The sequence below is a fragment of the Meles meles genome, chromosome 11 (assembly GCF_922984935.1).
Source record: "Meles meles chromosome 11, mMelMel3.1 paternal haplotype, whole genome shotgun sequence".
Lineage (NCBI taxonomy): Eukaryota > Metazoa > Chordata > Mammalia > Carnivora > Mustelidae > Meles > Meles meles.
Genome location: NC_060076.1, coordinates 45,990,685 through 46,062,773, shown reverse-complemented (window position 1 = coordinate 46,062,773; position 72,089 = coordinate 45,990,685).

Genomic DNA, 72,089 nt, shown 5'->3' with positions numbered 1-72,089 from the left:
ATGACCCTAACCATGTCAAGAGTGTGGGTTTCTGACTTGCATTTGAGGTTTGGTTATAAAAATGGCATTGATCCCTTCATGCTGACTCCAGGTTTTGCCTGTGCTTATATGATATTATGATATTATGAACGAAAACTTTTAGACTTATGTATAGTGTGTTATAGTGTTATGTTATTGTGACTTATGTATATTATGTTATGAATAAAAACACACATAATGTTCTGTATGAAAACTCTGTTGTATGAAATAATTTTTGGTAGATTGCTCATCAAGTAGAACATTTTATGAAATGGTATGAGACAATGTTCATAAACCTACATCCCATGGCCAAATATAGCCCACTGATAATTTTTATAAATTAAGTTTTAAGGAAACACAGTCATGCTCATTTGTTTATGGCTTCTTTTATGCTATAACAGAAGTTTAGTAATTGTGTCAAAGATCATCTGCCCCACAAAGTTGAAAATATTTGCTCTATGTCCCTTTACAGAAAAATTTTCCTTACTCATGGGCCCAGGGAAACAAGTATGTCATATCACTGTCTTTGATCTCTTATAGATAAAGTGCAGTACCATGGAATCATACAGTATCATATTTGGATCCAAGCCCAACAATTTATGATTTGTAGGATATTAAGTTATTTAACATCTCTGAGTTTCTGTTCTTCCTATGGAAAATGGGCTAGACAGGTATGTTGTCAGGATTATATAAAACCATGTTTGCATAGTGCTTGGCATATGCAATAACATAATTCTTCACGTTATTATGAAAGGTAAATGAAGGAAATGTCTTTAGGGTGTTGAGTACATGAGATATGAAACGGATCTTGAAGTTAAGGTCAGAATTAGCTGATTGTTTAGGTGAGTCACCACAATTTAGTAAAGGTGGAGAGAAACAGAGCGACAGGATGACTAAAATTATGGTCTAGCCTCAGAATCTCAAAAAAGGGCTGACCTTGGCTTATGTGTCTCTTTCTTACCCAATCATATATTTATACTTTCTTTAGTTTGATTATTAAGTGGAGAACCATCTTTTCTCTTTCTATTTCATTATCAAATTGGAAGCAGAGAAATTTATAACTTATAATTTCTTGATAAATTGATAATTTCTTGATAAATTGATAAATTTCTTGATAAAGACTACATCACAAATGGTCAATGTTTTGAGCAGTGGGTGTATGAGAAATAGTCACTCCTTTTAGAGTACATAATCAATCTGATTGTGTTTGCTCTATTAGTAATAAGCATAAGAACATTCAAAGTTGATTTAGTTGTGGTCTCAGTATTAACTTTAAAGTGAGGAGCCCCTAGGGTGGCTCAGTAGTTAAGTATCTGCCTTTAGCTCAGGTCATGATCCTAGGACTAGCCCTGGGATCGAGTCCTGCATCAGGCTCCCTGCTCATTGGGAAGCCTGCTTCTCCCTCTTCCACTCCCCCTGCTTGTGTTCCTCTCTCTCTCTCTGTGTCTCTCTATGTCAAATAAAATCTTCAAAAAAAATTGGATAAATAAGAGCAAAGTCCAGTTTATGGTATCTAGATATTGCTTCCATCCCAAACCCCTCCCCCCACCATTTACATGTTCATATCCATGGTGATATACAGCAATTCCCATTTTTCTCAAATAAGACTTCAGGTTTCTCTGAGATATTTCTTCATTTACATAATCTTGGAGAGGTTTCTCGATGATAAACCGGGACTTCTAGAATACGCAGTAATGGTATCAACTCTTTTTTCCTTATCCAGTCATAGTATGAAAGTTATAGAGGGTATCTATATAATCCGACTGTCTGTGACACCAAAAATATGTCCTTTGATAGCAATTAATTCCATGACTTGCTCTTTGGATGTCACCATTTGCCATTGCAGTCAATAGCATAATAATCCTTATGAGTCATGCTAAACTTCTATTGGCTGATCGTGTAACAGGGAAAAGTTTGTTTCATAATAATATTGCCAAAATATGTTAACAACCATTGGTTACTTCATAGCAAATGTATTAGTTTATATCACCTCTGATAAATGTATATGAGAGGAGGTTAAGATGAATATGGATGTTGAATTTTTTTGTACAATGACAGTTTATGTCTGTTTTCACCATCTCTTATTTTTCTAGACTCAAGGACATCTAGAACATTCTCCTAACCTCTTAATGATCCTGAGTACCATATGCCTATTTCTAATCAACATGATCGCTGTTGTCTTTGCCATTTATAACTAGGGAGTATGATGAATATGCAGGACCATTTGCACTGAGCTTTGAATCTGCTTCAGTCTTTACATGATGTAAAGAAGCATCTGCTTGCCTTAGTCACCCAAACAAATTCCAAAAATGAAAGGTGAAAATATCCAAAAGCTGTTGGATTTTACTTTTCTAAAATTTGCCAGTGTTGCATTTCAAGGAGATTTAATAGCACTTGCTTATGAGGGAAATTATAGAAGAAAACCGAAGACAATGGTTAAAAAAAATTATGTAATGAGATTCATCTGAAAATAACTTTTTTTAAAATTCCCAAGAAAAGTAAATGATTTCTTATACCTAGTTTATATGCAGCTATTTATTTAACTAACTTCGCAAGGAAAATTTCTGCATCCTTAATTGTATAGGCCACAATGTCTTTTAATTGGGATGATTAAAACAAAGAATATCCCAGAGACATTTTTTTCCCCACACGTAGATATTCCAATCCTCTCTTTCAAATAAACAGCCAACTCTCTTGTTTTGTGTGTGTGTTTCTCTCTCCCACCCCACATCCTCCCCTTCTCCTTCCCCCCTCCTTTTCTTCCATTCTTTCTCCAAAGCAACACTATATTGTTTTTTATGTGCAGTATGAAGACACTATTTAAAAGAGAGGGCTGATGTTCTGGAAACCTGAATCATTGTCTTTAAATACCGAAAGGACTATTGTAAGAGGGATTAAACTTGGGAAGTACAGCCTTTACTGAATAAAAGTAGGTTAAAACTATAAGGAGAGAAATTTTGACTTGATATGCAATGATCCTTCTATGTCAGAAATAATTAATACTGGAATGAATTGTCTTAGCGATGTATTCAGCTTTCAGTGATGTTAAAACATAAATGCACACTCACTTGGAAGACATTTTGTTGAAATTAAGAATAGATCTGAGTGACTTTTGAGGTCCCTTTCAGCTTTGAAATTTTATGATATCTATAACACATACACATACTCATACACTTACAAATAGAGTGTGTACGTTCAGTAACATGACTATGGATACCCATGATTTACTCATGTTGGACTATTTAATGCTTAGCTTGTTAGAATGAAATGATGAGGCTTACAATGCGCTAGTCTCCACTGGAAAAAAATGTCACTGCAATTCTGAGTTGTTCTGGAAAGAAGTTAATTACAGGAAGAAGAAACAGAGAGAAGTGAGTATAGGGTCAAATATCTCCATTGTTTTTTCTTGCTTAGAGAATTGAGTCTAGAATGAAGCATGAATAATACTTGAGTGGTTCTGGGTGTAGCATTGAGCTACCCTTGGAAGATTTGTATAGAAATACAGTCTACAATATAAATATATGTAAAAGGAATATCTATCTGAAGATGGGAAGATGGAGCAAATTATCTTCCCAGAGGAAATAATGTCTAAACTGTATTTAAGAAATTTTAAGATGGTACATACCAAGAAGATTTCAGGAAGAAAGGATAATCATGAATAAATGGAAACTACAGTATTTTTTACCCCACCCCTGCATGGAAAGTAATAATATGTAAGACTGGAGAGAGAAACTGGAGTCAGACAGTAAATGGTTAGAACATGTAAGCTATGTTAAAGAGTTTGGGAGGAAAGAATTGGGAAGCTTATTTTGTATTTCAAGCAGAACACTGAAATAATCGGATAGAAATTTTAAAAGATTTTTAAGGCTAATTTTTAGAGACGGATTAGAATAGGACAAAACTGGACATAGGATGGACCACTTAGAAGGTTGTGTTAGCAATCTGTGCAGGCAATAGAAGACCTCTTTGTCATCAGTTTTCTTTAGAATCATGCTCATTCCAAATTCTTGAACATCCAGTCTAACTTTAGCCACCAGCTGTAAATCCATGTAGATCTGTGCCTTTGGTTATCTCTCTTTTCAGGTAAAAGTGAAAACCAAGTACTCTGCTTAAAGATCTGCCCTTCAGGAACATTTTCTTTCTCCATCCTCCTCCGGAGCCACCAAAGACTGAGACTATTGTGCTGTAGCTGTACAGATTTCCCACATATTATGTAGTTTCACCCATAAAACTGAGCCCAAATTATTTCTTTCTTAGTCAGCTGGACATAAGGTACACCCCATGATGCCATAGATGGAACTTGAGAGGCAGTATAGCAGGGGTAGGTGCCATGAAATCTGATTCACCGATTTCTGCAATTTACATGTGCCTTCAGGGCTAATTTCATCTCTCACACACCAATTTACTAGATGTTGGAGTGTTCTTTTGTACTCATGGCTTAGAGTGAGGGGATGTTTAGACAGCACTCTTCCAGCCTCTATCCATTATCCAGCTCTGAAGCAACATCCACATTTTTTAGGTATTTGTCCCAGCGACATGTCTGCTTCTTGGTGCAATTTATTGTCTTAGTCACGTAAGGCTGCTTTAACATTACGCCATACACTACGTGGCTTAAACAGTAGAGATATTTCTCACAGTTCTGGAGGCTAGGAGATCCAGTGTCAAGATTTGCAGATTTAGATCCTGGTGAAGAGCCCTATTCTCAGTTTGCCGACGGCTACATTCCCTCTGTGTCCTCACAAGGCAGAGAGAGGAAGCTCAAGTATTGTTACCTTCTTCTAAGGACACTAATCTTATCAGGGGAGCAGTACCTTCATGACCTCGTCTGAACGTAATTACCTCCAAAAAATTCTGCTTCCTAATACTATCACATTGGGGGTTAGGGCTTCAACATGGGAATTTGGGGTAGAGGGAGCACATAAACATTAGGTCTATAATTATATGTAACTATTAACTATTGTATTTTTTATCTAAAGGAAGCGTGGACCTATTTTACCATTTCAAGCAGGCCAGTGAAAAAATCAGATTTGCATTTTAAAAAACACATACAAGCCCTATTTTATGGAATGGGTTAAAAATGGGTACAACTGGGGATAGGAATACCTATTAGTGATTGAGATAGTAATTCAAGTAATAAATGCAGTTTATGTAGATAACGGCTATAGAAAGAAAAATTGTACCAACCATAGAGATGTTCAAGAGGTCACACCAATAGCATTTTGCTGTAGTTTCTGGCTTAAGAAATTGGGACGTAGAATCATCTTCTGTTGAAATTTGGGTTGCAGAATGGGATCTGTGTTTCCCCCACTAAAGGACATTTCTATGTTCTTTTTGGCTCATATTGTAGGTTCATTCAGGGCATTTGCATGGAGATGGTGAGTATATTGTTGGGTATTTAGTTTTGAGAATCTAGAGAGAAAATCATTCATCACTAAACTTTCATAACATCCATGCTTGAACCATAGAAATCAGAACAGGGTTTGAAAATTTATTGTATGGGGTGTTGTTTATATAAGCTTTGACTTAAAATTTTATTAAAATAAAACTAAGGAAAGAGACTTGTTTAATACTTATTAGCTTCAGTTTTCTTTAATTTTTAATCATTTTATAAGTAAGGAAAACTGAGACTAATAGATAGCATACAGCCTACCAAAATCTAACAGAATTTAATGGAGACAGAACTTAAACTCACTTCTCCATATTGCCCTGCCAAGGTCCTAACAGAAGCACCTTGTTGTTTTAGGACCTCAGGTTCATCATATATCAAAAGGATGTAGGCTATCCCTTCCAATTCAAGAGCCTATAAATTGATGTCTAGAAAACAATTGTTTCTCTACAGCCTAGACTTCCATAAAACTAAGACAGCAATATTTATAGGCCATTTAGCTTCAACTATAAGTTTAGCCTACAGGACAAATTTGAAATCTTTTTTCTTTCTTTCTTTTTTTTGGTGGGGCAATTTGAAAGAAAGAGATGATCAGTATTTCTGCATTGTCAGTGAAATATCAGACTCAGACTATTATAATAAAGTAAATGCCACTGTACAATTAGGATAATATCTCCTCATTTTACTTTTCATAGGAAACAACCTTCTGTACTTAAAAATGAGAATCTGAAAATAAAAATGAGAGTCTGAACACTTCTTTGTTCAGTATAATTTATTAGATCTTCAGAATAGCTTCATCCAAATGAAATTTAGCTTACTAACTATAGAGAACAAACTGATGGTTACCAGAATGGAGATGGGTGGGTGGATGGGTTAAATAGGTGGTAGGGATTCAGGAGTGCACTTGTGATGAGCTCCAGGTATTGTAAGGAAGTACTGAATTACTATATAGTACACCTGAAACTAATATTGCACTCTATGTTAACTATGAGGATTAAATTAAAACCTGAAAAAGGAAAGAAAAAATACAAAATAATAAAATTCAAACATTCTCTGGACAGTTTATCTGAAGAGTCTGAACTTTTAAAAAACACTACATTTTCCTTGAAAGGGTGAACATTTATTTATACATATTATATTTAGAAACCAAATGCCAAGTCTTATTAAGGAATATTATTTGGCTAATGATTGCCAACTCCTCTAGGAAATCAAGCCTTATATAATGTGAAGAAATAAATTGAGCTGAAAATCAGATTTTGAAAACAAAATAACCATCAACATATATGTTTTGGTCTTTGGTGTCCACTCTTATTCCCAAAGGATGCTTTAGCAGTATCTAATATTCCTAAAATGTAATAATTTTATGCGCAATTTAGGATGAATCTGCTTGCATGATCTTATTTTGAATGGCTTGCTGATTTTGACTGGTCTGTGCTTGGCTCAGTAGTCAATGGGGGTAGAATGTATATTTAGCTCTATTAAATGAAAGAGCAAACTATCACAACACAGCTTGCTGTTTGCACTAATGGGAATCTTCCCAGTCAAATCTGTGGAAGTGATTTTATAAAATATTTATCTTTGGGAGACAGGAACTTAAGAAATTTATTGCCTCTTTGTGTAGATATTTTCCCACTGGTCTCAAAGAGGCCGTGTTAAACATAATTCTGGAAATGGATCTGCAATTACCACACTCTCTTTGAAAAATAGACAGATTATTCCATTTGTTTATTATTTCCAAGTGACCTCAACTTGAAAATGTAAGCTGAATCTAAATTAGCATTGGATTATTTATGCAATATCAGTCAATAGGTCCAGCAGTGTTCTGGACTATTTGTGTTAGATGACATGTGGTAGCCAATAGGACCTCTTCACAAATCAACCTAAGGTATTTGACTTGAGAGGACTAGAACATTTTGGGAAATTTATTACAGAGTTTGATGCTTTTACAGAGCAGGTAGAAATGGGAATGAAATGAACAAGGTGTTATCATGGCTTTAATTTTATCTCCATAGAGGTGAAGTTACCTAATGCAAAAGTCTCACAAACTACCATTTTATTTAATTTCATATTTTATATTTTATAAAAAGAGTATTTTATTTTTATATTTTTTAATATTTTATAAAAAGAGTATTTATATTTTATAAAAAGAGTATTTAAAATAGGATTTTATTCTTAAAAATGAGTAAAAAAAAGCAGTAATAATAAACATTTAAAAATCTCTTAAGAAAGAAAACAATACAAATTGCTGATCTAATTCTAGTTCTGAAGATATATACATCACTAAAATAAAACTTACAATATGAAAGGATAGCTAAAAAAATTGAGATGAACTCTGTGTGGAATAAAGTATAAAACATTTAATTTAATGTCTAACTCTTTTAAAAAGATCCGCAGAGGAATAAACTGAAATAAAACTGAAAACACCAGGAGGACAATAAGAGAATGCAAAACAAATAAGTGGAGACTTGGCAGGATAGAAAATGAAGAACTCATAACTATACACAGTGGACTTCATCATTTGCTGGCCCTCAAATTGCTTTTGACACTCCTGTGGAACAGCAAATAAAAATCCAGGCAGGTATAGCACTTTCGATGGATTCTGATAGAAAAATCCTACAATGGGAAATTCTTCCAGATGGTTAAAAGGAAAGGATCCAATAATTTGATCAAATAAAGAAACAGTGCAGAATTATTTAGTAATAGATTTTATAATGGAAATGGCTCCTAAGCAAACACATGTCCATTGCCTTTACTGCTACAGAATATACTAAGTAAGTTAGAAGCCCTCATAATTTCTGAAAGTGCAGGTAATATTGCAAAAAAAAAATTAAAAAGAGAAATATCTCAAAATCAGTAAATGCCACTTTCTGATAAAAATAAATATACTGTGATAAGGACTAAGACACAATTAAAATGCAAAGTCTCACCATCATAGCTCTCTTTCCATGAAAATCTTTTTGAATGAGGGAATCAAACTTGTGAGCAAAATGCAGCTTTTGCTTAAATCGTGAATTGTCTTTTCAAATGTTTCTTCAACAGAATTCTCATGTGAAAAGAGATGGGTTGAAATCTCAGGTTGCAGTGTTTTCTTTCTCATACCACATGTATGGTAAAGTAAAGGGCTATAGTAAGAAATTAAACTATAGAAAAGTTTTGTAGTTTTATGTAATCTCCCTATGTATTTATTAAAGTGGCACCCACGTCCTACACTTTATTAGCTCTGGCACATTGGTGAGAAATGAAATACTTCATGCTATCAAAATATTTGCAACTACCCCTTTGGTTTAAAATCACCAAAAACATTTATGGTCATTGTTCTGACTGAGAATGCATATAATTTTATACTGAAGAAGTATCATAGGATTAATCACAGTTTGAGGAAAATTCAAGATTAAGAACGTAAAATAAAAGAACACTGAGTCTAATTATGAGACCAGTATCAGACCTGAATGGAGGTCAAGAAGACCAAAGCCTCTCAGTTTGGGTTGGGAAGAAGGAAATCTTGTGCTGACATTGGAGGTCAATAACAAGTGTGATCAAAGGAAAGATATACTGAGGTCAAATTCACTGATTAGAATTTAGCCAATCATTACCTTAGAGTAGAATTTCTGTTAGAGGTTTAATAAAAAATTGTATTTCTTCTACTGCATAACAGTCTCAGCTAATACATAGTTTAATCTCTTTATAACTATTTTAACCTCTTAAATACGGAGCTCTGGGACTTTAGAGGAGTATTTAAGGTGTCGGATATATAATGATGGACCTTTGGCTACATTCCCTAAAATGATGGGGAAGAAATCTTGGTATATCATTTGAATTAACAAATAAATGACTCGATTGGAAAATTGTAGCTTTTTGTTTTAGAAAATTCTAAGCTTTTAGTTTTTACCCTTGACTTGACTCTGTACACAATAGAAACAATACAAGATGGGTTGTAAAGAGGACAGATGATTAGAATCTAGCTTCTCATCTGTGACTCTTCTCATCTCTTCTTTGAGTTTGATTTCAACTCTAGTACATCTTATAGGCTTCCTATATATGTATTCTCCTTCGTGCCTTCACCTGCTTGTTTCTCCATACTCTGTTGATTTCCAGATTATTGATTTACTCTTATGTGTGTTCAGATCCATAACAATGACCTACTTTCTTATTTGAGTCTCAGGTTGTGTCTCATGAACTATATCCATGGAGTGTGGTCAGATATTTCCAAAAACCAGTGTCTCCCTAGCATCTTGGAAAGTCAGAGTTAATAAGTTCAAAGAACTATTTGGAGAGGGTTTTACTTTTGTGTCAGAGATGAATTCTCTTTGCAGTACGTTGAAAGTTGTGATGGAGAAAACCTGAGAGAGGTGGGAAAATGAGAGAAAGTGAGAATCAAAAGGTGATATGGTAGATAATGGAGAAATTGGAAAATGAAACAAAACTGGAAGAGAAAGATTTTGGGGGGACAAGAAATAGATTTGTACATATGGCTAAATAATATGAGGACCAGTGAATACCAATTAAAGCTCACTGGGGTATTGTAACCATGCTATGAAGGTGGTCTTGATAGCAGTCTCTTTTAAAGGATGTAGCTACCTCTTTCATTTGCAGGTAAAATTTTAATGATAAAAATGCCCAAATATATTAAGTGCTTCTCATTCCTTTTTTGAAAGAGTGTAGCTATCATTGCCAGACTCTTACCCAGTTTTTTTTTTTTTTTAAGTCTGTACATTCCCCAGTGCTCTTAATGAAAATGTACTCTTTAATCCCCATCACCTATTTTCACCATCCTCCCACCCACCTTTCCTCATAACCAATAGTTTTTTCTCTATAGTTAAGAATCTGGTATTTTTTGTCTTGTCTTTTTGTTTCCTTTGCTCATTTGTTTTGTTTCTCATATTTCACATATGAGTGAAATCACATGGTATTTCTTTCTCTGACTGAATTATTTTGCTTAACATTATACTTTTTAGCTCCATTCATGCCTTTGCAAATGTCAAGATTTCATTTTTTTATGATGGAATAATATTCTTCTGTGCTTATATACCACTTTTTCTTTATTCATCTATCAGTGGATACCTGGGCTGCTTCCAAAATTAGGTTGTTGTTAATAATACTACATTAAACATAGGGGTATGTGTATCCCTTTGAATTAGTATTTCTTACTTTTTGGGTAAATATACAGTAGCGTAAGGGTAGCTCTATTTGTAACTTTTTGAGGAAACTTTGTACTGTTTTCCACAGAGGCTGCATCAGTTTGCATTCCCACTGATAATATACCAGGTTCCTTTCCCTTTCTCAGCACATCCTTGCCAGCTCTTGTTTCTTGTGTTTTATTTTATTTTATTTTTAATTTTTTTTATTTTAACTATTCTGACAGGTGTGAGGTGATACCTCATTGTGGTTCTGATCTGTATTTCCCTAATGATGAGTGATTGACCATCTTTTCATGTGTCTGTTGGCCATCTGTATGTCTTCTTTGGAGACCTGTCTGTTCATATCTTCTGCCTGCTTTTTAATTGGATTATTTAATTTTGGGAGATTGAGTCATGTAAGATTTTATGTTTTAGATTCTAACCCTTTAACGGATATGACATTTGTGAATATCTTCTCCCATTCCATTGGTTGCCTTTTGGTTTGTTAATTATTTCCTTTGCTGTACAGAAGCTTTTTATTTGGATCAGTCCCAGTGGTTTATTTTAGCTTATATTTCCCTTGCCCCAGGAGACACCTAAAAAAATATTGCTATAGCCAATGTCAGAGAATTCCTGCCTGTATTCTCTTCTAGGATTTTCTTTTTTATGGTTTCAGCTCTCATATTTAGGCCTGTATTCCATTTTGATTTTATTTTTGTGTACAGCGTAAGAAAGTGGTCCAGTTTCATTTTTTGCATGTTGTCCAGTTTTTCCAACATTTGTTAAAGAGACTGTCTTTCCAATTGTATATTCTTGCCTCCTTTGTCAAAGATTAATTGACCATATAATCATGAGTTTATTTCTGAGTTTTCTATTCTGTTATATTGATCTGTGTGTCTATTTTTGTGCTAGTACTACACTATTTTGATTACTATAGATTTGTAATATAACTTGAAGTCTGGAATTGTGATACCTCCAAGTTGTCTTTTTCTTTTTCAAGATTGCTTTGGCTATTTGAGATCTTTTGTAGTTCCACACAAATTTTAGGATTGTTTCTTGTAATTATGTGAAAAATACTATTGGTATTTTGATAAGGATTGCATTTAAATGTGTAGATTGTTGTGAGTAGTATGGGCATCTAAGCAATATTTGTTCTTCCAAGTCATGAGCATGGGATATCTATTTCTTTGTGTTGTCTTCAATTTCTTTCATCAGTGTTGAAGTCCTCAGAGTCAGATCTTTCACCTTTTTGATTTAGTTTATTCCTAGGTATTTTATTATTTTTGTTGCAATTGTGAATGGGATTTTTTTCCTAGTTTCTCTTTCTGTTATTTCATTATTAATGTGTAGGAATGCAACAGATTTATGTACATTGATTTTATGTCCTGTATCTTGACTAAATTCACTTATCAGTTCTAGTAGGTTTTGGTGGAGTCTTTGGGGTTTTCTCCATGTAGTATCCTGTCATCTGCAAATAGTGAAAGTTTTACTTCTTCTTTACCAATTTAGATGCCTTTTATTTCTTTTTGTTGTCTGATTGCTATAGCTAGGACTTCCAGTACTATGTTGAATAAAAGTGGTGAGAGTGGACATCCATGTTTTCTTCCTGATCTTAGGGGAAGAGCTTTCAGTTTTTCTCCATTGTGTATGGATGTTTTCTGTGGGTTTTTCATGTAAGGCCTTTATTGTGCTGAAGTGTGTTTTCTCTAGATCTAGTTGGTTGAGATTTTTCATCAAGAATGGACATTGTATTCTGTCAGATGCTTTTTCTGCATCTATTGAAATGATCCTATCATTCTATCCTTTCTCTTATTGATGTGCTGTATCACATTGATTGATTTGCAAATATTAAATCACCCTCGCATCCGGGGGATAGATACCACTTGATAGTGGTGAATGTTTTTTTATAGTGTATTGGATTCAGTTTGCTAGTATTTTGTTGAGGATATTTGAATCTGTGTTCACCCAAGGTACTGGCTTATAGTGTGTGTGTGTATGTGTGTGATGTCATTATCTGGTTTTGGTGTCAGGGTACTACTGGCCTCATAGAATGAATTTGGAAAATTTCCTTCCTTTTATTTTTTGGAATAGTTTGAGAAGAATAGGTATTGACTCTTCTTTAAATGTTTGGTAGAATTCACCTGTGAAGCGGCCTGGTCCTGGACTTTTGTTTGTTTGGAGGTTTTTTTATTTGTTTGTTTTTGGGTTTTTTTGTGTATGTGTGTGTTATCACTGATTCAGTTTCATCACTGGTAATAAGTCTGTTCCAATTTTCTATTTTTTCCTGCTTCAGTTTTGGTAGGTTATATATTTCTGGAAATTTATCCACTTCTTCTAGAAGTGTATTTCTATGGTATTGGTTATTATTTCTCCTCTTTGATTTGTGATTTTGCTTATTTGGGTCCTCTCTCATTGGGTCCTCTTAAAGTTTGGCTTTTATAGTGGGTGAATGGTTTTTCAAGACAGAATATTAAGATGAATTGCCTCCATAGAAATTCAATGAACTGTTTCTACTGTGGACCTAATATAACAATTTAAATTGCTGTGTGTGTGTGTGTGTGTGTGTGTGTGTGTGTGTGTGTTTAAAAATGTCATTGATTCTAGGAGAGTTGTTACCTGAAAACTTAAGTTGGGAGTCTCTATGAAGGTATTTTTGAAATATTCAGCTGTATCATGGCCTGGCACTCTTCAGTAAACAAGCAGGAGACAAAAGAATCTCTCCCAATACCATCTCTCACAAGGGCTGTGAAGTACTTGACCTGACAAATAGGTTTGGATTCTTATACTATGTTCACATTCTATTCATTATTCTATGGCACTTTCTGCTAATCATTTATTATGGTACAAGGTGAGCACAGTTAACCTCTTTAAAGAACTCTGATCCAATATTGAATTACTTTCATGAAGATTCCTAGAGCACAGGATCAGGCAGGCTCAATGACATAAAATCCTGGCATAGTCATTGCAAAAATAGTCACAATTTTTAATCAGATAAATTGATTATGACCAAGTTAGGTAGGCAAAAAGGCAGTTAGGTTCTGGAAAACTTACTGCAGATAATGAGTTTTTGCCTGAATTGGAGCTTAGAGCTCAATACCTTGGTGAAAAGAGAGGGGTTGGGAAGGGCCTTGAGGAACTCTAGAAATAGAAAGCAGAACCTAGCAAAGGGTTATTAAGACTAGGCTCAAACATAAGGGAACAGAGTAGAAATCCAGCTACCAGAAATTAAGTCAAAGGTAGAACTTTAGTCACAGGAACATGGGAGAAAAATATTTTGCCTTCAAATCTAGAACTCCTGTTCCCTGTGGGAACAGAGAATTAAAATTTTGATTTCAAATCTCTTGTGCATTGAAGTGAAGGTCCTTGAATCCCTCCTGACAAGTGGGTTCCACATTCTGCGGTAGTGCTTAGCCCAAAGGTGAGAGTCTAGTACTTTAACTCAAGGAAATGAGGGATTTGGGGACTTGGTATCTGGCAGATTTGAGACCTATGAATGATCACTGAGTAAGATTCTTTTAATTCACAAAGTCAAAGTTGTATAATTCCTTTCTGTAGTGTTTTGATAGCTAATAAATTCTATTAAGTCATGTCCAAACTGAAAAATTAATGACAGAATATACTTATTTTTGACTATATCTATTTTCTAATAGTTTCCCAGAAAATCATCCACATGTTGGTTGTGCTGTGCCTTTTTTTCTTACAGATGGGGTGAAGTTCCAAATTTTAAAAATTATGTCAAGAATGGAAATAGATACACTAGAATTATTATATAGCATATTAAAAATCAGGCCCCTTCATTTGTAGTTTTTAGTAAAGATAAAAATCCTAATCAAAGTAATATATGACTTTACTGGTATTTCTTGAGGGACCAGAAAATGGAAGAAAACCATAGTATTAAGGATTATTCCAAATGCTTAATGGCTTTTTTTTTTTTGAAAGAAAAAATTAGTAGATAAATCACATTTACCTCAGATCCAGTCACAAATCATCTTAACATCAACTTTTTAAATTGTTAAGTACATTTCCATACTGAAAATTTTTTACTACAGTCATATCCACTGGTATTTCACAGGTCATTATTTTAACACCATGAAATACTTCTCAGATATCCTCCTTAACAAAGGCATGAGGAAAAAGCCCAACCATAAATTAGCCACTTGGAGTCTCATAACAAGTAGGTTAATGTAAAGGCATCCTACTTTGACTTACAACCTTTTTGCAGAATAATGGATGTAACTCTTCAACACAATGAGACAGGACACACAAAGACCAATTCTAATTGAGATTAGGTATGACCATTGGCAGATTGGGTAAGAACTAATTCATGCATAAATGTTGAAGCCAGCATGATACACATTTTTATGTCTTTTAGAAAATAGAGTCTATTTTTAATTATATCCAACTGCAACTGCCTCCTGACATGGAGAGTTTGAGTAGACATTTGGATACATAAATCTAGAGTTCAGAGAAGAGGGCTGGGATACAACTCAGTGTGAGGGTTATCAGGATTTAGACAATACTTAAAGACCTTGGATGGGGTGGAATCTTCTGTGGAATTAAAGTAATGTAAATCAAGTTTAAAAGATATCAGAAAATGAAACCCTGTGACTTTCAATTACATTAAAATTCAGGAATATGAGAAGTAACCAGCATAAGAACCCCAAAAGGGGAAGTCACGGAGGTAAGAGGAGACCCAATTGAGAAAGACTATTCCCAAAGCAAGAAAAAGGAAAGCTTAATAAATATCCCCAAAAGAGCAAATAAATGATTAAAAGTTGATATTGTGAAGAGCGATATTGGTAATAACAAATTCTAATTGGAGTGGGTTCTAAAGGGGGTGGTCAAGAGAAGCAGAGTTATGGAGCGTAGACAGCTATATTCAAGGGTACAGCTGTAAAGAATAGCAGAGAGGTGCGCTAGATTTGCGGTGTCATGAAAAGCTATATTTCTTGGAAAAAGATTGCTTATAGTTATGTTTGTCATTCAAAGCCTTTTTATACGTGAACCAAATATATGGAACTAAATTAAGAGCAGGAAAATTGTTCAGCCAAGAACTAATAAAACAAAACAAAACAAAACAAAAAAAACAAAAACAAAAGCAAAAACACTAGATCTCCTTAGGAGAGGAAAACACTGCAATCCTTATAGGCTGCCGTTTAATTGTTAACGTTTTCAATGGAAATTTTATTACTGCAGCAAAAATGATGATTTGGGGGTTAAGCAGGCCCCAGTTCAAATCTGCACAGTATTTTCATGTATGTTGTAATTTTAGTGCAGAAGTTTGGATTATTTCTATATATCACCGATTACAAGGATAGATACAGAATCAGTTTGCAACATTTGAGGTGGGGGTAATTGATGGATTTTTCTTTTTGTGGTTGTTGTTTAGGCCTGATGAAGTAACATTTTAATAAGCTTTAAAACTTTTAATTTAAAAAAAATTCTGAGTGCCTTAGATAAATACTCAGCAATTGTTAATTATTATTGTGATAGGAGATATCATTTCCAACCATACAGATGAACTCATGGAAGCCAAGATAGTTTTAGAAGCTGCTTATTTTCACAGAACCTGCAGCTGAACCAACAAACTTCCTTGAATTTGCTCCTTGGTAAGTCTAAAATAGAAATAGAAGGCCAGTTGTCCCTCAAAGTAAACTTTATTTGCATCAAATAAGGACATCATGGGGATAACTTACAAAACTGTGACTACCCTAATAAGGATGGATGGGTTTCTTTTACTTAGAATTACAATGGATAAAGGAGCCTTATTATTTTAGGTAGAGGCAGGCACAAGGTAGTTCATGTACCTTAAGGAAACATGCCTATGCATACACTGTATGTTACATAAATGAGGTTGTGCTCCTCCTTGGGTGAAGATTTTAGTGTTATAATGAGGTAAAGGTAACTGTCAACTACTCCGTGAGTCCCTCCACGGTCCATCTATGCAGGCATGAGTTGGGGGTTAAGTTCAAACTGGTCTGGTCAGTCTAGACAAGCCAGAACTCTTTGTCTGGACAGAGTCATTGTTTCATTTTCCATCACTGATGCTGTCCCCCTTGGCTCTTGCCTGAGTTAAGAGATAAGCTAGAAAAAAGAGCTTAAGAAGACAATGGGACAAAGATCCATGGCGGATGCAGGTGAGCAGTAAAGGTCAGGTCTTGGGGTCTCGCTGGTGACAAACCCAGTCTAAGGATCTTCGAAAAATTTACTAACAGGGAAATAACCTTAAATATAATTTTTATAACTGTACTGGTGTTTGGTATGTACAAGAGATAATAATCCTCCTGTAGACATGTTGTAAGGAAATAGTAGACATTAGCCTGTTTTTAGCCATCCGCAGCATAAATATTTCCTTCTTGTGTTTGGAGATTTTTTTGCAGTCTGAATCTTGTGAGGTGGGATTCTGCCTCCACCCATGAAAACTGTATACGGCCAAATATCTATTCTTTCAGGCTTACAGAAGCTTGGGTGCATCAAAGAAAAATTTGACCAGACAAGTTAAACAGGCAAGGATGACTTTATTCAAAACTAATAATGAAGAGAGATTAAACTGAAGTCTCTTGAAGTGGAAGGTGGGAATGTTTTTAAATGCTGGAATGAGTTAGTGCAAAAGTACTGGAGAATGTTACAGGGGAGGTGGGCAGATTAGCAAACATAATTAGACCATTTGTGTTTGCTAATTGGCACTTATCTCATCAAAATTAAACTTCTACCTTTCCACAGAGACTGGGAGATAGGAGTGCTAACGTCTTTGATGATTACATTTCAAAGGGATGGCTCTCAGGTCCTTGAAGTTCAGTTGTGGAGCTGGCATGAGGCTAAGAGCAGATTTACATCTCAGAGGGACAAAGAAATAATTTACAATTGCAAGTTTTTCTAAAATAAATGCTCTAAGAAAAGGGATGTCAGAGGACTACAGTGACAAAGGAACTTATCAAAAGTTTAAGTCATGTTGAGGGAATGTTAAGGCTATGTTGGTCATAAGACAGATGATTAAGTCTTGGTCAATGGGCTGCCCTTCTTGGAACCTTTGGAATTTACCCAGGTGTGAGTATCAAGAGTCCAGTGCTCACCGGATATGGTGGAGGTGAGGATGGAGTTTAGATCCCAGCCAACCCATTAGACAATGATGTTTCATGGTGGCAGCCCCCAAAACATCTTTCTCATAACCAGATTTTCCCCATGATTATATTCATAGCTTCTTAGATTATCTTGGTTCCTATCTGAATTATCAGCCTGGTTTACCAACTTAACTTTGATTTACTGAACTCTCCAGTATTCAGACAAAAATAGTCTTTCTGCTTAGTTAATGAGAATTTATTTTTTTCTTTTGTTTGGAATGAAGCACACTGACTGCTCTTTAATGTTTTTCTGGACACATTTTGCACATTTTCATGCTGGATGACATTTCTTTTATGCCATTAGGAAGAGTTTTATTTACTCCTCTTTGGCACTCCACTGTCACTATCATAAATACAAATTCATTCTTATATTGCTTGGAAAAGTAGCAACAATTCCACATACCATAGCTTGTCCTCAATAGAATATCCTATGCCAGAATAAAAGATGAAAACTAATTAAAACTCTAAATGTGACTAAAACAACTGGGAACGCTACATTCAGCCTAACTGAGGATGTAGAAGATCTGCCAAAAATGTGAATTTAGTTTTTATTGATTCATGTGTAGATAGAAAAATAAGGATAAATGTAATAATTTACCATGCCATCATCAAATTCCTTTTTAAGGCTATTTATTATAGATTATTATAATATTTCCCAATATTATATTTTTCTCCTTCCTCCCTCTTCCTGTCTTTGCTCTGAAACAAATATTTCTTCAACACAAGTGATGTTACCAGTATAATGTGAGCTGGTCTGAGGAATATTTGAAATATAGAAAATGACTTAAATATAATATATGACTATATATATGTATATACAAATATGTAAATAATAAATGACTTAAATATAATGAAACATAGAAAATGACTTAACTTTGAACAGCTAAAAACTTAACTAGCCAGTAGCGAAGAGTGTTGTGTGGTCGTTACAACAATGGAAGTTTACAGGAACATAGAGGAGCTATCTGCTGGTATAAAATAAGGAAAATTCAATGGCTTATATATATGGGGCAATATAATATAGTGAATAGAACTTGTCTAGAAATTAGAGGAATCATTTTGTATTATTTTTATGAATGAATTAATCTCATTGGGACATTTGAAAATAGGGATATTAATAACGTGTCTATTTCAGCAAATCGAGACGAAAGTCAAATAGGGTAGTAATAGATGTACAACCTCTCAATCAATAATGAAGGCCTGTGTACATGTAGATCAGTATTTTTTAATTAATTATTATATAATACATCTAGATAAGTTAGGAACTGGCTTAAGTATATGTTACAATTAATTCTTTGTTGTGCAGCTCGATAACATTACTCAACAATGTCATCTTTCTGAGGTGTCAATAGCTGCTCCTCCTCTCCCTTTTCCACTTCTGAGAACGGTATCTCCATGCCTCCGGTTGTTTCTGTCAAAACCTGTGCTGTTATCATTGACTCTCCTTTCTCTCGTACATTATATCCCATTCCTCAGGCTATGTCTTTAAAATACATGACAAATCTGCACATTTCTCACCACTATGACAGTTGGCTCCTTCACAGTTTATCCACCCACTGTGATCTCTTTACTGAATACTCCAAGAGCTTTGCAGTGGCCTTCCCGCTTCCACACTCAGCTCCACACAGAAGACATAGTGATTCTGCAATGTAAAGCTGAGCCTTAGTGGGGCACCTGGGTGGCTCAGTGGGTTAAGACCTCTGTCTTCGGCTCAGGTCATGATCCCAGGGTCATGGGATCGAGCCCCGCATCAGGCTCTCTGCTCATCAGGGAGTCTGCTTCCTCCTCTCTCTCTCCCTGACTTTCTGCCTACTTGTGATTTCTGTCTGTCAAATAAATAAATAAAATCTTAAAAAAAAAAAAAAAAGCTGAGCCTTAGTAATCTTGCTTAAGATCATTCCTTGGATTTCTGTCACCACACAATGCCTGCCATGAATGTCTCAGATCTCGCTCTCCCTTTATTTCTTTTATTAGTTACCTCTTTCACTGGACTTTGGCTTTTACTCTAGAAAGCCAAAAATATTCCTGCCCTGATGACTTAGGAGTTGCTATTCCCTGGTCCAAAACACTTATTTAGGGTACCTAGAGGGTTTGCTTGTCACTTTCTTTGTGTGTCTGTTTAATACTCCCTCTTCCAAGAATCTTTGATTAACCACCCCATCCAAATCACAAGCTCTGTTCCTCACTATCACTTGTCCTGCTTTATTTTTCTCCTGTAACACTTACACCTACCTGATGTTATATAGTGTTTTGTATTTGTTTGGTACAAGCTCCTTGAAAGCACAGGTTTTGTCTGATTTACCGCTTTGTTGTCAGCCAAATCAGTGCATAATGTATGAATGGCACTCAATAAATTTTTGTCGAAAAAATAAGTGAGTGAATGAGTCAGTTTAAAACATGATGTCTTTTGATTATTTCTCTAGAGATCAAATTTTATGAATTTGTCTTCTATAAGCTTGCTCAAGTTGGGGGATGGATACTTCATATCTAAAAAATGAAAGGATTAAGACAAGATTGCTTCCAGTTTTTATTAGTCAAAGAAATATAAAAATGAAGACATAGTAAAGTCTTAAAAAGTCCCTTATTACTTTTGATTACCGGGAACCCAACAATATTATTATATCTAGTTGATTTAATTGTAACTGAAAATAAAAATTTGGTGTCTTTGTCTGGGCAACTCTAATTTGGATAAAAGTTGCTTTGTTTGAATCTTTAAAAAATTCAGCAAAATTTTTTCCAAAAACCAGGGTACCTCAGTGGATCCTTATAAGTGTGAGCCCTTAGGTTAGACAACTATTTTAAGGACTATGGTCATGGAGATAGCACCATTCATTACCTTAATATTTTTACCTGATAGCGTGTCTGGGTGGCTCTGTGGGATAAGCATCTGCCTGAGCCTCAGGTCATGGTTCATGGGTCCTGGGATAGAGCCCAAGATAGGTTTCCTTGCTCAGCGGGGAGTCTGCTCCTCCCCCTCCTTCCTATTCATGCTATCTATCTCTGTCTCTCTCAAATAAATAAATAAATAAAATATTAGAAAAATATTTCGACCAGATGGAAGAATACATTTTACATATATGACTACAGATGTTGCCTGACCATCCTACTGGAAATGTTAAATAAAAGGATAGTATAGCAAAGTTGAAGAGCTCATTTTTTGAATTCAGACTTTAACAGACTGGTTTTGCAATTTATTAGGTATGTGAACTGTGGTGAGTTATTGAACCTATTTTTTTTTTAGTTATCAAATGAAGATAATAGTGCGTAAGAATTGAATAACTGAAAGACTTAAAGTACTTAGGACCATGTCTGTGATATAAATCTGTAAATGGTGGTAGTGAAAATAGGGTGATAATGTTTTCACTGGGATTGCTGTCTTGGATTCTTATGTCTTTCAGTACTTAATGGTCTAGAAGCCCTCCCCATCACCAGCAGATGTCATAAAAGCCAATAAAAACATAAAGAAGTCTTTGATAATCGAAAAAAATGCATTCTTGTATTTTTGCACTGTTGTGTTTCTAGTAGTAACATTCACCTGCTAGACCTGACTAGTCATCTGGTCTCAGGGTTCTGCTTTCCTCCTGAACCCCATTTGCCCCTCCCTATATTCCTTGAAGCCTGACCCTTAATCTTCTTCTGTGTCTGTTATGCACTAATATTATTTGACTTTGCTAAACTTCTCTTTCTGCCCTATTCTTTCTTCTCCCACCCTTGCTTCTGTATGGATTTGAACAAAGATCAAGAAAAAAAGTAAAGATACTAGTATTTTCATTAGTTCTGTTTCAAAGGAATTTCTTTTTCCATGTGTATTTTTGCTCATTCTCTAATTTGCAGACATTAAGGATGAGAAAAAAGAGAAAAACAAATTAAAAAAATGGGGACCAGTTACATATGATCCCAGAGGTCATCTTGGAAAATTATCATTAGGATAACTAAAATTCATGATCTATATCTTTATTCCATCTATTGGTGAAGGTTTTTCACTTTATCATTTATTTTCACAAAGACACAAGAATATTAATATTTGGGTAAAACACATGCAACCTGAGTGACTTATTTTACACTCTATGAGCTCTAGAACAGGATATAATTTTGTAGCAGGGAAGACATGGTATTTTTCTCTATGTTCCTTTAATTAATGTCAGTGATTATGTTCAATAATCAAATGCCTAGGATATAGTAAGTGTTAAAGAAAAATTTGTTGACTGAAAATAAACTAGTTAATTTCTAACTTTGGGGAACTAAATGACTGATGTTCAATTCAATATAAATCAGAAGGAATGAATAACAATAACCATTGTTATTTACTTCCTAACTTCAAATGTACACATCTTTAGTAAGAAGAATAGGCCTTTCATTTGGCAAGGTTTTCAATTTACAGGGTACTTGGCAAATTTCTCAATTCGGTAGTAGTCAGAACTGTCACTGACACTGTTCATTGCACATGCACATGCATACATTTATGTCCGTATATATCTCTGCAAACACAGTCATGTATATACACTATATGTTGAATATAAAATTATGGTTGCAAAAAAAATATTATGGTTGCAAATTTAAAATTTAAATTTAAAATTAAAATTTAAATGAATATGTACAAGTACACATAAATACATGCAGGGGTGCCTGGGTGGCTCAGTGGGGAAGCCTCTGCCTACGGCTCAGGTCATGATCTCAGGGTCTTGGGATCGAGCCCCTCATCGGGCTCTCTGCTCCGCGGGGAGCCTGCTTCCTCCTCTCTCTCTGCCTGCCTCTCTGCCTACTTGTGATTTCTCTCTGTCAAATAAAATATTAAAAAAAAATTTAAAAAAAATACATGCAAACAGTCTTATTATCTATTGAAGACAGACTGATTTTGAGCTACTTAACACATGTGCCAGAATTTTTTCTGTTGGTTTGATACTATTCCCCAATAATTGTAATGTGATTCATTTAACATATTCTAGCACATAAAAGAGGATCTGGCACTTAGAAGGTACCCATTAAATAGCTGTTGAATAAAGAAATTACTTCTCTCAGCAACCTATACATGGAATATTTGGACAAATATTTCATGTTCACTTTTTTTTAAACACTCTATTGAGGTATGATTGACATAGAAAATGCTGTATATATTCAATGTACCAAACTGGAAGAGTTTGGAGATAAGAATATACTTGTGAAACCATCACCACAATCTATTTTAAACTTTGTTTTAAATATTCCATAGTGAAATTAATTATTGACATAGTCTTAAATGCATAGTGAAATTAATTATTGGCATAGTCTTAAATTCCACAATTAATGGAAAATGGTATGATGTCTTTTTTAGGGGACATTTTAGAGGTAGATATATTGATTTATAAGATTCTTCTAGAAAATTGTGGAGCATAAGGAATAACATGGAGATCATTGGGAGATGAAGAGAAGTGAGTTGGAGAAAATCGGAGGGGGAGACAAACCATGTGAGGCTGTGGACTCTGAGAAACAAACTGAGGGTTTTGGAGGGGAGTGTGGGTGGGGGGTTGGGTGAGCCTGGTGGTGAGTATTAAGGAGGGCACTGGAGTGCACATGGAGCACTGGGCATGGTGCATAAAGAATGAATTTTGGAACACTGAAAAAAAAAGATTCTTCTAGAAATTAATTTAAGGACTAATCCCTTTGGTGTTTACTATAACATGGGATAATTGTGAGGGAAATTTTACTCATATCTGTGTTGTGGTGTAATACTGAAGGCTGTATTTCTGTTAATATGTTTATACTTGTCATCTCTCTTAAAATCATAGAGAGGGTATCATTTCCCTCATTTTAACCAGGTCCTAACTCTGTCCTAGATACTGTTTATTTCTTTTCTTTTTTTTTTTTAAAGATTTTATTTATTTATTTGACAGAGAGAGATCACAAGTAGATAGAGAGGCAGGCAGAGAGAGAGAGAGAGAGGGAAGCAGGCTCCCTGCGGAGCAGAGAGCCCGATGCGGGACTCGATCCCAGGACCCCGAGATCATGACCCAAGCTGAAGGCAGCGGCTTAACCCACTGAGCCACCCAGGCGCCCCTCCTGTTTATATACATTACTTATATAGCAAAGTCAAAGGGCAAAAAGGATAAGAAGAATTGATTTCAGCATTTATGTTTCTTATTATCTGAAAAAAAACCTCAAAATCTTCCCTCTCCTCCCATGTCTGCAGATTTTGGTTAACTTAAACCAGCTTTATCTCTAAAATGTCAAAAGAAATGTAGATCTCATATTCCTAATGTTAAATTTGATGGGTATGATCAGATAGCCAAATAAATTAATAGACAAATAAAACTTTACTGAGGTTATAGTTATTCCTTATGAAATTTGAAAGTGGTTTCTCAAATAAAATACAAAGGTAATTATAACTTTTATTGCCTTGCAAAAGACTTGGCTAAAGTAAAAATTTCATGGGAAAACTTCTACCGATCATTAAATACAGCAATGAGGAGAGATTGCAAGACTGAGTCACTGAAGGGATGACTTAACAAGGTTGTGCAGACTTGAATTCTAGGTGACCTCCATCAGTCTCCTTTTTTCTAACTCTACCAAAACAAAAATTGACTATTAACTTTCCTAATCCATTTCTAGACTGGAATCTAGGATTTCCAGTTATTTTTATTTTTTTTAAATATTTTATTTATGTGTTTGACAGAGAGAGGTCACAAGTAGGCAGAGAGGCAGGCAGAGAGAGAGGGAGAAACAGGCTCCCCACTGAGCAGAGAGCCCGATGTGGGGCTCGATCCCAGGACCCTGAGATCATGACCTGAGCCGAAGGCAGAGGCTTAAACCACTGAGCCACCCAGGCGCCCCTAGGATTTCCAGTTATTTTGAAACCATATGGGTAGGGATTAAGATACCTATTAAATTCAGAAAACATACCATTTCTGTGAATTTATTAAGGGATTTCATACTTAAGATATAAACTATTCTAGGGTCAAAGGACTTGCCTATGTTTTTTGCATTATCTGTCAGTGGAACTGTTTCTGTGATATTCTTAGGAATCTTAGTGACCACTGAAAAGTGAGAAGGAGAAACCCATGAGGAGACTTATTAATCACTGATGATAGGTCCCACCTTCAAAGTTTTGACCCAGCAATAGCAGATCTGGTGCAGATGACTGAGGCTACCCCTGCTGTTAATGGGGTTTTAAATTCAGTGTAGGTTCATGGTTGATTCTGTGAAAGACAGATTGACCCTGGTGATTAAGGAGATGCTTTTATTTAAGCTATTGCACTAGAGATAGCATTCATTCATGAGGAACATGTCAAAGAAGAGAAAACCTGGCATTTTATGAGACAAATAAATAAAGGAGTCCTTAGGAAACATGGACAAAGAATCTCCAATGGAAGGATGGGGGCTTATTTTGGGACTTGTCAGAGAAGACTGGTCTATTTTGGTTAGGTGTTTCTCATAAAAATATGTGCAGAGGTGTGGTACATTTCTTAACAAACTTTGTTACTTTCTGGGAACTCAGAGCTTAAAGATCAAAATAGCCAGTTGCTTTTAAATTAGGTCAGAAAAGAGATTTAGATTTAGAGGGGATATTTGGTTTTCCTTATTTTGATAACTTTTTATTGACTCTGCTTTCCTCCTTATCTTGAGAGTAAGGTGAATAGAAATGTACTTGAGGACATTATATTTCTGTGCTGGGATAAGTGATCAATTTGATAATAACAGATCATGGTTCTTATTTTTCTTTTTTTTCTGATTTTATAATTTATTTTTTTAAACATATAATGTATTATTAGCCCCAGGGGTACAGGTCTGTGAATTGCCAAGTTTGCAGAATTCACAGAACTCACCATAGCACATACCTTCCCCAATGCCCATAACCCCACGACCCTCTCCCTCCCCCCCTCCCCCCGGTCACCCTCAGTTTATTTTGTGAGATTAAGAGTTTCTTATGGTTTGTCTCCCTCCCAATCCCATCCTGTTTCATTTATTCTTTTCCTACCCCCCCCCACGTTGCAGCTCCACTTTCTTATATCAGGGAGATCATATGATAGTTGTCTTTCTCCGATTGACTTGTCTCACTAAGCATAATACCCTTTAGTTCTATCCATGTCGTCACAAATGGCAAGATTTGATTTCTTTTGATGGCTGCATAGTATTCCATTGTATATATACACCACATCTTCTTTATCCATTCATCTGTGATGGACATCTAGGTTCTTTCCATAGTTTGGCTATTGTGGACATTGCTGCTATAAACATTCGGGTGCACGTGTCCCTTTGGATCACTACGTTTGTATCTTTAGGGTAAATACCCAGTAGTGCCATTGCTGGGTCGTAGGGTAGCTCTATTTTCAACTTTTTGAGGAACCTCCATGCTGTTTTCCAGAGTAGTTGCACCAGCTTGCATTCCCACCAACAGTGTAGGAGGGTTCCCCTTTCTTCACATCCTCGCCAGCATCTGTCGTTTCCTGACTTGTTAATTTTAGCCATTCTGACTGGTGTGAGGTGATATCTCATTGTGGTTTTGATTTGTATTTCCCTGATGCCAAGTGACGTGGAGCACTTTTTCATGTGTCTGTTGGCCATCTGGATGTTTTCTTTGCAGAAATGTCTGTTCATGTCCTCTGCCCATTTCTTGATTGGATTGTTTGTTCTCTGGGTGTTGAGTTTGCTAAGTTCCTTATAGATTTTGGATACTAGCCCTTTATCTGATATGTCGTTTGCAAATATCTTCTCCCATTCTATCAGTTGTCTTTTGGTTTAGTTAACTGTTTCCTTTGCTGTGCAAAAGATGTTGATCTTGATGAAATCCCAATAGTTCATTTTTGCCCTTGCTTCCCTTGCCTTTGGTGATGTTCCCAGGAAGAAGTTGACGCCTGTGTTCTCCTCAAGGATTTTGATGGAGTCCTTTCTCACATTGAGGTCCTTCATCCATTTGGAGTCTATTTTCGTGTGTGGTGTAAGGAAGTGGTCCAATTTCATTTTTCTGCATGTGGCTGTCCAATTTTGCCAACACCATTTGTTGAAGAGACTGTCTTTTTTCCATTGGACATTTTTTCCTGCTTTGTCAAAGATTAGTTGACCATAGAGTTGAGGGTCTGTTTCTGGGCTCTCTATTCTATGTGTATGTTTTTGTGCCAGTACCATACTGTCTTGTTGATGACAGCTTTGTAATAGACCTTGAAGTCTGGAATTGTGATGCCACCAACTTTGGCTTTCATTTTCAATATTCCTCTGGCTATTCGAGGTCTTTTCTGGTTCCATATAAATTTTAGGATTATTTGTTCCATTTCTTTGAGAAAAGTGGATGGAATTTTGATAGGGATTGCATTAAATGTGTAGATTGCCTTAGGTATCATAGACATTTTCACAATATTTTTTCTTTCAATCCATGAGCATGGAACATTTTTCGATTTCTTTGTGTCTTCCTCAATTTCTTTCATGCGTACTTTATAGTTTTCTGAGTATATATTCTTTGCTTCTTTGGTTAGGTTTATTCCTAGGTATATATTGTTTTGGGTACAATTGTAAATGGGATTGACTCCTTAATTTTTCTTTCTTCTGTCTTTTTGTTGGTGTAAAGAAATGCAACTGATTTCTGAGCATTGATTTTATATCCTGACACTTTACTGAATTCCTGGACAAGTTCTAGCAGATTTGTAGTGGAGTCTTTTGGGTTTTCCACATATAGTATCATATCATCTGCAAAGAGTGATAGTTTGACTTCTTCTTTGCCGATTTGGATGTCTTTAATTTCTTTTTGTTGTCTGATTGCTGAGGCTAGGATTTCTAGTACTATGTTGAATAGCAGTGGTGATAATGGACGTTCCTGCCATGTTCCTGACCTTAGCAGGAAAGTTCTCAGTTTTTCTCCACTGAGAATGATATCTGCGGTGGGTTTTTCATAGATGGGTTTGATGATATTGAGGTATGTGCCCTCTATCCCTACACTTTGAAGAGTTTTGATCAGGAAGGGATGCTGTACTTTGTCAAATGCTTTTTCAGCACCTATTGGGAGTATCATATGATTCTTGTTCTTTCTTTTATTAATGTATTGCATCACATTGATTGATTTGCTGATGTTGATCCAACCTTGAAGCCCTGGAATAAATCCCACTTGGTCGTGGTGAATAATCCTTTTAATGTACTGTTGGATCCTATTGGCTAGTATTGATTCTTATTTTTCCAATTTGGAGATTTGGATATTGGTTGGTTTTATCTGTGGCTGTATTTTTTATTCGGGACTCGCTATCCAGTCTTCCTCATGATTCCCTTGTTTTTGTGCCTCTACAAAATCTTTAATATATTCTTTTTAAATAAATGTTTTCCTTATTATTGGACTCTGAATAAAATTAACTTAATTGTCTGGGGCATCTCTCACAGAATCAATCAAGAGTCTATGATGAGTTTGGATCTCATTAACAGTAGTTGGGCATATTTTATTGTGGGAGCCAATGAGGTGATTTCTTTGACAATGTGATTTGAAGTATCAAATAATACATCGTCATGACCAATTTTTAAAGAATTGGAAGCAACATTGTAGAGAATCACCTCAAAAGGTTAGTCATTTGGTAGAAGTTAGGCACTGGAGAGTAGTGAACATGACCGAATGATAGCAGGATAGGGACTGTTGTAATATATCAAGTTTCTCCCATTGAGGTGTATAGTCTGGTTATGCTCTGGTTAACCAAATGTTTGAAAAAGAAACTCAACATCTACATTAAAGAGAACAAAGTAGGGAAAAATTAGCCTCTGATGGGAAGTATTATCCACGAAAGTGTTTGTCCTTTGCTCTTTCCTTCTGCCCCTTCTTGGTGGAGAAGTTACAAAATTAGCCCAGCTAAAACCCCCAAACAATGATTGGTAAAATTTACCTGTAAAAAGTATTAACACACATGCAAAGACTAAAAGTGGACATGGCTCATCTTCTCTTTTCTTCTACTCAAATAAACAGACCCTGTATCTGCTTTACAGACCAGTTGAGGCCACCTTTTTCTAATACCTGTTCTTTCCTTTTGTTCTTCCTTCCACACAGGCTTCTGGGCTATGGGAGGCACTAAGGTTCAGATTTGGGCAGGGAAGGAGGTGAAAATAGAGATGTTGATTGGTTTGACAGACGAGGAGACTCTTTTGCTTACAGACTGAAGCCACAAACTTCAGTCATACTTTTCTGGGTTAACCTGATGTTTTTATATTCTAGGACTGCCATAACAAAGTCCCACAAACTGGGAGGCTTAAAACAAGAAGACTATTTTCTCAGTTTTGGAGACTGCAAGTCCATTGGCAAGGTATAGGCAAGCCCATCCTCTTTCTGAAGGCTCTAAGCAGAGTCCTTCGTTGTGTCTTCCTAACTTTCCAACATCTCCTGGCTCCCAGGGATTCTGTTGTTCCTTGACTGCAGCTCCACTACTCCTCTTTCTGCCTTTGTTATTCCATGGCTTTCTGTTCTGTGTGTCTCCACATGTGTGTCTTTTCATAAGGCAACCCACCATTGGATTTGAAGCCCCTTCTAATCCAGCATAACCTCATTTTAAGTAATTACATTGCAAATTGTATTTGTAAAATCATCAATTTCTGAATAAGGTCACATTCTGAGGTTCCAGATCGACATGAATTTTAGGCGGATGCTATCCATTATACTGCGCTGCCTAGTAATTGTTACTTTGCTTTTTTCACCACTTTCTCTATGCATATATCTTATCCAGGAACCTCATTATTAAGGAATACTTCTAGGTGCATTGATTTGGGGGCATTTCTCATGTGCCTTGCTCTCAATGTGCCTGTAAACAGGCTAGTGTGATTTTGTGGCATAAATTCTTCAAGAAGAGAATTTTAAGCATTCACAGTAAGTGGCTTTTGGAGGGTAGAGGCAAATGTAGAACAGATACAGGTGGGTCACTGGTAATGACTGCTACAGGAATCTTCTTTTAAATTCTATTTTTCTGAATGACTTGGTAATTTTTAAAAGTAGATCTATTCCTTCTTCCCATTTAGCTTAGAAAAAGAAATATTTATGTGAACATTACATGTTTTTATAATTTGAATAGTTAATTAACTCTACAAGGTAATTAAAACCACAAAGAAGAACTAAATTTAAGCTAAAGGTGGTATTGTGTTTTTTTGGTGGGCTTCCCACCTCTCCCCCATTATTAAATGACATTTAAAGTAACAGTTTCTTAAAACAAGATACATCACTTAATAATGTTGTTTTTCACTTAATAAAGGATATATATCTTACAGTACAGCTGGAAGTAGTATACCTCAGAGTTATAAAATGCTGCTAGTTTTTTATTAAAATTTTAATCCATTCCGATATGCATATAATCAGATCACTTAGAGAACGGGGTTCTTAGACCACCTTGTAGTTCTCTGACATGCTCTTTCCAACAGTAGTCTTTATTTATTTATTTATTTAAAAGATTTTATTTATGTATTTGACAGAGAGAGAGATCACAAGTAGGCAGAGAGGCAGGCAGAGAGAGAGGGGGAAGCAGGCTCCCTGCTGAGCAGAGACCCCCCAATGTGGGACTCGATCCTAGGACTCTGGGATCATGACCTGAGCCGAAGGCAGAAGCTTAACCCACTGAGCCACCCAGGCTTCCACCAACAGTAGTCTTTATTGTGGTTTCCTTCTTTATGATTTTATAAAAATTTATAAAAGTTATTGTTGAATCCACTGCAATGATATTGAAAATTGCACCATCCCTTTTATCACTCTTTTATCATATATTATTGTCTTCGTGTATATATATCCCCAAATTCCTTTCTGATAATAATCACTTATATGTGTTTGTTTATTATGCAAACAGTCAGGGTGACAGAATAGAGAGATCATATTTGTCAATATAAGAGTGTATAATCCTCATGCTATTCATCATTTGCTATTTTAACATCCACTGTGCCCTATCTTTTGCCACTTTTCTTACAATTTGACTCCATTTTTATTTTATGATATAGTTACATTTTATACATATACCTTGAAGTTATTTTAGAAACAAGACAGTGTTTTAAAGTAAGGCGTATGTGTTAATACATACAATGAAAGAGTAGCCACATATACTTAACAAAAAAATAGGCAAGTAATACAAGCCAAAAAAGACAAAGAATGGCTATTTGGAAGTAGTTGTCCAGGTGTGAAATGAAAACCTGAAAACAAACCTATTCTTGCTATGTGTTGATTTTTCTATTTATTTTATGAAAGTGTTAATTTGGGTGTCTGTATTGGTTTAGATATCTTGGACATATGTAGGTGTATTTACTTTCTAGGTCTGCCTTAACAAATTTGATGATTTAAAACAACACAAATTTATTACCTGACATTTTCAAAGACTAGAGGTCTGAAATTAAGGTGTGGGTAAGTTTGGTTTCTTCTCAAGGCTCTGAGAAAAAAGCCATTCTATACTTCTCTTCTAGTTTCTGGTGGTTTTAAAAATTCTTTATAGTCTTTGACTTATAAATGCATCCCTCTAATCTCTTCCTCTGTATTCATATGATTTTCCTTCTGTTTCTCCATGTCTGTGTTCCAGATCTCCCTCTGCCTTCTCATAAGGGTACCAGTCATTAGATTTAGAATTGACCCAAAAGAGTTGAGATATCATCTCAAGATCTTTAACTTACATCTGCATATACTGTTATTCCAAATGAGGTCACATTCTGAGATTTTGCATGGTCATATATTTTGGGAGCCAATATTCTATTCACTGCATTAGAGTTTTCATCATGTGAAGAAACTAGTCCAAAATCTAAATACATCTTCTTTTAATAACCTGTGACTGTATTGAGAATAAGAAATTGTTAAATGTTTTAGAACCTCAAAATTCAATTATGTATTTGAATAGATGTTGACTATGAGGAAACCTTAACTCAATGCTTGAATTCAGCTATTTTCTTAGCCCTTTTTAAGGACAAATGTTTAACCACACTTCTTAATGAGCATATCCTTGATATGCATATCCTCGACATTTGGTATTACATGACACAACTCTCAATTCTCCCAACCCACTTTATAAACTGGCCAAGGGTCCTATGTAGTCAGAGAAACAATGCTAATGAGACTTTTGTTTTTACAATGTAAGTTGGAAAGTATAGACAAAACAGTCACGTAGTTGAACAATGGGAGTTGAAACTCCAAGGATGCGTTGGGAAGGATTATGGAGTAAAGTAAAAGTCATATCTCATTATGAACATGCAAAAATAATGAGGAAACAGTAATTAAAGTAGATCATGTACTGATGATACATGGAGAGCGGGGAACCCAATTTATTGTGGGACAGAAAAAAGAAAACAACCAGGCTCACAACTCATAGAATTTATTCTTGCTGGTCCCTTTACTAGGAATGCTCTTCCTCAAATATCATCATTGTTTATTCCCTCACTTCCTTCAGGTTTCTACTTAAATGCCACATTTTCATATATCCTGTCCCTAATCATATGTTAAATAAGCCCCCACTGCCATCTGCACTCCTCCTTTCTCGGATTTATTTTTCATGTAGTACTTACCACAACACCCACCCACCCACCCTTGTTAGATCTCTACCCACTATAGTAAAAATCACCTGAAGGTAAAGGCTTTGTTTAGTGTTTGCTACTGTGAACTCAGATGCCTAGAAGAATGCCTGAAATATAACGGGCTTAGTAAAACATTGTGAAAGGAAACAGTGAATGAATTAAATAGAATCTGTGAGATTCTTGAGTCGTGTTAATACGTAAACGGAAAATTCTGAGAACTCTGGTGGGTCCCTAGACCCAGTCTTAGTGTCCCTAAGGTGGTTTTGTACAATAGACTCTTTTAGAATTCTATGATATCTGACTCCATTTTTTATTATAATACACATTCTATTTGATCTAGTGTGAGCAAATCTTATTCATAAGCAAGGAAATACGAGTTAAGTACACTACAGCTTCTTAGTGACAAAATTAGGGGTAGAACCTAGATTCCATATACAGTTGTCTAAGTGAAATACATTAAGAAATTATGCTGCAAATAGAAACATAGAGCAAACTTCTCAGCCAAATACAATTCATTGGTAGGATTATCCATTGGCTTGGGATATCTGTGTCTTTTATCTGATATTTTAAAGCAGATACTCAAAAGTTGAAAACATTTGTAATAAATAAGAAATGTGTGCCTTTGCAATAACATTTGTAATTCTCCAACTCAGCAACAAGTAAGTATATTTTTCTGTTTGAATTGTCAGTGGGACAAGAGTATACCCAATGTAGAATTGATCTGTGATTTTGATGAAAATCAGAGTTTACATTGCTATTTTCATGGCTATTATCAAAGGGATTTTTGTCATGAATGCATTTTAGTTATTCAAGGATGGTTGTTAAACCAAGTTTCATTTTTTTTCTATTGAAAACATTGTAATTCTTTTTATACCTTATTAAATTAAAGCATTATCTTCCCTAAAATGACATTGTATAGGGTGGATTCCCCTCTGAGAGGTCCAAAATCTATTCAAGTGAGATATGAACAGAATTTTCTGCCTTAAACAGGATTACAAAATACATTTCTGCCTCCACTGCAAAAAGATTCTTATTCAAATTAGGTAGGGTTTCTTTTTTTAACCCTGATATATTAAATACATTCATATATACATTCATATAAACATCAAGAAGATGTTTATAGACATTACATACCCATTTACAAAATGCATTTTATTTTCAACCTGTACATTGGGACATATGCTTTATTCAAGTAGACATGTATTTTTTCCCAAAGAATGTGATTAAAAACCAAGATAAAATGACAAATTCTTTTTGGACAATTAAAAAAGACATCTATGTGAGATTATCAGAAATGTTACCTGCTTTCTTTCAGTCTCCATTTCTTGCAAACTCTATTTATGTTTAATTAGGTTCCAATTAAGAGAATAAATATACGCCAAGGTGACACAAGAAAGATACATTATTAAATATAAATATGGCTTAATATGTCTTTGCCTTTGTACTTCTTTATTAAGTTTTTCAGTATATTTCATTTTCAGATTGGAGGGTAATATACACAAAACCTAAATATCAATCTTTCAAAGTGCCAATCATTTGCTAATAGCTATTTGTACAGTTATTCACTATAATACAAATTTGCAAATTTATAGCAAACAATAATCACTTGTAAACTTAAATACGATCTCTGCCTTGGTGATAAATGCAATTTTATGAAAATACTGCCCACTTTAGGTTCTTCATAAAATGTAATATTAACTACTATCTAACATAGCATACTTCAGAAATAGAAGTACAAGACCACTTACTGAGAGGAATAATAACTGACGGCCATAACTAAAAATAATTTATTTGAAGAAAAAAAGATTGTATTTGAAAAAACAATGATCATAATTACAATTTAATAGCTGTTACCCAATTACAGATGTAAATCCAAGTCTGTTTTTCCCTCAGGGACAAATACAATAGTTAACTAAGTCTCAGTCTTTACACCTAAAAAAAATACGTATATAGTGAAATACCTATCACTAGTCTTTAGTCTGTAGTGGGAACTCTTCCTCTGAGAGAACTTCAAGTTGTTGACTTTGATTTTTTTTTTTTTAAGATTTATTTATTTGACAGAGATAGATCACAAGTAAGCAGAGAGGCAGGCAGAGAGAGAGGAGGAAGCAGGCTCCCCGCTGAGCAGAGAGCCAGATGTGGGGCTCGATCCCAGGACCCTGAGATCATGACCTGAGCTGAAGGCAGAGGCTTAACCCACTGAGCCACCCAGGTGCTCCTGTTGACTTTGATTTTAAGGGTTTGGTCTTCTCAATGATATACTTCAGATAAAGTAGAATCAGTGAGAGTGCCTACCTGTATTATCCATTGTCCCCTTCACGTAGGAAGGGCACTTTCTCTGAATTATTTGCATTTTTGTAATTCATCAAAGTTCACTTTTATTAAAACTTCTTTTTCTTTTCTCTTTTTTCTCTTATTAAAATTAAAATGTGGTTTTAATAAGGTTTTTTTTAAAATGATAGACTTTATGATATGAAACTCTAGGAGTTTTCAGAAACTCAAGTCAAATGTTTTTAGAAGAGATGTTATGTGATAAATGTAAGCATTTGATCTTCAATGTTTTTTATGAGACCTGGTCTAATACCCTTTGGAACCCATCTATTTCTTTTGTAACCTCTTGCTGTTATGACATTTCTGCCCAAATAATCCTTCAATGATTGCTTCCTATAAGGTATCATCCAAGAAGATGTAATAGGTCTTGGTATTCTTGTGAAATAAATATTGTGTGATTCAATGATAAAAAGATAACCATGAGGTTGAAAAATCTGAGTTCAAAGTCAGATCCATTTACTAATCATACAATCCCAGACAAGAATATTTAATCTTCTTGAATCTGCTTTCTTATCTTTAAAATAGAAATAATAATACATAACCCATCAGTCTGTTGTGAACATTAACTAAGATAAAATATTATTATGTCCAACTCAAGCATTCTGTGAAGTTTGGTATATTGGACAGGACTATCCAGAGAAACAGCACCAATAGGATATATATATGTATTTATATATATTTATATATATATAGTATGTGTATGTACATATGTGCATATGTATATATATATACATATATACACCTATATATACATATATACCTACATATATCTACATAGAAAAAATAGATATACACAAAATAAAAATAAATATAAAAGTAAATATATACAAATATGTAAATCTATACTACACATATATTAATTATAGTAAACTGCCTCATGCTATTATGGAATCTGTGACGTTTCATGATTTATTTGTTATCTGCAAGCTGGGAAACTAGTAAACCCAGGGGTGTAATTCAATCCTAGGGCCTAAGAACCAGAAAGTTGATCATGTAAATCCTAGTTCTAGTCCAAAGATCTGACAATAATGGAGGGAAAGTGATGTTGTAAGTTCTGGTCTGAGTCTGAGAACCAGGAGCACGCATGTTCAAAAGCAAAGATACATGAGATAGAGAAGATAGATATTCCGGCTCAAGAAAACAGTAAATTGCCCTTCCTTGACCTTTTTCTTTTTTCCCCCTTCACACCTCAAAGAATTGGGTTATGTCCACTCTCATTGGTGAGGGAAATCTTTTTTATTCAGTTTACTAATTCAAACACTAATCTCTTCCAGCAACACCTTAACAGACACCCAGATATAATGTTTTATCAGCTTCTTTAGCCCAATTGCTTTATGAGCATCCTTTAGCACAAATAAATTGACTGACCCATAAAATTAACCATCACATTTGGTTCCTTCTCTTCTACAGTTGCCTTGTGTCATAGGTCTAGATATTTGCCTATATAGTTTTTGTTTTGTTTTCATGTTCTCTGTAGTTTATAGAACTCTTAGGATATTTCCCAAAGATGTGTTTATTCAGGGTAAAATATGTTTATCAATATTTCAAGAAAGATAAAAATCTTGTTTGAACACACAAGAAGGATGACCAAAGAAAAGTTAGCAAGAATTTTAAGAGTCCTACGTAGCTCAGATGTTGTAAACTAAAAATAAAACTAGGCTGGGCTCTGGTGACTGAGGTAAAACCATCCAACTGGAAAAAAAGTCTGCAATATAAAAAAGAGTAAAGCCAGAAGTAAATATGAGGTGTCAAGATAGCTTATAGAAGGAACCAAGGGAAGAATATGGGAGAGTCAGACTTGTAAATGAGGCCAGTAAACAGACTAGTAGCAAAATAGAAGGAAATGATGGAAATGGGTGCATTCTGATGGGAGTTTGATAAAGAGCCTCTTTGCCTTCCTGACTCCTTTTCCAAACCAAAGCGATTGTCCCTTTTGTTACTATGAGTTTATCTGACTTCATTAAGAAGGCTTTGAAAGAAAAGAAAGTGATTGAAAGGGACTTCTTCCTATGTAAAGTACTCACAGGTCTTAAGCCCTGGATAAGAGGAAGATAACCTGGGATTTTTACTGACTGCACTGTGTACTACTTAGCAAGCCTATGGTACTCCAGGAGGGGTTGAAATTAGGTTTATCCTTAATTTTCCTTCCTAGAATTAAAAGGGATTTGAAGAGGGGTCTGTGAAACCATTGCCTAGACGGTAGCATAGGCAAGTGTTTCTGACATCTTATATTTCTGTGGAGAAATGTTAGTGCTTTGACATATAACTTGGTGGTGAAACGACAGTGGAGCACGAAGTATTTATATAATCTATAAGACAAAACTGTATAGTTCAGCCTTTATAATATGAAATAATATTACTTGTAGGAAAACACAAGATGTAATTTTCAACTTTTATTTGGGTAAAGCCTTGATTCCCATTTTGAAACACAGACAAGTTCATTAGAACTGCATGATACAACTGTATTTTCAATAAAAGCACTAGTAAACTATAGCTTATAGTTCTTGAATTATAATTAACAGAATTAATTATATCATAATTAATTATAAATATTAATTAATTTATATAATTTATATTGTTAATTATATAAATATTTATAATTATGTAAATAATTATAAATAACTAATTAACAGAATTAATTAGTTTTCTATTGGTTAAACTGAGCTTTTCATTTAACTATTGATAACATGTGAGAGTCTGTCATCCTCACAGGATAATGGGTATATATTTCATACTCTATGATTGATTGGCTTACTATATCCAGAATATTATTATCTTTACATGACTTATAGTGAATCAAAATATTTCCATAGAGGGGTGTATGCATGTGCTTTTCTATTCAGTCATTGATTGATTTTTCCTTTGCCTTTTCCATATTTTTATGGTAAGATTTTCCATCTAAGATGAGATATGATGGATGTGAAAACACACCAATAATAAAGGTCTTGACAAATGCATACCATTATTGTTATTTTCTACAAAAATGCAAGTTATGAATTTTCTATTATTTGATTTTAAAGTTATCATGGGGCCTGGGTGGTGCAGTTGGTTAAACATTTGATTCTTGTTTTCTGCTCACGGTCTCAGGGTCATGAGATCAAGTCCCAGGTCTGTCTCTGGTCATCATGGAGTCTGCTTAGAGTTTCTTTCTGCCTCTGCCTCTGCTCCTCCCTGCTGTGCTCTCTTGCTCTCTCTCTCTAAAATAAATAAATCTTTATGGGATATATGGGTGGCTCAGTCAGTTAAGTATTTGCCTTCAGCTCAGAGCATGATCACAGGGTCCTGGGGTCAAGCCCTGCATTGGGCTCCCCGCTCACCTGAGAACCTGCTTCTCCCTCACCCTCTGCTGTACCTTGTGCTTTTTTGTTCTCTCCCTCTGTCAAATAAATACATGAAATCTTAAAAAAATAAATATTTAAATATAGCACAGAAATTTTTTGGGCTAGGATTCCATTACTCACCATTTCTTTTTTCCACATTTTATCCATTCTCTTATGCCTATCACAAATTCTTTATTTTACCTTCCTTGACTTTTTATTACTACCAGGATTCCAATAAATACAGTTCAGAAAATCATAAAGAAAAACTAGTGAATTATTATGGATTATGATATGTCAGGCTAAAGTATAGTATAGTGCAAAAAATTATGAATTCCATACATTCCTGCATTCACATCCTATTGGGATGTAATGTTATTCCCATCGAGATACAGAATCTTTTTCACCATCTCTTGAATCTCAGGTTGACTGTTAACTGTTGTGTTAACAGGATGTATGCATGTTGGCACTTACTCTCTTATGCACTGATTGAACCCTGAGACAGCGAGGTAAGGGAGCTTAGACTAGTTTGCTGGAGAATGAAAGACCATGTAGAGTAGAGACAAACCATCCTAGATAAACCTACCAACTAGTCTGACAACTTCTAAAAATGTAAGTGAGCCCTCAGAGCTGGCTGAAATCAGAAAAACTGCCCAGTCAACCTAAAGAAGTATTAGAAATTATAAATGTTGTCATTCAATGTTTTGAGATAATTCATTGTACAGAAAAAGTTTACTAATACAGAGAATAGTACGTATCTCCTGAAGGGATGAGTTGACACATTGAGAGTGTTAATTACTTTATTCAATTCCAAGCATCTTATGTTAAAAAGAGGAGATAAAGGAAGAGTTTGAGAGTAGTAAGATGAAATGATGCTTCATATTATCTTCTTAAATGATGCTTGGTGAATAGGAACTTTAAAGAGTTCCTGTTCCATGGAAGTTAACAAGAAGCATCTGTAGTGAAATCATAAAAAGTATATTAGACCAGTGAGGAAGAGGGAATATCAGGACTGTTGAAATGATCTTTAGAATAAATGTTTTGTTCTGTTTATCTTCCGGAATAAAAGAATGACTTTTTATATGTAACATATGCAAATTGATCTTTCTATAGAAGAGAAGTGGAAAGAACTCATGGGATGCATATTTATGCTCTAGTTCAGCTTCAAAGTTGACAAATATTAATTCAAGAGGAAAAAGTAATTTTTAGAGGAACTAGTCAAAATGAATAACAACAGTTCATTGGAAAAATAGTGTGGTATTGTTGAAAGAATAGATAAATAGATCATTGGAACAGATAGATAACCCAGAAATAGGCCCGCATAAATATAGTCAACTGGTCTTTGAGAAGGGAACAGAGGTAATACAGTGGAGAGAGTATGTACAGTTCTGTTAATCACAATTTTTCCCCCCGGGTGCTAGAACCCTAACTTTCCTAACTATAAAAGGGAATGTATTGCTTTATATAACTGAGAGGTCTATGGATATAGCTATATTCAGGAATGGCTGGATTAGGGACTCCAAATATTCAATATTTCTCTCATTTTTCCGCTCAGCTTTATGCTCCTTTACCTACAGCCTTCAAAAATTCATAAAACACAATACTTACTGCTGGAAATCTAATATAAGTGAATTTTCAATGAAAATTCTGAAATGGAGTTTTGATATCCTGATCTATGTCACATGCACTCCCCAGGAGTAGGTTTAGCACCTCAACTGAATAACGTGGACTAAAAGTAGAGGAAGGGAAATTGCCCAAAGGACAATCAAAGATAGAAGAATGGGTATTCTACATCCAAACAAAAATATTGATTATAGTCATTCTAAAACAGGTTGAAATATATTTAGAGGTAAAGATTAAAAATAAAACACATGACAAGAATCAAATCCAAATCTGTCATAGCCACTTTCCCTCAGGGGACCTACAGAAAAAACAAAGGAGATTAAATGGACTTTCATTATCACTACTGTACTTAGGCATCAATAATGATATTAAATTTAGTGAACAGAAGTTAACCCCTATGAGAACTCCTTTTACCTAAGGTAGATTTTTCTTAGCTCAGAGGTCTCACTCTAAATCTTACTCTCTTAACTCACACTTAAAGGTGTGAAAAAATGACTCTAGACTAGAGAGCATGCTAGCCAGTAAGAAGTAAAAGAAATCACAAGAACCCAGAGAATGTTTTCAATTACTAGAGACAAAGAATTCCGTATATTCTGAAACCGGGAAGAGGGCACATTCTCCAATTTGTTTCACCTTACTAGCTAAGTAAGAGGAGAGAAAGAGGGGAAGAGGAATATGCTTATAAATACAAGATACATGTCTTTTTATTTTATATTTTTTATATTTGGGCACAACACAGAGGAAGTACCAGCCTCTGGGATTATAGCCCAATGGCATAGGATTAGATTTGGCCAATACACAAGGGTAATCTTATTTTTCAGTGAGAATAAGTATGGAGTACAGTTCAGAATATAAATTCTTTTCCTAAAAACCAAAAACATCAATTTTAGAATTTTTTTCAAACAATATTCTATAACATTATGATTCTGTAGTTTAAATTATTTCACTTAAAAACTTTGGAATGTAAAGCTTCCATTTCCTTCACTATTAGTGAGTCAACAGATACAACACACAGACATATCATATGAAGAAATTTAGATAACAAGATCATTTTAGACTGTTACATAGTTAAGACTGAATTGGAAAATTACATAAGAGAAGAAAGGCAAACCATCCTGGTCTCTGTTAACATCAGGCACAACAGCACTGTGTGCTGCTGCCACTTCTATTCAACATCGTGCAAGAGGTTTTGGTAAGGACAATTGGACAACAATATGAAATAAGAGACATTTAGGTTTTATGAGTAAAGCTGTCTCCATTCACAGATGATGTGCTAAGGTATTTTGAAAAGGCTAAAGAGTGTATCAATAATTATTAGAACTAATAGTGAGCAAGGTGGCAGGATAAAGAACCATTACGAAGCATCAGTGTATTTCCATATGCTAGCAATGAACAATTCAAAAATGAATTCAGAAAAATAATTCCATTTACAATACAGTCAAAAAGTATAAAAAAATTAGGAATAAATTAACAAAGATTTTAAAGACATGTACACTGAAAACTAAAAACATTTTTTTCTTTAAAGATTTCATTTTTTTTTAAGATTTTATTTATTTACTTGACAGAAAGAGATCACAAGTAGGCAGAGAGGTAGGCAGAGAGAGAGAGAGGAAGGGAAGCAGGATCCCTGCTGAGCAGAGAGCCCTATGCAATGCGGGGCTTGATCCCAGGACCCTGAGACCATGACCTGAGCCAAAGGCAGAGGCTTTAACCCACTGAGCCACCCAGGCGCCCCCAAACTAAAAACATTATTGAAACAAATGAGAAAGTGCTAGATAAATGGAGTGAACTCCATATCCATGAATTCAAAGAATGTTTGAATTCTTGAATATTTAAATTTATTGTTAAAAGGACAATACTCCCCAAATTTGTAAACAGATTTCACTCAAACCTCATCAAAATACTGCCTTTGGGAGGAAATTGACAAGCTGATCCTAAAATTTATATGGAAATGCAATGGACTGAGAATAGCCAAAACAATATTGAAAAAGAGGAACAAAACTGGATGATTTATGCTTTACAATTTTAAAACTTAGTATAAAGGGGCAGTAATCAAGATAGTTATAATACTGGCAGAGGGATAAACATATAGGTATATGTCTGTGGAATAGAGTCCAGAAATAAACTCTCCTATTTGTGGTGAACTGATATTTGAGAAGGGTGTCAAGACAATTCAATGGTGGGAAATAAAACTGTTTAAAACAAATGTATAGGGACACCTGAGTCACTCAGTGGGTTAAGCCTCTGCCTTCAGCTCAGGTCAATATCTCAGGATCCTGGGATCGAGCCCCACATCAGGCTCTCTGCTTAGCAGGGAGCCTACTTCCCCCTCTCTCTGCCTGCTTCTCTGCCTACTTGTTAACTCCTCTCTCTGTCAAATAAATAAAATAAAACAAAACAAAACAAAACAAAAAACAAATGTATACACACATACAAAACAATGAATTTGGACACCTACCTCACATATATGAAGTTAACACAAATAGATCAATGATTTAAACATAAGAGCAAATACTATAATACTCATTTAGCAATTAATTCTAAGATATGACAACAAAGCACCTTAATAAAAGGAAAAAAAATAGGTAAATTGGATTTGATCAAAATTCAAAACATTTGTGCACTAAAGAGCAACATACAGTAGGTGGGAAAAAAAAACCCAGAAGGAGAGAAATATTTATAAATTATATATCTGATAAGGGACCAGTCTCCAGATATAAATAACTAGATCTCAACAATGAAAAGACAAACCAGCTAAAATTTGGGCAAAAGATTTACATAGGTATTTCTCTGAAGAAATAAAAATAACCAACTAGCACATGAACGATGATTAACATCATGGGTCACTAAGAATGCAATCAAAATTACAATGAGAAACAACTTCATGTCTCCCGGAGTGATGTTAATAAAAAAGACAATAACAAGTGTGGATAAGGATGTGGAGACACTGTAACCTTCACTGGTTACTGATGAATATGAAAAATGGGGCAACTACTTTGGCACACTGCTTGGTAGTTCCTCAAAATATTAAATATACAGTTACATGAGACCCAGCAATTCCATTCCTCGATATATATCCAAAAGAAATGAAAACATTGTCCACTCAAGAGTTTGCAAATGAATATTCCTAATAGCAATTTTCATAATATCCAAAAAGTAGACACAGCTCAAATGTCCATCAGTATAAATGGATAAACAAAATGTGGTCTATTTACAATGATATATTATTGGATAATGAAAATAAAGTAATGACACATACTACAACACGGCTGGGCCTTGAAAACATGACACATGAAAGATGCCAATCACAAAAGATCACATATTCCGTGATTCTGATTATAAAAAATCTCTAGGAAAATCTTCAGAGACAGAAAGTAGTTTAGCTGTTGCTAGGGCTTGTGGTGGGGGAGGAGGAAATGAGAAGATATTGCTAATGAGTATAGGATTTCTCTTTGGAGTGATAAAATATTCTAAACTTAGTGTTCATGGCTGCACAACTATGAATATACTGAAAAACACTTTATGCTTTAATAGGTGAATTTTAAGGTATATGAATTATATCTCAATAAAGCTGTTATAGCATATATAATTGAATAAAAAGATAATATGATAAAAGCCAAGTCCAGCTTAAAAAATGGAAATTTATTGGGGAGGAGTCAAGATGGCGGAGAAGTAGCAGCCTGAGACTACATCAGGTAGCAGGAGATCAGCTCGATAGCTTATCTAAACATTGCAAACACCTACAAATCCAACGGGAGAGCGAAGAGAAGAAGAACAGCAACTCTAGAAACAGAAAATCAACCACTTTCTGAAAGGTAGGACTGGCGGAGAAGTGAATCTAAAACGACGGGAAGATAGACCGCGGGGGGAGGGGCCGGCTCCCGGCAAGCGGCGGAGGAACGGAGCACAAAATCAGGACTTTTAAAAGTCTGTTCCACTGAGGGACATTGCTCCAGGGGCTAAACCGGGGTGAAGCCCACGCGGGGCCAGCGTGGCCCCAGGCCCCGCAGGGTCACAGAAGGATCGGGGGTGTCGGAGTGTCGGAGAGCTCGCAGCTATTAGAACGGAGAAGCCGGCTGCCAAGACAGAGCCGAGGACTGAACTCTCAGCTAGGGGTTACCTTGAACTGGTCGCGGGCTGGGTGAGCTCGGAGCGCGGCTAGAGGCTGGGGATACGGGAGTGATTGGGTGCTGTCCTCTGGGGGCGCACTGAGGAGTGGGGCCCCAGGCTCTCGGCTCCTCCGGGCCGGAGACTGGGAGGCCGCCATTTTCATTCCCGTCCTCCGGAACTCTACAGAAAGCGTTCAGGGAACAGAAGCTCCCAAAAGCGAACCCGAGCCGATTACTTAGTCCGGCCGCCGGTAAGGGCGGTGCAATCCCGCCTCGGGCAAAGACACTTGAGAGTCACTACAACAGGCCCCTCCCCCAGAAGATCAACAAAATATCCAGCCAGAACGAATTTCATCTATCAAGGAGAAAGCAGATTCAATTCCTAAGACAGCAGAGCAATTCCAGAGGAGGAGAAAGCAAAGCACGGAACTCATGGCTTTCTCCCCATGATTCTTTAGTCTTGCGGCTACTTCAATTTTTTTTTCTTTTTTCAATTTTTTTTTCTTTTTTCAATTTTTTTTTCTTTTTTCTTTTTTCTTCTTCTGCTAAATTTTTTAAAACTTTTACCCTTTTCTTTTTTAACATTTTTTGACTAGTTCATCTAAATATATATATTTTTTCTTTCTTTTTTGTATTTTTTTATTTGTTTTATTTTTAAAATTTTTTTCTTTCTTTTTTTTTTTTTTCCTCTTTTTTTTTTCAGAAGCTGTTTTATCCCCTTTCTCCCCCCCACAATTTGAGGTCTCTTCTCATTTGGTTACAGCGCATTTTTCCGGGGTCTTTGCCACCCTTTTAGTAGTTTATTTGCTCCTTCATATCCTCTTATCTGGACAAAATGACAAGGCGGAAAAAATCACCACAAACAAAAGAACAAGAGACAGTACCGAAGGCTAGGGACCTAATCAACACAGACATGGGTAATATGTCAGATCAAGAGTTCAGAATGACGATTCTGAACATTCTAGCCGGGCTCGAAAAAGGCATGGAAGATATTAGAGAAACCCTCTCTGGAGATATTAAAGCCCTTTCTGGAGAAATTAAAGAACTAAAATCTAACCAAGTTGAAATCAAAAAAGCTATTAATGAGGTGCAATCAAAAATGGAGGCTCTCACTGCTAGGATAAATGAGGCAGAAGAAAGAATTAGTGATATAGAAGACCAAATGACAGAGAATAAGGAAGCCGAGCAAAAGAGGGACAAACAGCTACTGGACCATGAGGGGAGGATTCGAGAGATAAGTGACACCATAAGACGAAACAACATTAGAATAATTGGGATTCCAGAAGAAGAAGAAACAGAGAGGGGAGCAGAAGGTCTATTGGAGAGAATCATTGGAGAGAATTTCCCTAATATGGCAAAGGGAACAAGCATCAAAATCCAGGAGATGCAGAGAACCCCCCTCAAAGTCAACAAGAATAGGTCCACACCCCGTCACCTAATAGTAAAATTTACAAGTCTTAGTGACAAAGAGAAAATCCTGAAAGCAGCCCGAGAAAAGAAGTCTGTAACATACAATGGTAAAAATATTAGATTGGCGGCAGACTTATCCACAGAGACCTGGCAGGCCAGAAAGAGCTGGCATGATATATTCAGAGCACTCAACGAGAAAAACATGCAGCCAAGAATACTCTATCCAGCTAGGCTATCATTGAAAATAGAAGGAGAGATAAAAAGCTTCCAGGACAAACAAAAACTGAAAGAATTTGCAAACACCAAACCAGCTCTACAGGAAATATTGAAAGGGGTCCTCTAAGCAAAGAGAGAGCCTAAAAGGAGTAGATCAGAAAGGTACAGAGACAATATACAGTAACAGTCACCTTACAGGCTAATAATGGCACTAAATTCATATCTCTCAATAGTTACCCTGAATGTTAATGGGCTAAATGCCCCAATCAAAAGACACAGGGTATCAGAATGGATAAAAAAACAAAACCCATCAGTATGTTGCCTACAAGAAACTCATTTTAGACGCGAAGACACCTCCAGATTTAAAGTGAGGGGGTGGAAAACAATTTACCATGCTAATGGGCATCAGAAGAAAGCTGGAGTGGCAATCCTTATATCAGATCAATTAGATTTTAAGCCAAAGACTATAATAAGAGATGAGGAAGGACACTATATCCTACTCAAAGGGTCTGTCCAACAAGAAGATCTAACCATTTTAAATATCTATGCCCCTAACGTGGGAGCAGCCAACTATATCAACCAATTAATAACAAAATCAAAGAAACACATCAATAATAATACAATAATAGTAGGGGACTTGAACACTCCCCTCACTGAAATGGACAGATCATCCAAGCAAAAGATCAACAAGGAAATAAAGGCCTTAAATGACACACTGGACCAGATGGACATCACAGATATATTCAGAACATTTCATCCCAAAGCAACAGAATACACATTCTTCTCTAGTGCACATGGAACCTTCTCCAGAATAGATCACATCCTGGGTCACAAATCAGGTCTCAACCGGTATCAAAAGATTAGGATCATTCCCTGCATATTTTCAGACCACAATGCTCTGAAGCTAGAACTCAATCACAAGAGGAAAGCTGGAAAGAACCCAAATACATGGAGACTAAACAGCATCCTTCTAAAGAATGAATGGGTTAACCAGGAAATTAAAGAAGAATTGAAAAAATTCATGGAAACAAATGATAATGAAAACACAACAGTTCAAAATCTGTGGGACACAGCAAAGGCAGTCCTGAGAGGAAAATATATAGCGGTACAAGCCTTTCTCAAGAAACAAGAAAGGTCTCAAGTACACAACCTAACCCTACACGTAAAGGAGCTGGAGAAAGAACAAGAAAGAAACCCTAAACCCAGCAGGAGAAGAGAAATCATAAAGATCAGAGCAGAAATCAATGAAATAGAAACCAAAAAAACAATAGAAAAAATCAATGAAACTAGGAGCTGGTTCTTTGAAAGAATCAATAGGATTGATAAACCCCTGGCCAGACTCATCAAAAAGAAAAGAGAAAGGACCCAAATCAATAAAATCATGAATGAAAGAGGAGAGATCACAACTAACACCAAAGAAATACAGACAATTATAAGAACATACTATGAGCAACTCTACGCCAACAAATTGGACAATCTGGAAGAAATGGATGCATTCCTAGAGACATATAAACTACCACAACTGAACCAGGAAGAAATAGAAAACCTGAACAGGCCCATAACCAGTAAGGAGATTGAAACAGTCATCAAAAATCTCCAAACAAACAAAAGCCCAGGGCCAGACGGCTTCCCAGGGGAATTCTACCAAACATTTAAAGAAGAACTCATTCCTATTCTCCTGAAACTGTTCCAAAAAATAGAAATGGAAGGAAAACTTCCAAACTCATTTTATGAGGCCAGCATCACCTTGATCCCCAAACCAGACAAGGATCCCACCAAAAAAGAGAACTACAGACCAATATCCTTGATGAACACAGACGCAAAAATTCTCGCCAAAATACTAGCCAATAGGATTCAACAGTACATTAAAAGGATTATTCACCACGATCAAGTGGGATTTATTCCAGGGCTGCAGGGTTGGTTCAACATCCGCAAATCAATCAATGTGATAGAACACATTAATAAAAGAAAGAACAAGAACCATATGATACTCTCAATAGATGCTGAAAAAGCATTTGACAAAGTACAGCATCCCTTCCTGATCAAAACTCTTCAAAGTGTAGGGATAGAGGGCACATACCTCAATATTATCAAAGCCATCTATGAAAAACCCACCGCAAATATCATTCTCAATGGAGAAAAACTGAAAGCTTTTCCGTTAAGGTCAGGAACACGGCAGGGATGTCCATTATCACCACTGCTATTCAACATAGTACTAGAAATCCTAGCCTCAGCAATCAGACAACAAAAAGAAATTAAAGGCATCCAAATTGGTAAAGAAGAAGTCAAACTATCACTCTTCGCAGATGATATGATACTATATGTGGAAAACCCAAAAGACTCCACTCCAAAACTGCTAGAACTTGTACAGGAATTCAGTAAAGTGTCAGGATATAAAATCAATGCACAGAAATCAGTTGCATTTCTGTACACCAACAACAAGACTGAAGAAAGAGAAATTAAGGAGTCAATCCCATTTACAATTGTACCCAAAACTATAAGATACCTAGGAATAAACCTAACCAAAGAGACTAAGAATCTATACAGAGAAAATTATAAAGTACTCATGAAAGAAATTGAGGAAGACACAAAAAAATGGAAAAATGTTCCATGCTCCTGGATTGGAAGAATAAATATTGTGAAAATGTCTATGCTACCTAAAGCAATCTACACATTTAATGCAATCCCTATCAAAATACCATCCATTTTTTTCAAAGAAATGGAACAAATAATCCTAAAATTTATATGGAACCAGAAAAGACCTCGAATAGCCAAAGGAATATTGAAGAACAAAGCCAAAGTTGGTGGCATTACAATTCCGGACTTTAAGCTCTATTACAAAGCTGTCATCATCAAGACAGCATGGTACTGGCACAAAAACAGACACATAGATCAGTGGAAGAGAATAGAGAGCCCAGAAATCGACCCTCAACTCTATGGTCAACTAATCTTCGACAAAGCAGGAAAGAATGTCCAATGGAAAAAAGACGGCCTCTTCAATAAATGGTGCTGGGAAAATTGGACAGCCACATGCAGCAACATGAAATTGGACCACTTCCTTACACCACACACGAAAATAGACTCCAAATGGATGAAGGACCTCAATGTGAGAAAGGAATCCATCAAAATCCTTGAGGAGAATGCAGGCAGCAACCTCTTCGACCTCAGCCGTAGCAACATCTTCCTAGGAACAACGGCAAAGGCAAGGGAAGCAAGGGCAAAAATGAACTGTTGGGATTTCATCAAGATCAAAAGCTTTTGCACAGCAAAGGAAACAGTTAACAAAACCAAAAGACAACTGACAGAATGGGAGAAGATATTTGCAAACGACATATCAGATAAAGGGCTAGTATCCAAAATCTATAAGGAACTTAGCAAACTCAACACCCAAAGAACAAACAATCCAATCAAGAAATGGGCAGAGGACATGAACAGACATTTCTGCAAAGAAGACATCCAGATGGCCAACAGACACATGAAAAAGTGCTCCACGTCACTCGCCATCAGGGAAATACAAATCAAAACCACAATGAGATATCACCTCACACCAGTCAGAATGGCTAAAATGAACAAGTCAGGAAATGACAGATGCTGGAGAGGATGTGGAGAAAGGGGAACCCTCCTCCACTGTTGGTGGGAATGCAAGCTGGTGCAACCACTCTGGAAAATAGCATGGAGGTTCCTCAAAATGTTGAAAATAGAACTACCCTATGACCCAGCAATTGCACTACTGGGTATTTACCCTAAAGATACAAACATAGTGATCCGAAGGGGCACGTGTACCCGAATGTTTATAGCAGCAATGTCTACAATAGCCAGACTATGGAAAGAACCTAGATGTCCATCAACAGATGAATGGATAAAGAAGATGTGGTATATATACACAATGGAATACTATGCAGCCATCAAAAGAAATGAAATCTTGCCATTTGCGACGACGTGGATGGAACTAGAGCGTATCATGCTTAGTGAAATAAGTCAATCGGAGAAAGACAACTATCATATGATCTCCCTGATATGAGGACATGGAGAAGCAACATGGGGGGGGTAGGAGATAGGAGAAGAATAAATGAAACAAGATGGGATTGGGAGGGAGACAAACCATAAATGACTCTTAATCTCACAAAACAAACTGGGGGTTGCTGCGGGGAGGTGGGATTGGGGGAGGGGGAGCGGGCTATGGACATTGGGGAGGGGAAGCGAACCATAAGAGACTATGGACTCTGAAAAACAACCTGAGGGTTTTGAAGGGTCAGGGGTGGGAGGTTGGGGCAACCTGAGGGTTTTGAAGGGTCAGGGGTGGGAGGTTGGGGGAACAGGTGGTGGGTAATGGAGAAGGCACGTTTTGCATGGAGCACTGGGTGTTGTGCAAAAAGAATGAATACTGTTACGCTGAAAAAATAAATAAAATGAGAAAAAAAAATGGAAATTTATTAAAAAAAGGAGAGTGATTGAAATAAAAACTCAGTAAGTATGCTAAGCCAACATTGTCTCTGAAGCAAGAACGATTGCCTCAGAAAATCAAATTGAGGAAAATTCCCCAGAATACAGTGAAATATATAAGTATAAAAATGTGCACATGTATGTACATATTTATAGGTATATAAATATTTAAAAATATAAAACTATATGGAAGAGTGTTTAAGAGACTCAAGAATTTGAGAATTGTCTAATTTAAGAGATGTGAGAAGTTCCAATGTTATGTTGAACAAGATTTTCAATGGAGAATATTTCGATCTGTGGAGAGACAATATTTGAAATCTGTGGTTGAGAATTTTTCATAATAAGAGAACTACATGAATATTCATTTTGAAGAAGCAAAATGAGATGTGAATTGGACTGGTAACAATAGATACATACCTAGACACAATAGTGCAACTGAACAGAGAAGGTCTGGGGAAAATAAAAAAAACAGAAAGAAATGACTCATTACCCAAAAGGGTAAATGACTGCTCAGTAACAACAATGGAGGTTAGAAGGATTCAGAATAATAGCCTCAAAGTGATGATGAAAAATAACTGTCAACTTACATATTTATATTCAGCAAAATTACCTTTTACCAGATCCACATTTAAAAGAACAAGAAAACTCTAGAAGAAAATAGGGTGATACACAAAATAATTGATAGACCTGTGAATAAAACAAAAAAAAGCTTTGATTATATTAAGTAGTAACTATAACAAAGACTAATTTGAGGACTATAACAATAAATGAACAAAAATACAGGCTGACAATTACATTTGACATGAGGGTGTCATTGAAATTCAAGCTCTAATGCTCTTGTATAATAAGGATGGGGAAAGAGAGAAGGAGATTTGGGTGTCAGAAATGTACACATTTGTACCCCTGATCTGTCACAAATTAACTTCTCTTTGCTTTCATGCCTACTCTAGATTCTAAAACTGGTAGGGAGTCAATAGGTTTTAATGAGTGTGGACTTTAATTCATTTAACATTTGCATTTCAATAACATTTCAATCTTTAAAGAAGAAAAACACAACAAAAAGAGAACAGCAAGAACAACATGAACAACAACAAAGACAATTAGTTATGACTTTCATTACCAGGGTTCCTCAAGCAGAGCTAGTTCCCACACAGATTGCTCTGAGTCCTATTTTTAGGCAGTTGAGTACACTGGAAAATCCAAATTGTGGCCACAAAGAGGAGTTACAGTCATAACTTATGACTGGACTAAGCATGAAGACTTTGGCAATGTTGGTAAAAAGAACATCAGTGGGGTGCCTGGGTGGCTCAGTGGGTTAAGCCTCTGCCTTCAGCTCAGGTCATGATCTCAGGGTCCTGGGATCGAGCCCCACATTGGGATTTCTACTCAGCAGGGAGCCCGCTCCTCCCTCTCTATCTGCCTGCCTCTCTGCCTACTTGTAATCTCTCTCTCTGTGTCAAATAAACAAATAAATAAAATCTTTTAAAGAAAAAAAGATCATCAGTAATAAGATAAAATACTCAATAGGTTGGAGCTCATTAGCATGAAGGCTGTAATATGGATAGGGACCAACAATCCAGGGAAGAATGTGTTGGAATCCCATTTTTAGTACTGCTGGTCATACACTGCAAGAGGTAGACATGGGGTTTGAAGTACACAGAGAACCAGATCTCAGTGTCTCTGTGGTGTTATGACATGCCTCATTGTCTGCTTCCAATAATTTTTTTCCAAGTAATTAGACCCAATTGTTGCCCAAATGTAAAATAATAATTTTCCCACCAGTCCTCCATTAATCCCTGGAACTTCTCGCCTTAATGTAAGAAAGGTTTCCACTCATAACATTTTCTCAAATCTAGAACTGAATAAAAACTCTCATTGTGGACTGTTGAAAAGTTTTTCATCTGGAATAATTCTGCTGGTTGTGCTAACCTCCTACCAGAACTTCTTGATTTTCTGGAACTCATATCTGGTGTGGTTTTTTTTTTTTTTTTCTCATTTTATTTATTTTTTCAGCGTAACAGTATTCATTCTTTTTGCACAACACCCAGTGCTCCATGCAAAACGTGCCCTCTCCATTACCCACCACCTGTTCCCCCAACCTCCCACCCCTGACCCTTCAAAACCTCAGGTTGCCCCAACCTCCCACCCCTGACCCTTCAAAACCCTCAGGTTGTTTTTCAGAGTCCATAGTCTCTTATGGTTCGCTTCCCCTCCCCAATGTCCATAGCCCGCTCCCCCTCCCCCAATCCCACCTCCCCGCAGCAACCCCCAGTTTGTTTTGTGAGATTAAGAGTCATTTATGGTTTGTCTCCCTCCCAATCCCATCTTGTTTCATTTATTCTTCTCCTATCTCCTACCCCCCCATGTTGCTTCTCCATGTCCTCATATCAGGGAGATCATATGATAGTTGTCTTTCTCCGATTGACTTATTTCACTAAGCATGATATGCTCTAGTTCCATCCACGTCGTCGCAAATGGCAAGATTTCATTTCTTTTGATGGCTGCATAGTATTCCATTGTGTATATATACCACATCTTCTTGATCCATTCATCTGTTGATGGACATCTAGGTTCTTTCCATAGTCTGGCTATTGTAGACATTGCTGCTATAAACATTCGGGTACACGTGCCCCTTCGGATCACTATGTTTGTATCTTTAGGGTAAATACCCAGTAGTGCAATTGCTGGGTCATAGGGTAGTTCTATTTTCAACATTTTGAGGAACCTCCATGCTGTTTTCCAGAGTGGTTGCACCAGCTTGCATTCCCACCAACAGTGGAGGAGGGTTCCCCTTTCTCCACATCCTCTCCAGCATCTGTCATTTCCTGACTTGTTCATTTTAGCCATTCTGACTGGTGTGAGGTGATATCTCATTGTGGTTTTGATTTGTATTTCCCTGATGGCGAGTGACGTGGAGCACTTTTTCATGTGTCTGTTGGCCATCTGGATGTCTTCTTTGCAGAAATGTCTGTTCATGTCCTCTGCCCATTTCTTGATTGGATTGTTTGTTCTTTGGGTGTTGAGTTTGCTAAGTTCCTTATAGATTTTGGATACTAGCCCTTTATCTGATATGTCGTTTGCAAATATCTTCTCCCATTCTGTCAGTTGTCTTTTGGTTTTGTTAACTGTTTCCTTTGCTGTGCAAAAGCTTTTGATCTTGATGAAATCCCAACAGTTCATTTTTGCCCTTGCTTCCCTTGCCTTTGCCGTTGTTCCTAGGAAGATGTTGCTACGGCTGAGGTCGAAGAGGTTGCTGCCTGCATTCTCCTCAAGGATTTTGATGGATTCCTTTCTCACATTGAGGTCCTTCATCCATTTGGAGTCTATTTTTGTGTGTGGTGTAAGGAAGTGGTCCAATTTCATTTTTCTGCATGTGGCTGTCCAATTTTCCCAGCACCATTTATTGAAGAGGCTGTCTTTTTTCCATTGGACATTCTTTCCTGCTTTGTCGAAGATTAGTTGACCATAGAGTTGAGGGTCGATTTCTGGTGTGGTTTTTAAAACTTCAGTCCTCAGAATACACTGTGTTTAGCCTCTTATTTGGTGATTTTGGTGGCAATCACCCCCAAGGTTGCAGTGTACTCCTTCAAATATCTCTAAATATCTCTGTGTTTAATTCCTCAGCCTAGGGAGGGAAGCTTGAGGACTGAGGAGAATTGACTATGGATGAGTGGCGTCAGCACAAACCGGCTGTTTGAAAATAGTTCACTAGTAGCCGAGGGACTTTTTTCATTGGTACAAATATTATTTGTCTTGGTTGAAGAACAGACAGTTGCTGAAGGATATAAAGACTTTTAATCTGATAGACTGTTAAAACTTCATTAATTGTGGGCTATTAAACAAACATACTTTTCTTGCAAGTTCCATTCATTTTTGAGGTGGTTCAGAATCCAGTTAAAAAAATAATGAACAGTCCTACAACTCCCACCCTGCATGAGAAGGTTTTTCCGAAGGTATTCAGGAAATAGCGTTGGAGGTTACAATCTAGTGTGAGTTGAAGAGAAAGCTTCCTGAAGGAGGTGATGTCCAAGATGAGAAAGCAAGTTGAGAACTGGCTGTAATTGTTCAGGATAAGAAAGAGAGGAAGGAAATTTCAGGCTTGTCTTAAAGTAAACCTATAAGAGAAAGGATACATAAAAGTAAAGAAAGAGTTTAAGAAAATAGAGAAAACAGTTAAAAAGTTAGGAGGTAGGATGAAAGATTTGTTAACCTGTAGCCAGATAAAGAGAAAAGAAAGAGCAAAAATGTAAAGTGGTTTTTTTTTTTTTTTTTTTTTTTCCAAGTTATTTGCGCTGCTGGCTTTAAAATTAGAATGTACCCAATTCTTTACTAAATTGATAGAGTTATTTGCTTGGGATCTATAGTAACACAATCCAAATCTTTTGGACAGTTATGATTCTGCTGCAGTTGAACTTGGGCTAATTAAAACCAATAGCTGCCAGCAAATTCATTAATCCTGATCTGTTTATAGATCCATTGTGAGGAATGATCATTTATTATCTTAAGACCCTGTGCCTTCTGATAAGTATTATTATGTAAAAATATGGACAGAGAGTGCCCATTGGCAAGAACTGTTAATCTTTTCAATTTACACTTGGAGAACTTGTAAAAACCAAGCACATTATCCCTCATTGAGGGCAGGAATGACAAGTTGGTTTAAACCAAGGAGACCTCTGTATAAATTAACAGATGTTTTAGTTGAATATAGAAGTTGTCAACATGACCTTAATTAATGAATTTGTTAATAGTTGTTCCCAGAATGAGGTAATATGCCAAGTTCTAACCTAGGTATAGAGGAATAAATGCAGGCTTTAAAGTTAGACTCAAATTGAAATGACAGTTTGGACCTCAGGATTTTCATGGTCTTAAGTAAGTCATCAGGTTAACTCAGGTGTGAGAGTCATATTTTCACATAGGGTGCGTTTAACTAGAATTTGACATCTAATGGTGCTCAGTGAAAATATGACTTTATTAAGTCAAGTGCATTGTCTTTAATTGAGGAATGTGTGGGTTCAACCCTGTGTATACATGTGTGCTTGAATATATGAACAGTGATAGAAGTATTGTTTCTTGACTTACTGGCTAAATCTCCTATGTATAAATTATAAGGTAATTCTGACCGTGCTTTCTAACTACTAAAATGGTGGGGTGGGGGGGGGGGAGTCCAGAAAGGACGTTAAACTGATTCTCATATTGAAATCATCATATGGGGTAAAGATTACACAGCTTCTAAATGAATTATATCTAATAGACTCATCCAATGAGATTCCTCATTTAGTTATCTTGGCATAGGTTTTATCACTCATTAATTGTAACAGGCATCCTGGGAGTTCCATTGCTGGGCTTTATTGAGACTTCTGTAGATCAGATGGACTTTTGTTATAGCTACTTAAAAGAAATCACAGGCCAAATCATAATATGGCTCAGAACATTGAGGCATTTATTATTGTTGTTAATATTATTATCATCCCTAAATTTATAAAGAAAATGTTAGACCTGATGGATGCTTTTCTTCTCTCACATGACTTTGTGTTTTCCTTAAATTGTACAGGAAGATTTCAGTCCTAGGCCCTAGTTTTGTTCCAAGCCTTTTAGGAACTATTACCTCATTCAGAGATTCTCTCAGCATTTTCTTGAGCATCATTACCTTCAAGTTAGCTGTAGTCTTATTACTTACTTTGGTCAACAAAATATGTGAGACTTATCATGTCAAGAGAGCAGCGCTTAAGTGTCAATATATGAATTACCATATTCCCGTCTTCCTGCCATGGTGATCATCCAAATGGTCGATATGCCACACTATGCGTGCATGCCTGATACATAGTGAAGGTAAGACTGTTGTGTTCAGCTATTACAATGTGCAGATTGTTTGTTACTATGTTATAACCTAATTTATCCTGACTGAAATGTGTTGAAGTTTCTGCTAACCATCAGTTTCGTGATGACATGACTTGATCATGCCAGAGCATTAGGAAACCATGCACAGATACATAGCCTTTTTATACCAGGAAGATGTGCTTCTATTGCAGTATATTCTGGTACGATGCCACTGACCTAAACCAAGTACATTTATACCTTTGTAAGCAAAGACTCCATGAAATTCATCATGCTAACAGTGTGTTTCAATAACAGGAACTTCCCCACCATACCACTTTTCTTAAATGAAATGGTATTTATTTTATGACATTCCTAGTTGGAATGAAAATCTAATGAGTGAGGAATTTTTTGCTTTGCTCACTTAAAAAAAAAAGACGTATTTATTTAAGAGAGACAGAAACAGAGAGAAAATGAGCAAGAATAGATGGGGGTAAGGAACAGACAGAATCTCAAGCAGACTCCCCACTGATTGGTGAGCCCATTGTGGGGCATTCGATCTCATGACCCTGAAATCGTGACCTGAGCTGAAATCAGGAATCGGATCACTTAACTGACTGAGCCACATAGGAACACCTTTTGACTCACTTTTTATTTTTTTTAATTTTTAATTTTTTTCATTTGTGTACTAGGCAGAGAACTTTATTAACCTTGTTTAAAACTTTATTCCCAGACTGCTTCAGCTTAATGAGCTGCAGAGGATGAATTGTGTATAAGCAAAACCTGAAAAGAGCTGCAGTTTCCAAGGGGCTTGGACTTAAAAATATCAGAGATCTAGATTTTATCAGATCCATGAAGAAAATTTTAAAAAGTTGTCATAATATAAAATAACCATGCCTGTGTGGCTCAGTCAGGTAAGCAACTGCCTTCACCTTATGTTGTGATCCCAGGGTCCCAGGATCAAATCCTGCCTTGGACTCCCTGTTCAGTAAAGAGTCTGCTTCTCCCTTTCTCTCTGCCGTGACTTGTGCTTGCTGTCTCTCTCTAGTGCTCTCTCTCTCTCTCAAATAAATAAATAAAATCTTTAAAAAAAACAAGCTACTCTTAGTCATTTCTTCAAGTTTTATCTTCGTCAGAAGTTGACTCAATTCATTTGCTTTATTCTTGGGAGCTTTATCAAAATACTCCACAAGATCTGAAACTTCATCATTGTCCTCCTCTCTGGGAGTAAGTGGTGTTTTCCTTCCCCCCCCCCCTTAAATATTTAGAGACTTTGCTTATTTTTTATTTTTTCCAGTTTTTATTTAAATTCCAGTAAGTAGTATACACAATGGAATACTATGCAGCCATCAAAAGAAATGAAATCTTGCCATTTGCGACGACGTGGATGGAACTAGAGCGTATCATGCTTAGTGAAATAAGTCAATCGGAGAAAGACAACTATCATATGATCTCCCTGATATGAGGACATGGAGAAGCAACATGGGGGGGTAGGGGGATAGGAGAAGAATAAATGAAACAAGATGGGATTGGGAGGGAGACAAACCATAAATGACTCTTAATCTCACAAAACAAACTGGGGGTTGCTGGGGGGAGGTGGGATTGGGAGAGGGGGAGCGGGCTATGGACATTGGGGAGGGGAGGCGAACCATGGGAGACTGTGGACTCTGAAAAGCAACCTGAGGGTTTTGAAGGGTCAGGGGTGGGAGGTTGGGGGAACAGGTGGTGGGTGATGGGGAGGGCACGTTTTGCATGGAGCACTGGGTGTTGTGCAAAAAGAATGAATACTGTTACGCTGAAAAAAAAAATAAATAAATAAAAAGGGAAAAAAAAAAAAAAAAAGTAGTGCTTTTCCATCCACAGATTGGGCAGAGCTTCAGCCAGTCTTCTCAAACCACTTGGACTATCTGCACCAGGTTGGTTTGAGATCATGGGTAGCATTTCTGGCAGCTGCTTTGCCCCTAACTGGCCTGGAATAGTGAAAGTGTTCGCTGTCCTGGATGCCTGAACTGTAGGGTTGTTAAAGTTGATCACTCTTCCTTGGTTCATGAATATATTCACTTCTTTAATACCGGAGATATTACTTACCCCTAACTTCTTTAAGGTGAGCTGAAGTTTTCCATCATTGGCGATAGCCAATGCACAGTTCTTTCAATGCACAATTCCTTTCCCAATACTAAGCACTTGTGCTTATGGTTTGGCAAGTTTCTCTTGGTTCATGATAGTTTTTTTTCATCTTGTTGGGACAGAAATGGGACCACAGGGAGAACTAGTGTTGGAGCTCTCAGGTGGTCTGGGGCAGATGGGCTGAGATTAGGTGTGTGCACATGCCTGTTTTATTCACTTTTTATTTTTTTTTATTTATTTATTTTTATTTATTTATTTGACAGATAGAGATCTCAAGTAGGGAGAGAGGCAGGCAGAGAGAGAGAGAGGAGGAAGCAGGCTCCCTGCCAAGCAGAGAGCCCGATGCGGGGCTCGATCCCAGAACCCTGGGATCATGACCTGAGCGAAAGGCAGAGGCTTTAACCCGCTGAGCCACCCAGGTGCCCTGTTTTATTCACTTTTTAAATACCTCCTACCTAGTAGGTTGCCTAGCACAGAATAATTAATATTTAATGAATTCAAGTTTGTCATTTTCACTGTAAGGTATTGTTCATTGTTTGACAGTGCCCTATGATAGCCTCTGGGAGGATTTTTCTGGACTAAGTACCATGAATATTACTAATTCATCTAAATATCTGATGTCATTTTTGACACATTTTGAATCATAGAAACTGTTTTTTCTTTTCTTCCTGGCTAATAGAAATTCAATCCATTTGAGATTCTCTTCTTACAATTGTACATATTATGTGGTTTAACCATAAAATAAATTATGTTCTTTTGTTTGAACATTTTTCTTTTTGCTTAATTTTTCTTACCTAATATAATTTTGTTGCATTGTATTACTTTTATAGATTTTAAATATACACAAAATAAATATCTACATTTATGTAAACCATGTTTTGACATTTTTCTTAATAGATATATTAACTCTCTTTATAATGACCAGTTATTTTACTGTACTTTGAAGCTTTATTCAAATATTTTAAAATATACAAAAACCTATGTACTTTAATTGTGAAAGTGTTAGGGTTGTTAGACCATATCATCTAGCTATAAGGTTTTAAGTAGCAAGGGCAATTTAGTTTTAGTGAAATTGCTCACCACTTCAAGGCACCTAATTAGAAATTAAAATACCTAGTTTTTTTTTTAATTCCTCTCCAGCTCTATCTCAGCATATTTTAATCTGAACTATATTTCTCTGTTAAATATGATTACTGAGCAATGACAGAACTCATGGTCATTCATTGCTCAGTCATTACCAGTTTTCATTTATAGTTGAAATGAATACTTTCCTCAATTATATTTTTTAATCAATCCCAATCCTTTCTTTTTTATATAAGAGATATTAAGCCTTGAGAAAATTTCTGCAGAGTAATAAAACCTGTTAGATTAGATTAATATACATGGGCTGCTCAACTATTATTAATTTAGACAGACTTTAATTTTTCCCTTTTTGATTACACAGGACATTGATTTATGATACATGAAATAACCAAATTGCACTTTTGAAATTTGAAATTCTAGAGTTCTCCCTACATTATTGGCCTTGAACTCAGCTATTTTGTCCTTTAAGTTATAAAATATATGCCCTTTTTGATTGAAAGGTATATATTGCCTAGTGCAGCAATTATATTAACTCAATGTTTGCCTGAGATTAATGGGTCATTTTTAATGTCATTAATGTGCTATTGAATCACAATAGAACATAGCGTTATCATAAAACTTTTTATAATTTCTTCACTAGCCTCATTGTAGTGAACCTACAATCCTAGAATACCATTTTTTAGCTTGTTTTGTTGCTTATGTCTTTTTGCGTTTTTGTCCCAAGTCTAGAAAGAAAAGATATTGATAATGCCTAAATGTGAGTATTGCTAGAAGAGTATAGGATTTTAGTTTATTTTGCCCCGGTGGAGTGTGGGTACTCAGCATATTTAAGATGCAGAGATTATTTGGTAAAATTGCCTGAAATGGGAGAATACATGGGGAAATGGCAGGACAATGCCAGACAGACTAATACTTACTTTTTTCCCACAAGCACAATCCAGATATCCTAAAGTCTGAGGCTAGAAGTCTTTTGGGTTTACTCAGTCAGGACAGCATTTTTTCCCTTTCTCAGCATGTGATTAAAAAAAGGAAAAAAAAAAGAAATCTCTTCTAAAATATGTTGGACTCATAGTCCATCAGTGGCCACATATATTGGCTCCTACAGGCTTGGCAGGTTAATGCCCAAATTCCTTGGCAGGCATATGCAAAACACATAGCAGTGAAATTCCCAAATTTCATGCAACCAATAGTATTAAGTACCTTTTTTCTATCACAGGCACTGGTGATAGTATAAAGAACTATAGGGGCACCTGGGTGGCTCAGTGGGTTAAGCCGCTGCCTTCGGCTCAGGTCATGATCCCAGGGTCCTGGGATCGAGCCCCACATCGGGCTCTCTGCTCAGCGGGAAGCCTGTTTCCTCCTCTCTCTCTCTCTCTGCCTGCTTGTGATCTCTATCTGTCAAATAGATAAATAAAATCTTTAAAAAAAAAAAAAAAAGAACTATAGAGGTACAGCCTCTATTCTTATGAAATCTGCATTTCAGTGGATTGGAAAAGAGAAGGTTTTAAGCAATTCATTGATTGGATAATCCAATAAATAAATTTGGAAATGTGCAAGATGTTACAGTACTACAGTACAAGATGTTACTGACAAATAAGGAAGTCTAACCTAATTCTGGAGGGCAGCAGAGACTTCTTGAGTCAGGTGTAAAGCATATACATATGAAAGGTCACAACTCAGAAGAGTCTGATAAATTCTAAGAACTGTGGTAGAACTACTGTGGGTGAATCTCCATTAGAAGGCAAGAGAGTGAAAAGCATAAGAAGTTACTCTTGTGGTAGGCTGAGCCCAGACCCTGCAAGGTTTTAAGGCCATACTATAGATGTTGATTTTGTCTTAATGCTAGTGAAACCCCAAATCTGTGGAGATGTTAGGACCCACTCAACATGATGAAGAGCAGATCAGACATGGAGGGATACGGGTTCCTATTCTTTCAGCTTTGATGTAGAGATTACAAATATTCTGAGACTTCTTTATAAATAGTAGCTTATTTGAGTCAAAATCATCCAAGGTCAGACTAAAAGTACAAACAGATCTCTCTAAGAGACTTTTAAGTCCACCATTAGAGTTGACCCTTATCAGCATAAACATCAGTTTGAGTTTGATGTATAAAAATCCAGTGTTGGAGCAATATATACAAACTAGAAGAAAATGTTTTGGAAATAATAACAGCATGCAGTGTCCTAAGTTGCAAGTTTCTCCATTTCTTTGCAGTGTCCATAAAGCAGTCTAGTTTGTAAAACTTCCTTGGCTTTTTGGTGTGTCTTGTATTGCTCTGATGTGGCAGAGCATAATGGTCAAAGTATGAAAGGCTCTTTTACATTAAATTACACAGAATAAATTTCCCTGCTCAGAAGATTATAGCAGCTGATTTCTTCAATTTAGTTGCAGAAGATTCTAACATTAAATCTGAAGCTACCACAGAGTGATCTAACTTTGAAGATTACAGTGATGATAATGCAGCTTCTAGTGAACTAAATGAATGTTTATGGCTTTTTCTTTTCTGAGTTCATTGTCGTTGCTGCTGCTACTCCTGCTAATGCTGGTTTTGGTGTGTGGCTTTCACAGTAACGTTGACTTTAAAAACAAAAACAAAATAAATGTACATGCAAATCAATAAAATTCCTCAAAGCCTTATATTTCTGTAGGATTGACAGTGATGTTTAATAGACTATTTGCTTTTGGCCCCAAGGTTTAGTTTTGCTACCCAGCATAAACCTCTTTTTAAAACTTCCTTGGATTTGAAATGATACCAGTCATGGGTAATTAGATTCTCTTTCAGAATACTATGTATCTCCTTAATTGATGCACGTATTTTATATAATGTCTATATAATTCCTACCACTTATCATATTTCTGTCATGTTAAATCCTATATTTTTGTTTTACTCTTCTTTCTAGGAAGTGAACTTATGATTTCTCCAAAATTTCAAATATATTAGGTTCTCATATCTATCATATTTTATAAGCTATTTTTAGACTTACTCTGAGTTGTTATTTTCCTCTTCAAAATTTAAATTCTCAACAAGAAACTTTGTTAAGTTATCCTTTAGTTTTCCGCCAAATGTACAAATTTAGCTTATTTAAACCATTACCTATCAATTACAATTTTTTACTCAGAAATGATATTTACCAAACATACATTTACTAGAACAATAAGGAGAATTATGGGCTTACTGGTCTCAGATATGAAGTCACCATGCATTAGAGCAATTAGGAGAGTTGGCTTCCTCCTCTTCACCTGGAATGAATGAATGAAACTCAGTTTCCTACAAGACCAAGTTGTGCCTTTTCTTCAGAAGCTCGAATATAAATTTTCATAAGGATCTGGAAAGTTAGATTTAAAATACTCAGAAAATTCTCTTTGCAGCTAAAATTGAGATATAGATTGCTTGATGCTTAAGTCCTCCCTGTTTATCCCTGTTTATCTTTATTAAGATAAAGTATGTTTCTTTATTTATACTGTAAATTGGCAAATTGTAAGAGTGTCTTGTCCCTCCTTGGAGACACTACCCCATTTGCCACTGAAAGTCTCTTCCTGGGACGATGATAATATGGTGAATCATGGGTCTTCTCTTTCTCTTGTTTGGCTTTCAGGCTTTCCTTACAAAGCCTGTTGCTTAACTTGTAGTGAATGACGTTGTGATATTTACCTTTATTGACTTTACTACAGTCCTGGTACAGGAATTTTTGTAAGCATTTCTGATCGTTCCTCTAAATATCAAAAAAGAGGTAAATAACAAATACTCACAGCATTTTATTATACTTGAAATGCCAGGAAATTTGCCAAGCATTCTTATGTTTTATTTTAATTAATTATTCTCTTCCTTTTATTATTTATTTATTTTTTATTTTAGTATTGCTATAGTTAAAACATAGAGATATATTAGTTTTCGGTGTACAATACAATGATTTGTCAGTTCCGTATATTACTCACTGCTCATCAGGATTAAGTGTACTCGTAATCCCCTCACCTATTTCACCCATCTTCCCACCCACTAATTAATTGATTTGATGGAACTTTAATAACCCCATTTTACAGATGAGAAGACTGAAAGTTTAAGAACCTAAATGTCTTGGGACACCTGGGTGGCTCAGTGGGTTAAGCCGCTGCCTTCAGCTCGGGTCATGATCCCAGAGTCCTGGGATCGAGTCCCGCATGACCTCCTTGCTCGGCAGGGAGCCTGCTTCTCTCTCCACCTCTGCCTGCCTGTGTGCTCTCTCTCTCTCTCCTTCTCTCTGACAAATAAATAAAATAAAATAAAATATTAAAAAAAAAAAAAGAACCTAAATGTCTTGCCTAGTGTCACATAGGTAGTTCAGATAGAGCTCATTCACATCTGAGTTTGGACGAAACACACTTCTTTCTCTTCTGAAACTGGCAGAAAGGGAGTGATCTCTGAAGGAGTCGGAAGCATGTGTGCTGGGATTAAGGATGTAGGACAGAGGGGAAATGGGAAGCTCCGAGCAAAGATTAGAGCTTTAAGATTTTGAACTTGAAAAGTCTGTAATGTCCTTTTCAGGTCTACTTCATGTCAAGTTTGTCAAGTTCAAACAGACTTGAAAAGTCAACTTCAAGACCATTTTGGACTTGAAAGCTGATAGCTGAAGAGGAGATAGGGTGAAGCTTATTTTCATATGATAGTAGGAGAAGCTTTGTAACTAGGGCATTGTGTGAGTTGTTCAAAAACATGTATTAATTTCAGAATGAAGGCTTAAAATGAAAAGTATAACTAGACCTGCTTACCAGTTTATTTGTAGAACTAAAGGCATTGGTAAGATATTGATAGTGAGAATTATGAACAGAAATACAAAGTAAGGTGATGGGCATGTAAGTCAAAATAGGAGGTGTATGGGCATGTTGGTACAAAATTAATGACCTAGAATTGGCAATAAGGAGATAAGTGAATATTCAGGTGATGTCTGGTCTCTGAGATAAACAGAGGATAGAAGAATTTAAAAATTGCCTAAAATATAGAAACTGTGAATGAGATCCAGGAATCAGTTATGTGAAGAGGTTGGCAAAAATTTCTGGGTAATGGCTGAATGTGTACTAGTTCTTAACCACATGGAAAGAGTCAGTATTCTGATAAGCAGTAAAAGAGAGATTTGGGGGATGGAATGTGAAGTTCCCTGGAGGATAGTGAGAAGAGAGAATATATTCTGATACTTACTTTAAAGAGGACATTTATGAGCAAAATTCATAGGATCTGTATAGCTGAGAGTTCCTACTTAACTTTCCAATATTTCATTAATACAAGTTTCTAAAGTCACTATTAAACAAAGTTCTATAATAAATAAAATCTAAGTAAACTTTAAAAACCATCATAGGTTATTATTTTAACTTTGGATTAATATATAACTTTCTTGGCTCTGATACTTTAACAAAGAATTATAGGTCATAATCAAATCAATATTAACAAAACTGGATGAATCTTCTAATAATACATTTAAAATTTTGTTATTTGTTGAAAGCAAATTTGTCTATCTCCAGGCTAATAACATCACATATATATTAGACTATTTTTCACATCTAGAAAAGTACTTTTCTTCTACATTTCAAGAAGTTTCAGTAAGAATTGAGATCAGCTGTATAGCTGATACATTAATTTTGCCTGCTTTTGGTTTGATATCTGAATTAACTGTGAAGAATTGATATGGCTGGGCAACAGAATTTATCTGGAATGATATTTTTGGAGGACCACATGTATCTTGAGTGGATTTTGCATTCTGTGAGAACTTTCTTCTTTGAGGTTCATTTTAAACAAAAGGGAAGAACCTATAGTAACATCCAATAAAACAAACAAACAAAAAGTAATATTGTAAAAAAAAAAAAAATAAAGCCAGTTCAAAAGGCAGCAGTGATTGTGCCTGGACTGTTAACAGACTAATACAAGGAGTGATGACCTTGTGAAGTTTGTTGGTGATGAGGTCATAAAATGTGACAAAAAGAGATTGCAGTTTTTATTGTTCCATTGATTTCACCTTTTCCCTTTTTGATATGAAGTTGGCTAAAAGACTTTATTTTGTTACTCACTGAGTCTAGGGAGTGTGCGGAGAGAATTGATTTCGGCTTCTAATGGTGCTAACTATGTTCAGAGGTGATCAAGCAAGTTTACTTGAAGAGAGAACTAAGCTAAAACTTGCATCTTGCAATAAATCTGGGATGTATGATGAAAATTGTAATAGTCAACCCATTAGACAATATATAAACATCAAGAGCAGATGGGCTTTCAGAAAACAAAGAACTTATTTTCAGGAAATTGACTGTATAAAGAGACTATATAAAGAAAGGCAAATATAGAACATTATTAGTGTCATAGAAGTGATATTTTGTGGGTTTTTTTTTTACATATTTCCATTTTGTTACATCTGTTCAGGTTTTCTGATCTCAATCTGTGCTCAACGTTGCTCAACTTGTGACACAGACTTGGTATAATAAATACTAAGATAAAAAAGTAAGTAGGGATCATTTCAGGCTTAATTTTTTACTTTTATAAACTTTCTACTAATTGGCCAATATTTTATTTAATACAATATGACTTTGAACTTCAAGACTCCATTGTTTAAGAGCTAGAACAAATTTCCAAACATTTTTTTTCTTATTGTTAACTTCCAATGAGCCAGTAGGACTGATTTGAGTAAAATTTTAGAAATGAATTAAAATGCAATGGTTATGTAGAAGACTCTGTATACTCTCCTGGGGTAGAATCAGTGAGGAAATATTACAACTGTTTAATCTTGAGAAAGTCATTTAATTTTTCTGACTATTTACTCATGTGTAAAATGAGAGAATAGACTGGCTTTCCAGATCAAACATACTGTGTTTCTGTGATATGTGATGCACGGGTGAGATAAATTCTTTCTTCAAAGATACCAAAATCAATCTAAATAAATGAGTTAAGTCAACCACAAAGGAAAATATCCACCAGTGTTCAGCTTCTGCCCCAAAAGGCAAACAGCAAAGTCAGTAAGGGTTTGAGGACTGTGGTTCAAAAGCAAAGAGGTATAGAAAATATATATAATATATAATACAGTATTATATATATATTATTATCATTAACCACATGATGTGCAAAAGAGAAATGAGAATAATCAAGTTTAAGAAATATATTCAAGGTTACTAGAGTCTTAAGATTGACATTCAACCTCTCATACCTGATTTGTAAAATACATGCTTTTCCCATTATTCCTTGTGGTCTGTCCTTTCTCAGCAGCTCAGGCTGAAAAGTGTTTAAATGACAGGGGTTATTGTTTTATTAGAAACTTCACAATAAATTGATTTACCTTCTCAAGGTATTGTCTAGGCATGGATATTAGAATTAATTTGCATGTGGCATGTGATAATTTTTCCTTAAAAAATAAAATAATAGAATTTGATATAAGGGCACCTGGGTGGCTTAGTCAGTCAAGCACCTGCTTTCAGCTTGGGTCATGATCCTGGAATCCTGGGTTCAAATGCCACATCCAGCTCCCCGTTCAGTGGGGAATCTGCTTCTCCCTTTCCCACTGCTGCTCCCCCTGCTTGTTCTTGCTCTTTCTCTCTCCCTGTCTCTGTCAAAAAAGTAAGTAAATAAATAAAATCTTAAATAAAAGAACTTAAAATACTCCATTTGGACATGACCTCACAGGGTATTTAATCTGAAGCATTCAATTTTTAAGTTTACAAAATAAACTTCAGATGAGAGCTTAACATTTTTAAGTTCACATGTCTAGTTAGAAAAATTATAGTATAAAGCAAACTATAACCTGTAACCCATAATTCTAACAATTCTAAAAGTTCTTTGCTTAAAAATCTTTAACAGAAAAAAATAGCTATGAACTTTTATTATACAAAGTTTTAATGTCATTATTATAAATTCTTATGGCCATGTCCATTACAATTTGATCTCTTTGTCCATTATATTGGTTGTCCCCAAAATTCAGTATAGAATATGATCTAATCAAGTGTGGGACAATTGCCTAAAAGAAGTAATAAATAAAAGAACAAGAATTTGTAATGTGAAGTTTGGAAACAGGCTTGGAAACAGGATTTTGAAATCATAAAAATCTATTTGAAGTCTCTATAATTTGGCTGCAAGATGTCTTCCCCACAAGGTTTATTACCTTTTTCTCTTTCTGAGTTCTCTACTGCAGCTAAGTGTAGGCATCTCCCCATGCTGTTTTGCCAACTATGCCCCATATTTTACCAACTATGATCACTGGCTGTTTCACTCCTTCAGAATGCCCTTTCTGTTACCAATTCTTGAAGCCTTTCCTCTCCTTCAAAGATCATTTCTTGTGCATGATCAGCCTCCTCTATAAAGTTTTTACTGATCAGTCCTTCTAGCTGTGGCTTCTATATGCTCTGAACTCTAGGTAGTCTTCCCCATTTATACCAGTCTTTTGATTTTTATCACCCACGGCCCATGCTGTTTGTTCCTGAGGTGCAGTTGTTAACCATCACCCAATATTTGAAGTACTTCTTCATCTGGCTTCAATTGCACTGAAGTCCCGGTAGTTTTGACTTCCTTTATGGTCAGGTCACTTAATTTCCTTGAGATAAAATTTTGTCCTAGATAGAAAGGAAATAAACAAGACCATAAATAAATTTGGCTTGATACAAACTGGGCATGCCAAGAGCAACTGCAAGTTACAGAGCTAGCATTTCAGTTAAGTCCTTCTTTATGTCTAATCCTGTGTCCTTTCTCATAGACCTCACTGGAAATCCAGGCCACACTGCTACCTGATTTTATGCTATTACTAATTCTAATTTTGTGGCACTTTGATTGCTTCTAGTTGGTAGCAAATAATTCATGGAAATCTCAAAAAGGAATCTTGAATTCTTATCATTTTAAAGGTAGACTGTCAAACTTCTAGAGAAGTAGATACTTTTATGAAATTGAAACAAGAATAGTTAACAGTATTTAAAGACATGAGGAGGTACAGATAGAAGAATTGTATACCTTCTCCTTTTATATAAAAGAAAATGAGGTCCTTTATATCACACATAGAGTTAATGACAGCAATTATTTTCCCAAGAAGCCACCCATTTGCTCTTTGGTTGACCATTTAATTTGTCATCATCATGATTAGCATTGTTAGTAATAGAATTAGTGATAATAAGACACAGCAGGTGTTATGGCTTGACGATGATTTGGATTACTCTTCATTATAACCGGTATTTTTTCCTTATTGTATTTTCTTACTGTTGTATTACAGTTTCCCAATAGATTATAGCCCTTTTTAATGGACTGGAATCATCCTTATATTGTAGGTGACACACACAGAATCTGACACCTGACATATATTGAATGTATCTTCATTAGTTTTCACAATAAATGGATAAATGGATAATTTGGTTATTGAAAACTTATTTTGAAGGAAAAATGAGTCTATAAAGCTAAATAAATTAAATGATACTTATCAGGCTGAAGAAAATCTCTTACTATGATATATAATTTACTTATTCATTGTCAAATACCAAAAAGAATCCCAGAAACAAGTAATTATTGAGGAATTTTGTCAAAATGGAAATTAGATCATGTCACTCTTCTGTTATAATCCCTCTGGTGGCTTCCCAGTTCTCTCAGAGGCTAAAAGAACTTCCATTTTATAGTGGTTTCCAAGGCAGAATCTTTTATGACTTTTTTCTTCCCCCATCTCCCTGCCTTAGTCGCAGGACCCTGTGCAGTTTCTCTTTGAGGCCAGGCATATTACAGCCTTAGAGCCTATTTTAGTTACCTCTGCCAAGAATACAGAGGTAACTACAGAGCTATTTTTAGTTTGTTTATTTCTTTTACCTCCCTCAGCTTCTTTTTCTTAGCAGGGAGATCTTCCCTAACTACCCTATATAAAATTGCAACTTCCCTGTCCCATGTAAAACACACACACACACACACACACACACACACACACACACACACACAGTGCAGTTTCTTTCTAGCTTGCTCTGTTAATTTTCAGGACACTGAACACATAACACTTCATAGCACTCATCACCCTCTAAAGAACCATATTGTTTATTTATTGCCTGTATTCCTTCATCAAAGTGCATGTTTTAAAATGATAGTGATTGCTTGGTCGGTTTATTGGTATATCCTCTGGGCCTAAAATAGGATGTGGAACACAGTAAGTGCATAATAAATGAATAGCCAAGTCAGTCTTAGCTATAGTGTACCTGGAGATGAAAATTTCAATCTCAGTGTTTCTGCCACTTATGAGGCCATATTTAGGTTTTGAATGACAAAGAAAACTTTTTTGGAATGTTTTACGCCATAAAATTTTTTTCAATTACTTCCTTGTCATGAGTTTTTCCCATAGAGGTTTGTGTGCTTTATGTCTTAGAATATTTTGGATGATGGAAGTATTTGACAATTGAGGTTAGTTTCATAAAATAGAATTTTATTCTAAGGAAAATAGCAGTACCGATAGATGCAATTCCCAGATCATTCCTCATTTTACCTGAGACTGAGCATTTTTTTTTTTAACCAAAAGAACAGGAAATGGGCTGAGTTGTTTAACTTCTTTTCTCAATTGTTATCATATAGTTCAAGGGTGGGCCATGATAACTGGTGGCTCCAATCTGCCTCACCGTCTGTTTTTGGTTTTGTTTCTAATAGGCAATGAGCTAAAAATAGTTTTTATATTTTTTAAATGGTTGCATTTTAAGTGACTATATAATTATCTATATAACATCCTTGATTATTTTTTTCTTGACCTACAAAGCCTAGCACATTTCCTATCTTGCCCTTTAACTTTACCAACCCCTTTTCTAGTTATTTGATAAGGAAGAAGGCTCTAAAACGCACTCGTAAGATAATGAGTAGTTCCCATTCATCAAGAACCCACTATGTGCTTTGCACTGTGATACTTTTTATATATTATTTCAAGTCCTTAGTATTTCTGCAAGTAATATTTTTAATCACAGCCTTACATGTGGGTGAATAAAGGCTCCAAAGATAAATAATGGCCTACATCATTTTAGCAGCCTCCCCATCAGGTTAACAATGAACTAGTTGGGAATGGAAACCTTGGTCTCCCAACCCCCCAAATTCTGTTTCCCCTTAACCTCATTGCCAAATAAGAGTTAAAATTGCCTCAGCAACAACAATAAGGCTACTTAAGGGAAAAAAAAATTAAGACTTAATGAAAAACCTTCAAACTCTTAAAAGTTTAAAATTTCCTGATGGGCAGTCTGCTGCCTTAGCTTTCGAGACTGTCTTATATTTTCTGCTCTATGTCAGTAGCATATGAAGCAAGGTGGAGTTTGTCATCCGGGGGCCAAGAAAATAAAGAATTCTTGCCAATATCCAGATATCCCATCTGGTGGTTGGTCATGACTCTGTGCTTCCCACATGTTGCCACACTGGGGGTGCATCCCAATTTCTGAATGGTAGACTATGAGCAGAAACTGTGGATACTAAAACAAAATCAGACGTTATCATTGTAAAGCCAATAGGAGCTGAGTGTCACACCATAAATATTTTTAAATATATTGATCATATGAATAGTAATTCTTGCAAACTGCACTGTACATTTTTAAGTACTTAGGATTTTGAGAGATACTGCCTTGAGAGAACAGATTGCTTATTTCTTTTATGGGTAAAGACCAAATTAAGTAATTCTCAGGTTGAATTAACACTGGATGATTTCATAGAAAAATATGTCTATGAAATTTTTCATTAGATCTATATGAATTTGGAAGTATGCTAAGTGACATAGTGCTTAAAAGAGAACTGAAATAAGAATCAATGAGAGGTGTCCATGCTTTCTATATTACCTTTTGTGAGACGTACCACTAACTTTTAAAATAAGCTAGTCCTTAGTGGGGGAGGGGGTCATCACCAGTTAGTTAATTTTTCCATTTGTAAATTTAAAAAATAATGTTTGCTATTGGAAAACCATACATACATACATACATATATTCACATACAAATATAAACATACGCATACCTGGCTACCTCTATTTAACTTTCTATAACATGTGGATAAAATATTTTTATCCCTTTTAAATTTAGACAACTGTTAAGTCCATTTCCCAGGGAACTGTAGCATATCCAGTTTTTAGTGTATGTGTTTACAATTCCTGCCGATTTTCCTATTGAGTTGCTTGCTATTATTTAGCATTTGCTGAGATGAATACCAGGAAGTCAGCTCAGAACATAACATTACATATGAGCCACTATCTAATGATACAGATAGTGCTAGTCTAAATATGTATATATTTATATATATTTATGTGTACATATATATTAAATGTATCCATACATACACAATCTATACAAAGGTAAATAAGTGGGAATATAAAGGTATAAATCTAAAACAATGATAAATAAATTGGCGAAAATGGGAAAAATTTAAATGGTAGTTCAGAATACTGATAGGTGATTTCTACAGTATTTACACAAATAATGCACAATAATGTTGAAAATATATTTTCTCTTATTTGTTTCGCAATTCCATGTTGTATTTATACAAAGATTGCAAGGAAAATCACAAGCCTGTATATTCTTAGTGAATAGAATTCTCTTTAAGTCTTCGTTTCTTTAGGTGTCACATGGCTATTGAATTTGTTACATAGTAAATACAAATTGAATTAATACTGTATTAATAAAGTGAAATGAGTTGAATTTATTTTGAATTAACAAGGGAATTAAAAGGCAAAATGGTAATGATTTGGAGACTTTCTAGCAGAGATGGTGGAAAACTGGGATTTCCATAACACAGAGAAATAAAAGGATAAGGAAATATTTCACCAAATCCAGTCAAATAGCTCTGTAGCTAAAAATCAAATTATTAGCTTTAAACTGTACATAACAAGTGGGTCTATTTCATTTTGAAATGGCAGTTAGATATCTATTTAGTTTTAGGATAAAAGAAACTTAAAAATATGTACACACAGTTGTAGGAATTATTAGAGTATTGGTATGCATTAGAATTGCCAGTAAATTGTTGGACATTTGTAGGACCTAAAATTGTCACCTGAATCCAGTAAGCAATAGTATCTTATCTTCTTAAAACCTGTGTTTTTGAATTTCATCTTTGAAGCCTGAAAATAAAATATGTTACAGAGAGTCTAAATCCTTAAGGTATCTCAGTAAAGCACTTTTTCCTATAAAATTCACTTGAATTTTAATTAATATTAGGATTGCTTGTCTCCCTTACCAGTATGTCCTGTTTAGAATCTTAGGAAGTAATACTGAATGCACTAATAAAGTAGGACCTTGGGCCATAAAAGTTTCTGCAAAAGAACAATTAATCCGCTGTATGCCATACACTGTGCTCTGAAACTTACAGTGTTCTGCTAGGCTGCATAACCTGAAGGAATGAAGCCCTGAAAGTCACTTTATCCTCTTTTAAGATTAAAGAAAAATGTTAGTGAAATCTGTACTTTTGTCCTTAGGCCCATTGTAAGCACCTAGCAAGGGCAATTTTCATAGTAGACTTTGTAGTGTGAGGAGGAGGAAGATTCTGGGTTTTTTTTGTAGTAGGTATCATTAAAACTTTGTTAAATGCATAGCTTTAACAATCTGC